The sequence below is a fragment of the Melospiza georgiana genome, chromosome 7, assembly GCF_028018845.1.
Source record: "Melospiza georgiana isolate bMelGeo1 chromosome 7, bMelGeo1.pri, whole genome shotgun sequence".
Taxonomy (NCBI): Eukaryota; Metazoa; Chordata; class Aves; order Passeriformes; family Passerellidae; genus Melospiza; species Melospiza georgiana.
Window position 1 is genome coordinate 26,660,502 of NC_080436.1, and position 64,557 is coordinate 26,725,058.

The 64,557-nt window shown below is 38.8% G+C and overlaps 1 protein-coding gene across 2 annotated transcripts; it reads right to left on the reverse strand.

The window, feature by feature from the left end:
- Positions 1-328: 328 nt before the first annotated feature.
- On the reverse strand, positions 329-51,115 carry XRCC5 (X-ray repair cross complementing 5). 2 transcript variants are annotated; one of them, XM_058028270.1, is made up of 21 exons: positions 51,063-51,115; positions 48,902-49,015; positions 48,187-48,370; positions 46,486-46,534; positions 44,828-44,950; positions 42,013-42,201; positions 39,004-39,118; positions 37,350-37,488; positions 35,185-35,297; positions 31,691-31,753; positions 30,890-31,027; positions 30,149-30,239; positions 28,803-28,930; positions 24,577-24,773; positions 20,179-20,269; positions 18,677-18,746; positions 11,318-11,427; positions 10,736-10,832; positions 8,655-8,722; positions 3,996-4,067; positions 329-3,199 (listed from the first exon to the last, which is right to left on the reverse strand). In XM_058028270.1, exons 1-21 carry the CDS (start codon positions 51,078-51,080, stop codon positions 3,185-3,187), a joined length of 2,184 nt encoding a protein of 727 aa, XP_057884253.1. In that variant the 5' UTR covers positions 51,081-51,115; the 3' UTR covers positions 329-3,184. The 2 variants fall into 2 exon arrangements, with proteins under 2 accessions (XP_057884253.1, XP_057884252.1); XM_058028269.1 differs by lacking the exon at positions 329-3,199 and having other exon boundaries at positions 3,951-4,067.
- Between the last annotated feature and the right edge of the window lie 13,442 nt (positions 51,116-64,557).

Consider the following 64,557-nt stretch of genomic DNA (forward strand, 5'->3'; position numbering starts at 1 on the left):
CAACTGAGATAACTGATTTTCCTTCCTCATTTTCTAATTCCAAAGATCCTGCTGCAACATCAAACAGACAATTCTGTCAAAACCCAAATACCAGGAAAGTTAGCAAGATGTAAATTCACCCTGGCAACTATGAGACCACAGTGCAGCAGAACAGGTCTCTTCACATTAGAAGTGTTTTGATGGCATGTGTAATACTTCTGTGCTACATTCCAAGAACAGATATGAAGCCTTGCTTTCAGAATTCTCCAAACATGTTGACATCACACTGTTGGCCTGACATTCATTTCAACCTGATTAATATCACACAAATCACAAGTCTTCAACTATGTAACATTCTGGAAGTTATTTTTTATTACTGTGGCATATTGACAACTGTCCAAGAGGACAAATTTGGTTTCTGAGTACAAAAGGAATGAGACCAAACTTGAGAATTACATAACAGGTAGCAGACCCCCTTACCCAGTGACGGAGCAAAATGCTTTGTGCAGAATTGATACAGCCTAGACACTTACAGGTTCACAGAATATTGTAACCAGAACAGTCTTACTCTTCCTCTATGACTCCCAAACCCAGCATTTTGTCCTTTTCTCTGGAGTACTCTCAGTTCCATGCTATGGTCCCAGCTCCCTCACATCGTACTTACCCTTTCTGGTATAATACTTTTGGATATTCTCCACCTCCCAAGGTCCACACTGCAAAATATTTCTTTTTTAGTCCACACTCCTCTTCTAATTAAGGAAGAGAAGTCTTTACAGTCTTCTTTTCTGTAGACACTCTGATAATTTCTCTGCCTATAAAGTACATTACAAGGGATGTGCTGCTGCTGGCAGGAAAACAAATGCACTTTATGTTTCCTTTAAAGCATACAACTAACTGCTCTAATGCTTCTGAGGACTGGGCAGTGTGGCAATTGAAAATGAGAATTCTCAATGTAAACAGTGCGTCAGCCCACCAAACAGTAGGTGACACTTTGTAACTGAAAATGTGAACTCGATCTAAATGCAAGATCTCTTTCAGTCATTGAATGAGAACCTGAAAGCTGGCCCTTTGCCAAAGAACAAATATAAAATCAGGCTGCTGATGTGATAGACCTCACCAAGATCAGAAGCTTCTGAAGACTGAACTCAGAAGCCTGGGCAGAATGAAAGATGCTTTTCTTGCCTTCCAAGAATTCACTTTTATTTATTTTGAGTCATAAATTCTCATTCCTCTTCTCAGTACTAGCAACTCAATCACCACACTGAGCCTACCTGGACATATTGTGCTGTACAGGTAGCAAGATCTATGCAGCAATTCTCCATGAACTAAATGTATAGTCCTTGACAAAAGCAATCCACTCTAGAAATGTGGTCAACTAAACCAAAAGAAACAAAGTAACTCCATATTCTGGTCACCAGGTTCTATATTCTGTGTGGTCTTGACCCAAGATTTTCTCATCATCACTACTATATAGTAAAAACTACTTTACTGGGGTGTTGCAAAGTTTAGGGTTCATAAAGAATAGGATAAGTATACTCTGCTTCTGTGGAGGGATTTTGATATTCAATGTTTGCATTGTAGGCCCAGAAAAGGGGCTTTTGATAGTTTCCTTTAGGCACTGCATAAGTAGTCACCTGATTATAGCAAACATGGCTCTGAAGACAAAACCTGACCTTTAAAATACTTTTATTAAACAAAAAAAGTGTATAAGAAATCCTCAGCCAGCATACTCCATATATTGGCCTTTAAATCACCGATCAAATAATCCTTATTTACAGTTGAGAAAAATATCTTCTGGTGATACAAAAGCTATAAAGGTCTGCAAAAATCACTTGCTCCCTGCCATCTGCATTTGAGAAATGCTTTCCACTTAGCCAGGATAGGATGTAAGACAGGAGAAAATAGGTTGCTGTATAAGGAAGTAGGGGCAAAAACCAATTGCTATTTCCCACATAAAAGCTGTTGGCCAATATAAAGTGCAAATATTCCACAACATTTTGCAACTACAGATCATTATTTTTCCTTTTTTTTTGTGATCTTAATACCATTTTGCACAGTACATTTATACATTTATAATAATGAAGCACCAGCTTTTAAAGGGATGAATCTGGTTCTAAGAGACAAGCATGTGTGAAGGTGTCATTACTGTCTCTTCAGCTCTGCAATCAGACTTGAATGTCTCTTTCTAAGCAGTATTTCACTAGTTTGGATTGCTCTGTGCAGACATTACTCCATCCTGGTTAGCAGTGTTAACTATTATCACTTACCCATCCCAGCTGTCAGTGTACAGCCCTGAGGGACTCTCCTGCTCTGGGTGAGCAGTTCCCAGCAGTGTATGGAGTGGACACAGAACTGATTCGTTCTCCTTTCAGCACCAGGAGCATCTACAGTAACCATACTAGTTACAAGTCTAAAAAATCAAAAATACCAGCCCCTGAAACAGGAAAATGTGTCACAGAAAGGGACAGAGACCTTGGGCTGCTGCTGAGCTGACAGGATAGAGAACCTGTAGTGCAGAGAAGACCATAATTACTGATCAGGGGTCAGTGTGGCAAAATCAGCACACCTGGCTCTGCTGTGTGCTTCAGATTCTGTTGTGTATTTCAAACTATTAACTTGTGAGTCCCTGACCTAGAATTTTTTCCCACAAGCCTCTGTGGTGTTTTTCATGGTGCTTTGTTGGTTTTTTTGCTCTATCTTGTTTTGTGTTTATTTGAGTTGGTTGGTTGGTTTTTTTAAAGCATGAAAATAAGATACTTTTTCACTTCTGTAACAATAAATCTATAGGGTTACTTCCACTAAATATTCAGTACTACCTGGTAACCTTGCTGTGACATTTCTGTCTTTCTTCCCACACAATGCAACAGGAATTTCAGGCACCAGAACAGATTCTCATTAAATTTAGTAGTGTTCAGCTAAAAGCAATACAAAGGACAAGCTAAATTCAGTCTTAAAGAAAAGAAAAAAAAAAGATCCCTCAAAGGTACCATTACTGCCCAAATACTTCAGACAATTTCAATCTTCTGTTCTAGTTTTGAAAGTCAGATGCCATTTATACCAGCTGGAAACGTTTCTGGGATTTCTGTTCTCATTTGAAAAAATAAAGATGGATGTACTGTCTTCTCATTAAGATCTTTTTTTGGGCCCCATCTCACAGAGCCATCTCTTCCAAAACTTTGCTTCTACAGTCACCATATATCACTGGTCACATCATGTCCAGCTGCAAACAGAAGAAACAGATTTGAAAGAAGCAGCACTGAAGTAATTTCATATATGTGTTTAGTGCTAAGAAAACCAGGCAAATTTGGAAATCCTTATCATGTAACATAAATAGATTGCACAGAATTCAGTACTAATCTTCTATAAAGTCCAAGAACAAACTGAAAAATCTCATCTTCACATAATCATCTGTGCAATTTATAGATTTTTAAAAGTACAGTCCAAATGTAGAGATCTGTCTGTTATCTAAGCTTCTTTAAAACCATCTACACCATCAGCTGAAGCCTTGGAGACAGATTTGTAATGAGACAGCCTGTAAAAGATGGCTAAAATATTTATTAAAAAAACTGATATCCTTGAATTTCAGCAAGCCTATATAGAGAAATTTAATTCAAAAGATCAAAACATCTTTTTAAAAATGTTTGAATTTTCAACCCACATAAATAGCAGTTCAAGATCTGCAAACCTTTTAAAAAGCTATTATAGTAAATTATACCAATCCACTTTTAAATGAGTGCCTCACTGGCTCTTTTGAAGCATATTAGAGGACACATTTCACCCCTGTAAACACCTATGTTACTACATCACACAGTATTTGCCATCATGAAATTACACACCTGCCTAAGTCTTACAATAGCAAGTAAGTAATTTCATGTGGCTCTTCTGATTCAATTCCTTAGGTGTTTTCTAAGCCATGCACTCTGATATCTACTGCTTTAAGAAGCATTTGGCTCTCTCATTGCACCTTTCACTTACAGCTTAATTCTGAAGCCACAACCCATCTTTATAGTACTCACCAGATCATCAACATCACCACCTTCATCTGTAGGAGGCAGAGTTTCATTTTTCTGTTCCTTTGGAGCCAAGAACTAAAAAAAAAAAAAAAAAAAAAATTATGTGATACTGACAAAACTGAGAGCCTTTAATGTTACGTTAACAGAATGTCTCCTCTGAATATCAAAACAAAGCCAGCTGAAATTAAAAATCAGGAAGGAAGTGTTTCTGGTTTCCACCCTCCAAAACCATATAAAACTACAGAAAACTTTGTAAGACTTGCTTTTAAAGGATTTTATGGTGAAGTGTGTCAAAAACCAGACATAAGGACATGGTTCTTGAGACAACACATGTAGAGGGCTGTAGAGAACCCTGTGATAAGGATGCTGCAAATATTATTTCCTAGACTCAGGGGGAGATAAGAAAGATGCATAGAAGAGAAATCATTTGAAGTCTACTAAGTCCACAGAAACAACTTCAGGCACAAGAAGTTTTTGAGACATCAGTGGCTGCAGTCTAGGACTACACATTTTTTCTCTACCCATCTTTTTTTGTTCACTGTCAGATGGGATTCTGGATTAGATGGAAATTTTATCCATTTCAGTTTGACCAGGTTTATGTTCTTCAAAAATATTGTGTGTAGGTACAAAATGCTTAGGGATAACAAAATCCCTGACCCCCAATGATATGAGTACATACATGAGGGTGACCAATGGCTTCTTTGAGACATTTCCTACACATAGCATTCTAGTTTTGTGTTGAATTTTTAAGTGTCCCCATTTAATTCAATTAACATTTACCAAATGAACAAAGATATGAATAAAATAAAAAACCCTCTAACATGCAAGATGATTAGAATGCCAGTCTTAAAAATGGAAAACCATTATGTAAAATTACATTGCTGTAGCTGCTGATACAACTCACCATATGCCCTTCACTTAAAACATGACATTCATAAACAGAAGAGAAAGGTAAGTTGCTCAGATACTATAAAAACTGAAATCAAACATACAGACAATATCTGGAGTACAACCACCTCCAAAATTATTTCACAGATTTTTCTCTTAGCCTAAAAAAACCCAAAACATTAAAATGGTAGGGAAAAATGGCAATACTTAACTCTTACTTAAAAAAAGCATCCAGTTGTCTACAAATCCTAGTTACTACCTTTTTATCAATATCCTTAACATTTAATCTTTTTTTTTCTTCTTATTAAAATGCACCAGAACAAGTATACAGAGCTAGAAACAACCCTGCCCCCCAAGAAAACATAGGCATGAAGCTATTGAGGAAAAGCCACATTCCCAGACTTGGAGTCCTGTCATCCTTAAGTCAGAAACAACTTCACTATAACTCCAGATGATGAAAGAGAACAGCTAAGTAGAAAATAGCCACATTAAACAGGCTATAAATACCTGCTTAGATAACTCTTTTGTGCTCCTAAAAGGGAGCTGCTGTTCAGCTGGGGACTTCAACTGTGTCAGCCAGAGAGGTTGTGTAAGAGGCCATGGGATCCCTATCAACATCACCAATCTCTGAGACCACACATTTCTAGTGTGAAAAGTTTAAACATTATTTTAATAAATAAAATATTCTGATCCTTCTCTAGAACCCCAGTGACCAAAGGTCAGAACTTTCCTACATCCTAAGCAGCAACATCCAAGAGAAACAGAAATCTCACTCCACAGACAACATTCATGTTCTAACCTGCTGAGTTTAACTTATCAGAGATTCTGTAGCTGAAGAAAAAAAGAAAGGCAGGGAATGTGACAGAAGGAATTAGAATTTCAGGATGGTGTACGTCTGTTTATCTTTTTTGTTGGAAGAGTTCTTAATCTAGTAGTAATATAAAGCACATACTATGAAACTAAAAGCTAATGACATTTGTCAGCTCTGAAAGGCTTTTTGTGCCAGATCAAATTTCCTTTTTTCACATTTAATTAAGAGTCAATTGGTATTTCTGGAAGTAGCACATTTTTCAAAAATTTTACAATCAGCTTTCTCGTGCTAAATTATGCAAAGGAAGCTAAAAGCCAGAGAAATGTACAATGAAGATTTGCAGTAAATTGAAACCTGAAGTTTCCATCAAATGCTGAACATCCAAAGCAGGGGTTTTTTTCTGAAAACCTGTTTTACATTTATGCAAAAGCAAATTACATATAATAGCTGTGCTGAAATCCATTATCTTCCCCAAAGCAACCAGAAAAAGCACTTGACATTTCTGCTCTTTTAACCTACCATCCTCATGCTCTAAAAAGAGTAACTCCCCTATTACAGGAAAAAAAAATTCTCAGTGATAGGAAAATATGCATGCATAACCTACCTCAAGCAAAAGGAAAAAGGAAAGTTTGACCTGTCTAATAAGCAGCCTGGTAAGTCTTCCTTTTTCCTGCAGACAACAACCCTATAAAACCTGTAATCTTACAGACAAAACAGTCTTGAAACTACTAGCAGCTAGTAAACAGCACATAAGAGAAAGGGCTTTTGTGTCACAAAGGACAACACTGAGAGACAACCCCACGACCTACAGGCTTGCACATAACATCTACAGAGGTGAAGAAAACTTGCATCTTACTCTGCTGGGAGGTATTTGAAAAAATCCAATATAACCCTTAAATGAAGGGTATCGCCTTCAGTACAAAAAATAAATGAACCACTTCTGCAATCTGCTGTAGACCTAGGAAAATGCTGGCTTTGTATCAGACAGGAAAATTGTGGCAGGGTTTAATTGGACCAAAGAGGACTAGATATTATACCAGCTCCACAATACCAAGATAAAATATTCTATCCCTGCAGATCTTACTCCAAGAATACACAGTCTTGCAGTTCCTTAATGAAAAAGTCATATGAGCCCTTAACAGCCAATGGGAATTAGAGTTCTGGGTTTGGATTTGGACAGTGTGTGGGGAGATGGTTATCTAGTGAGTATCTGGAATTGCCAACTGCTTAGCTAGCAAAGAGATGCAATCCAATTACTCTGGTAGTTAAGGTAACTGTCATCTTAGAGAACTCTGCTGCAAAACTGATTTCATGCAATATCTTGTATTCCTCCAATTTAATGGGAAGATACAGCTATTGTATGACCTTCAATCAATCACAAAATGACCTTCAGTCACAAAATAGTTTCTGTATTGCAATATATGGTGATTGCAGGATGATGGTAAACAGAAATGTAAATTTGCAGTCAGCCTATAAATGCCTTCTCCAGCTTAGCCTGGCAGCTGTGAATCCAGTCCTTGATACTCTCTCATTTGTGCTGCATTCCCATGCAGGCACAGTATTTTTCAGCCACCACAAGCTCACAGGGAAGACAACGGTATGCTGCAAGGTCTTTGTGGTTAATAGAGATTTCCTTAAGGAACAGTGGCTATTTCACACAGCATTAGCACATTTTTTGAGCATCAGTGGTAGTTTCAGACTAGAAAGTACAGTTCTCAAGAACAATATTGTCTTAGGAAGTTTCCAAGTAATTTCATGGCACTTGAAGTAGATAAAAAAGGCTGATACTCTTTAAAACCACCACTGGGGGAAAAGTTGCTCTATACCTTTATGTGTATAAATAGCCAGTAGGTCCTTCACGTCTAGAAAAATCACCATACTCTGTCATTTGTATCCTGCACATGTGCTCAGCTTTCTGGACTCCTAGTTTGTTAGCTTTTCATTTTCATGACATTTCTGTGCCTTCTTCTCCTTGAGATAAATTGTTACAGATGAAAAAAGCAGTTTCTAAAATACAACCTTTTTCTACTCACTAACTAAATCATAGAGAACCTACTTCTACCCATTTCTGCCTATTGCTTATGGAAGGCCTGGAAGCTGCAAAAATCAATGTGGCATCTTCTATAAAAGCTACTTCTCTGCAAAACGGTGATTTTGGACACAGTGTCACCTTCAGGGGGGTCTGTGATACAAGGACCTATCTCCTAAACTAGCAGCCTGATACAAAAACATCCATCTTATCCTCTCCACACAAATATCATTTTTGACAGCAGCTCTGAATTTTGCTTCCCTCCAAAGAGAATGCACCATTCTCCCTGTTACAATTCAGCCCTTTGTAACTGGGACATCCTTCTTTCATCACTGTAGTTACTAAAATGCTACATATCTGTAGAAATTATACCTGTAAATAGTCCAAAACTCCCATTTCCAAAGGATCTAATATGGTCACCAATAATACCCCTAGCATTATGTATAATGCCCACCCATCCACAAAAGCTACACAAAGGGAAAATATTGGTATCACTGCATGTATGGTGAAAATTAGCCACAACAACTTGAATTGCTGGAGTTCATAAAACCTTTTTAAAAAGTATCAGATTTTTGAACTCGTGCTACCAGTGAGAACATATTTCTTTCTGTGAAGTTCAAATAGTGATCTTACATATGTAAATAGCACTCTGCTGTTCCACTACACTGAGTTGCTGAAGTTCCTACTCTTTGTAGAGTATATTTTCAGATAATTTCAATACATGCTACTTTTTAAAGACCAATTACATTAAAACTTGTACATGCTAAAGTAATTTTGCTCTGAAATGCAGAAGTTTCAATTGTGTGGCAAATTAACATTCTTATTTCTTCATATGGATCTTATTTCATTCAGCTGAAGATTTATCCACATGAGAAACTCTTCAGTTCCACAGCAAGAGCTCTATACAAACAGATGCTTATTAAAAAAATGATACCTTCTCAGCCTCTTCACCTGTCACCAAACTTCCTTCCGCTTCATCTTTAGTGATCAAAGAAATCCTTTCTGAAAAAAAAAACAAACATAAAAATATCATTAGAAGGCTTCCCAAAAATTCACCTAATGTTAGAAGTGAAAAAAATGTTCCACATTTCAACTTCTGGATGTGTCATCATCACCAGCAAAAAAAGAGTATCACTCAAAGGAAAATGTGTCTTGCATAAATGAGTCAACTATGATATAAAATATGATATAAAAATAAATTAATGAGCATATTCATAAGCTTGTGGAAGTATCCATTTAGGAAACTGCTAATATTGTGACAATCAAACTAATGAGACACTGAAATCATAGCTCACAGACAAAATGCTGAAAATCTATTAGAAATTGCACTTTTAGTCATTCACAGCATGCTCTTAGGTCCCCAGAAAAAATTAACTCTTGGGATTCAGACACTTGTGCTGTGATTATCTAGTCTGACTACTAAAGTGCTGATCCTGCCCCACTTCGCTCCTTCGTTGTGCCGCAGCACCACACTGTGCAGTGATGTCCCACCCCTCCAAACAAAAACCTTCCAAAAAATCTCCATTTATTTTGACCCCAACAGTTTTTCCAGTCTAGTTCATCACTTGACCATACAAATGCGTGTGCCTGAATAAGCAGCTCTGGGTGTGAGAGCAAAGAATAGGAGATTCATAAAAATTTCAGCAGCAGTGTAAGTGTAGAATCACCTTCATGTGCCCACAGAACCACATGGCAGGGTTTCATGAACAAAGGAATTTGTCAAACAGCTCTGCCTTTCTTCTGAGCCACTAACTCATTAACTCACATCCACCTTCTTTTGGCGATGGCAGTCACTCATGACAAGACCCAATGCACACCACACTCGGTAGAAAAGAGGGGATGGGTCATGTGGCAAGAATAACAGAAAACAGAACTCCTGCTCTTGTTAGCAGCAAGTAAAAAGCAATTTCAGCTGCCTACTGAGAGCAGCCAGATTATGCATTAAGCATCAAGATTTCATTTCACCATGTCCTCAAAGGAAGATAATCTATGCTGTATGAAAATATCATCTCTCTTTGTATTTGTTTGTTTGATTTTTTTCCTCAAAAACATACTTCAGTTTGTCAAAAACTCTGATTTATACTAACTAAAAGTTATTCATGGTTTTGAAAGATCCAAGTTTGCTACTTTCAAAGTTTATTGGTTTCTTTTTCCAAATTTATACAGAGAAGGTCCCCTACAGCACTACTGAATATAATCTTCTTGTCAGTGTTGTCCTGTGCTGTTTTTTTCACATTGCTAAGCAAATTCCCATCCTGTAATTCAAAGCTGGACAAAGTAGACATTACAGCATGTCTGGAGTTCATCACTTTGAATAGTACTACACAAAATCACATCACTGCATTTTATAGCATGCACCCTTAAGAGATACAGCTGGGCATTTAACAGATTTCCTTAGCATTGGTTCCAATTAAAAACAAGACTATGATGTAAAAGATTTTTTTTTTAGTCCGCTACATTTTCTATTTGTGAAAATGTTCCTTTATTTATCACTTGTGTAGTCTCTGAATGTCTTTTAGAATGGCACTGCCTTGTATCTCCCAGTTTAATCATAGGTAGGTGTCATACTACCACATATTCTGTCCTTCAGGTTACTTAAATACAAAATGATCAGTGACACATTTCAACGCTATCTGTGACTTTTTGGAAGCTTAAACTGCAAGAATCTTTTTATAGCTCTACTGCATGAGTTTTTTCCATTTATTCTGAAATTGGGTCTTCTTCTCCTTACCCCATAACATTTAATTTGTCTCTTCTTCTACAATTAATTTACCATTTCAACAAGACTTGGCAATGCATTATGAATAATGCTGATATAAAACTATTAGTGCAGAAAAGGAAAGGAAACTGCAACATGAAAGTTTTTTTTTTTTTAACTAGCCGCAGGAATGAAGCATATCAAAATGCTGCAGTGGGGTTAGTTTAAGTGCCCCACTGCTAATGAAGTTTTCTTACTTAATGGGTAAATGCAATACAGCTAGAAATTGCCTAGTTTTTTTTTTAATGCCATCCTACCTTGTACCATGATCTCCCAGAAATCAGATAAGGCTTTATCTTCCAACTTTGATTTCAGTGCCTGCAGAAAGTCATTAAAGCACTGCACCTTGGACAGCTGAAAAAAAAAATGTAACAGCAACTGTAAGCAAGAACTATTAAAGCAAGCTTAATTCTTCATGAAGTCATTTAACATGGTGAACACAAAAGTCTCTACAGAATTTGGGTTTTATATCTATTAAAACTGTGAGTTCTAAGGAATGGTAAGCCACAAAAAGCACCTCTTAGAAAACTAGAAAGACTTGCTTGTAACTAGCTTTGTTGAAGAAGAAAATTGTAGTACTGTACTTTTAACTAGCACGAGCATCAGGTCATAGGCCTTCAGTTCTATGTTTAAATAAAAACAAACAACAACAAGTAATACCAGAGAGGCTAGTCCCCATTCCAGTATAAAAACAATAAAAACCCCCATAAAATGCAACTCTATTTCTAAAATTTGAAACATATTTAAACTGTTTTTGCTGTAGCAATAAATTATCAAGCAAACAGGCCCATCATGCCTCTAATTTGAAAGAGGTAAGAGTATTCACACATTGACATTACCTTCATGGCCTCCTCTCTAAAAGCTCTGATACAGTCGATCCCTTTCATGTAGTACTGGGAACCTTTGTTTTCCAAGAACTGATCAATGCGGTTTTTCAACTGCTGACTCACTGGAAGACAAGGAGAAATAAAGTGATAAATAAACAAAAGAATGCACACTTCCAAGGAAAAAAAAGCCAACTTTTCTTTTACATCTCTCTTTTTCTACTCCACAGGCACCTAAGTAGTTAATCATACCCACACTGCCTCAAGCTATGCAAGTTGATAATTGTTATATAAGCTAGTGACAATAATTTCAGCCTCTCTGGAAAAGTCAGATATACTAGGAAGAACCTCAAGCATGTCCAAGGCATACTTCTCCCTGAAAGCCATGAAAAAAAGCAGAGGCATACCTTGTTTGATAAAAATTTGGAATCCTTAGGGAGGTTAATGTTCTACAACACAAGTGTATCCCCTCAACATCCTTTGCAATCAATGCATATTTCAATGAAAGCATTAAATTTATGAGAAAGGTGTAATAATGTCAAACCAACAGGTGTAGGGTGACTGCAGTTAAAAGACCTTGCTGTTATTGACATCAGGGTATGTCTTGTCTCTTGTACAGGTAGTTTAATAATTTTTCATCAGAGCAAAGAGGTTTATGATCATAGAGATTATAAACTGTGCATGCCTGACAGAAAGAAGCAGAGTTAAACAGTGAGACCTGTACCACAAGAAGGGGAACACCAGTTTTACCCTTACTGTTGAGCTCCTAAATGTAGGTAGCTGTAAACCACTGCAAACAGACAAGAGAAGTGCCACCCAAGAGCTCTGCTAATCCCAACTAATTTCTGCCAGTTTTTAGTAATTTACTTTCTCTTCATGTTTACTTACAGTTAAGGAACTGTCCAGTTTTACCCTCTGACAAAACACCTCAGCCAGGAAAAAAACAAGGAGGATACAACAGTGATCTATTAACTCAGAAGCATTGTGAAAAGAATGAATAGGGAGTTGATAGTGTCCTGCCTCTCTCAAAACAAGAGTCAAGGCTTGAGTTAAGAACAAACAATAAAACAGGATCTTTTGAAACACACACCAGCAGTTAAATCAGCCTTTGGTAAAGGGGTTAAGTTTTAACAACTGAAAAAATGAACAAATTCTCAGAATTATTAAAAGAGGATGTCTATCAAGGGAGATTACCAGTGTTGTTGCCATTGAGGAAGAAGACTCAGGAAAGCTTTCTGACCAAAGCAGAAAGCTTTCCAGCATCTGCCTGTCCTGTTCTTGTACTGTTAATGACCAGTCAGTGGATTAGCAGAACCTTTCCACTGATTTATATATAGCCTTTCCCAGCTCCAGATGTTATGGGCATAGACATCACTTCAAGAATCTCAGCTATGGAAGCATCAACAAAGAAAATCACCCGCCAGAGTGGTGGAAGAAACAAGAAGTAAGCACACTAAGAAGGAGACATTGTTTAAGTACTGTGTTCCTCTCTGCTCTTACAAGTATGCACAGCACCAGCTGTTACATAATTTTCTATAAAATGCCTAATTGAACTGAATCTGAAGGACAATATCTCTGCATAGTGTGAAACAAGGCATGTTTGATATTCTCCCACTAGGTTTTGACAGTTTCTAGAAAAGGAGGCAGATAATGGTTGTGCCCAACAGCAGTTACAGCACAAGAAAGTGTGCTGAAGTGCCTACTGTGCCAGAGGTAATCAGCTCACTCTCTATTTATTTCACCAGTAGCTGACAAACTAAATTGAAGTCTAACTACTTAAGCTTCCCAAGTTAAGTCAGTCCATTTTTTTCATGGTTAATGATTTTCTCATTAAATGTTCTAATTTCTTATGAATTGCACTAATAAAAGCAAGTCCTGCTGGTGTTTTCAGTGGTGGTGGTGTTTTTTTTAAACACTGCCTTCTCATTGATGTGTTAAATTAAAACCCCAGGCACTAAAAGGGTGCAATAAAAGTCTTCATTGTCAGAAAGATTCCAGCATACTGTTTGAAACTATCAGACACTCTACTACTTCTTTTGCATTTAATTTTTTTTAAAATCCCTTTCCATTTGATTGCCCTGGCAGCCATCAGAAGAAAAGACTTTCTTGCTACTGACTGTGAGATGCCTCCTTTTGAAATCTGTTGTAAGGAACCAAAGGAAACCTGCAAAGTTTTACCAGGCACTGAGAGTCCATAATATAGGCAGCAAACAGGTTACATGGCAACAGAATTTAAAGTCACATTCCTCTAACATCCTGAAGTAGCTTGGCTAAAAACTTGATTTTGTCCATTGGGTTTCCCTTAAATGATAGGCCAATGATGGGTGAATCTAAAATAGACAAAAAATCCTATGTTCTGATTAGATATCAAATTATTTCAGGGGACCAAAAGTAATATTAAAGACAGAAGATAAGGATTATAGCAGGAAATTCTTGAAGTGGTTGCTGTTCCTTTAGACTTCTAATCTGAGAACTTCGTTGATTTCCTGCTGCCTTTTCATTAGTCTGAATCTTTGGGTCTGGATGCAGCAAAAATAGATGTCCCTGTTTTTGGAGCAAAGCGTGTTCTGCATAAAGCTATCTTTTTAACTAAGCTGTGATAAGCATTAACTCTGATGTGTCCCAGACAAATCTCAGGCATTGATGTTTTGTGGAGTAGTCCCTTGAGTTACAAACTGACAGCCCATTCAGCCACTCCTGTGTAACTTTTTTCTTCCCTCTCAACTTCCCTCACTCCACACACATTTAAGGAAGTGAACAAACAAGAGATGTCTACATTTTGCATTAACTGGAATTTCCAGCACTCCTAATAATCACCACATTCTGCAGAACATCCCAAGAAACTTTAATCTCCTCTTCCCTCTTTCTACTGTACCTCACTGGTTAGATAACAAATATAGTTATTAAGGGTTAGAGAACTGCAGGGGAAAAAAAATCCCAGAATAGATCTTTTAGTTCTAGCAGAATTTAATCCCTTCCCCTCTGGCATTCAGATACATTTGCTACTCCAAAATACATTCACTAGTGCTGTCATTTTTTGTGAAATATGCCATGAACAATTATATTCACTTGTTATCTCTGAACAGCTACAGTACAGAAGTGCAGTTATATTTTCATGTTTGTTCAGTTCAGCTCTTGGTCTTGATTACTATACCAATCAGATTACACAATAATAATACCAAAACTGTCTATTATTACAGTCCAAGCTTGATTCCTTGGGGATTCCCCTCCCCCTGGCCCCCCAAAAAAGAAATCAGGTTAAAAAAAATTTCTTCCTTTAACAACAGGAGTCTTTTTTCTAATCTTCTGATTCATGTGCTGCTGGTGGTAATGATTTGTATTCATGGACAGTGCTTAAACTGACAAATCAGTTAAATCACCTGATAATTCATTTAAAAAATACTCTATAAAATCTTTCTAGAACTGAAAAGAAGAAAGAAATTCTGAACTGAAAACTGTACTAATTTTTAAGGACCTCCTTCATCTTTAAGCCAAGAAATAAGAATTTTAAGACCAAGAGCTGTTGGCTGTTGAACTAATCCAGTACCCTATGAGGTCCTGTTCAGTTTTGAATGTCCTGTGAGTATGGGTCAGAATGATTGAGGCTGGACATCTGAAGGACATATGACCCAAATCCCTGCTAAAACCAGGGTGCACTGTGGAACAGGTGCCTCAGTGCTCCGCAGACTTGAGTTCTGCGTAACTCCCAAAGATGGAGAGTCTCCAAGTTCTCATGGGTCCCTCTTTCTATGTGAGCCCCATCATTGTGATCTTTATTATCTTTTCCCCCATAACATCGAATTCATATTCTGTTTGTTGCAGCTCAGAGCTTTGAATCTCACCCAATCACTATGCCCTTCAAAGACAAACCTGGCTTCATCTTCTCTGTGAAGCAGATATACAGAAAACTTCAAAGTGATTCTATACACTCAAGTATTTGGTTTGCAAAAACCCTTCTAATGACTGAATCATTTTCATCAAACCACTCATTGCATCTGCCCTGCCTAGCAGTAGAGCATGAATAGTCTCTGAAATATACAAAAACATCCAGTAAGATAAAAATGCAGACAAACTGCAAAAACCTGTCAACAAATAATTGCATGAAGTATTAGCTTTTTAAAAAACTATCTTAGCTCCAGAAAGGTAATTACCTATACTTATTTCTACAGAAAATCTTGCAATAAAATATCATCCTTGTTCACATTCAGTTACTGATTCCTTCAGCTATATTTTTCTAGAAATGCCTAGGAAAAAAATATTAACTAATTTACTAAAATACAGAAATGAGAGCTTAGTGCAATTTGTCTCTGGACATGCAGATTTCTCTCCCAGCTGAAACTCAGCAAATAAAAAAAAGCTTTTTTGACATCACGTTCTCAGACAGGAGTACTGTAAGATGCAATGAAATGTGGCCTATAAACTCACACATTTACAAATTTACAAATCAAAGAAAATACTGTGCATGTGTCAATACCTTTTTCTACTCCCCTGATTCTATCTGATACAGAAGCCTATGAAAATACAACACAACACATCAGACATGATCTGCTTTCCAGAGATGCAGACATGGATGGAAACCTTCAAACAGGAGGATGAACTGGCACTACATGGCTACTCCTTTGGTATTACAAAGATGGCAAGCACTGACTGCATTTTCTGAAGCCTTCTCTGAAGCCACAGCAATGAAGAAACTCATTGTACACACTTGGGAGCAACAATTAGATTCTACTCAGGTAAACTAATCTATTTTATGTGCAGTCATTGACAAAAACGTCAGAAGCGGTTATCAGGGGACATCTCTTTGTGATGACTCTACACTTGTGACTTGCTCAAAATAAGACCTGCATAACATGACATCTCTCTGGCCATGAATGCAAATAAGAAAGGATGTCTAGAGGGGAACGCAATTCTAGTTACATGAGCATCAGCATTAACCAGTAAGCTGAAACCATCAAACAAATCTCACCATGTAACCCTTAAGCAGCTCCCTACTAATAAAAGACACAGTTTTCAGGTAAATCCAAAGTTGATTATTGTTTCAGGAATTGAGCTGCCAGTCCAGAAAACCTGTCTCTAAGACCCTTACCAATCTGAAAATCTTTGATTTTCTGCAGATATTATTTAGGGATTAGTGGCAAAGATGTCACACAGCGTCAGATACGGACTAGCTTCCACTTAAGACTTCTGCTATGAAAGGTACAAACCCTGATTAATGCATCCCAGTGAGGGCACTGCAGGAAATATACTGGTACCTATTTTCAGTGATAAATATACCATCAGGACTTCCTACAAGCTGTTTTAGAAGAAAAAGAAAAATAATCACCTTGCCATCCTCTGGTACTGCTACCTTCATAATTTTGGTGTGGGTGTGCCATTAACCTGCAGCTGAATTAAAAAGCAACTGTAGTGTCACTATTTAAAGTACAACTCTTCCTACTGCTACAACTTCTCTATCTACCAAAAAACAACCCACCTCCAATCAAACAGTTGAAAGGTCTTTCTCCTCCCAATGAAAGGACTGCTGTTATTTTAAAAGTTGAATGTAAGCCCTATTCAGTTAGGAAGACTGTAACAGATGTTTTTTAATACAAGAAAGAAAAGCAGAATGCAACTTAGCAGTTCTCCTGTCTGCATCCTGACACATAAAATGCTACCCTTTTTACAAATAAGTGTTTGAATCCCACAGATTATCCTTTTCTGCAAAGAAATTTTATGTTTCTTACGTTCTAGCAGAGGGAAAAAATTAATCATTAAATGACAAAATTATACCAAAAAATCCCTTAGCACCACTGAATAGTTTTAAGGCAGAATTTACTATTTACATAACCAAGTGCAATATAGCAAGCCATTAAAAACATGCCTGCAATGTTCAATGTGTTAAGCCACCTAAAAGGCTCTGAAGCACAAAAAGGATTACCTAAAAGAAAAAAGATAATATGCAAAGTATGTTTTTATTTATAGTGGCTTCTCTCTCTCCTTTAAATGGGTGACTGCACTGCATTCTGTTTAACTACACCTTATCATTACAGAGCAGATCACAAAGAATAAAAGCAAATTGCTCAAAATTTCAGAACCTTCCAACCATGTACTGCAGTTATCTCCAGCACAGCTACCAAGTGGATATATTTAAGCAGTCTTTCTAGTTAAACCATCTTCAAGGATAATCACTATAGTTATTTCTGCCTTAAAGCTTTCCTACATGAAATTTATCACCATAACAAAATAGTCAACTGTTCCACAGTTTCTGTATTCTAATGTATTGCACAATGCTTTTTTTTTACTGCATATTAATATAGTCGAAATTTAAGAACACAACTCCAAATATTTTTTCAATAAATAATTTCTTCTGGGTCTAATGAAAAATACATGCAAAAAAGCAAACTAGCTGGCTTACAGGTCTGGAAATTCTGGAGAGAAAGAGCTATGCAGGCTTTAACAGGCTGTATCACAACTCAATATACTGATAAACACACTCCTGAAACTACATCCAAAAGGACCAAAGGTCTTGTTGGAAGACCCAGTACCTCACTTAAGCACCTCTGCAAATCTTTCTCTGAAAAATGGAATGTGACATTAATGGCTATTTGGCAGATCAAGTTTACCCTGCCACAACCTTCAAATCACCCTTTATGAGATACAGGGCCCCGTCCATCTTGTGCATTCTTCTTAAGACACCTTTGGATTACATATATCTCTGCATAGCTACTCCAGGAGGTAAGTATCATACAAACCAATGATAATTTCATGGCATTTCAGACTTAGGCCATGCAAGACAACGTTTGACCTCTGCCTTGTGTTCTTCTTCATCTCTGAGATGAGTCACTGCACACAGAGCCTTCTCTCAACAAATACTACCTGCTTATTCCACTCTGAATTCACCTGTGCTTTCTTTCACTCACAAGCAGTAAGAAATGACCTTTGCATGTGAAGGTTTAAGTCCCAGGCACGACAGTCTCTTTTTTTCTTCATGCACCATGAGACAGGTTTCTCACACTGTGCACACCAACAGCTCTCCACTTCAGGCCAGAAAGACCCTGGGAATGAGAAGCTGAGGCTCATTCTGAATGAGGCAGTCAGTGAATATCAAGGGGTCTTCTGTTAGAAACACCTGAGGGGTTGCTCAGGTGTCTCAATGTAGCTGTCTAGTGCCTTCTTACCCAAACACAGCTACCTGAGACTTTTAATTGGGGAAGGCAAGTATTAACATGGGAATTACAAACAACACCTTCCTTGGCTGAGTGGCACTACTAAGCTAACCTATAAATTCCAGAGCAACTCACATTGTACTAGAAACTTAAGTTTAGACAAATGGACTGCATTTATTGAACTCTGAAGTTGCTACTAATATAATTAAGATAGACAAAAGTAATTTACCATCTTTGAAGTCAGCATTTTTCTTCCTCACCAGAATTCGGAAATCTTCTGCTGGGTTAACACTGCCTACCTACAAAAAGTACAAAACCAAATCAATTCTCTTCCAAAATCCATCTCTCTCTTCTTGTCAGGCAACAAGAATCTTTACATTTCTTTTTATTTTCACATGAAAACAGAAACTGTGCACTTCTCTGCATTCAGACTCAAAAATGCAAGTCTTATAAAGTGTGTTAATGCATAGCACTCCTGGCAAAGGCTGGCTATGACATGAGCAAGATGAACTCACTCTGCTGCACTGTTACAAGCTGGCCACTTCTCTGCTGCTGGGAGGACAGAAGCACAACAATTCAGGTTATCTGCTAGTTCAGCTTTGAGATCTTATGTAGCACAGCCCTCTTAGACCTCCCTAATCTCACCAGGTGCTTAGTGAGGAGTGTGAGCTCCCAGGCACATGGACACAGAATCAGTGGTGTGCCACTCCAATAGGACCTCAAAATTAAAAGCTTGCACTTAAATCATCTAGGCTTTCTGGCAGAGTCTGACATCTTAAAGCCAAAGCTCTAAATGGGCATGTAAATGCAGAAATCTTTCAAAGGAACTAAAACCAGGTCAAATATAAATAAACACTGAAAAATGGATGCATTAACTTGAGGGGAAAAAAACCAACAACCCTACATTGCTTAAAATTTCCTATCAGCAATCATAATTCCCCTACTTTTTTTTATGCTTTGCTGCCAGAATAATTCATGGACTTTGCAATAAGTTTACTTGGCCTCACTGTATTTCTTTAAGATCTAGCAATGCCACTTTTCAAGAAATACCAGAAAATTGTATTAGAAGTGTAGCACACTGAAATCTTTTTAGATATCAAATATTTTTATAAGTATCAATAATGCTTTTTTTCAAAATTAACCTTAAAGAACAGCACATTTGAAAACAAGAGAAGTTAGCTCAATATTAACTATTTTTTTATAATAGGAAAACATCAAATAAAGGAAGGTGCACAGTTATGATATAGGTTTCATCTAAGCCATAATTTATAAGTTAGATCTAGAGGCAAGATGAAACCAAATTTGTGATTTAGACCCCCAATTAATACAGAGAACAATGTCTAAAATCACAGCAATACTTTTGATTAAATACACAGAGGCAACTTCTATGTTGCAGAAGATATGAAACACAGCAAGAACAAAATTCAACCACTGAGCTCCAATTTTGTTTTCTTCAGATCCTCAGGCTTTTCTTTTAGAGTTCTAAACACCAGGAGAGAATTTTGTCCTAAAATATCCACGACTGATGGAAACTTGTGTTAACACATGCCTAAGGGCAGAGAAAGTTGTCTTCACAATCTCTAGCAGAGTCTCAAATGTACGAGTAGACAGTATTTCAGTCATGTTTCAGCTAGAAACTCTCCTTTTATCAGGAATTCTGGATATTCACTACAATAGACTTAGAGAATTAATCTTCTCCTTTGATAATCACATTTGTAAAAACATGCTTACAGAGGTGATATTGCCTTCAGCAAGTTTCATAAGGCTAAAGCCCTCTTCCTCATCTTCAATTTTTGGTTTCTTAAGGCTGGGTTCATCTTCACTGCAAATGAGAAGGACAAAAATGAATATAAACACTTGAAGATGATTGTCCTGCCTTCCAACTAGGGAGTCAATAAATTAATGAAATATACACTGAACTAAACTTCATTACATAACTGTTCCAAAATCAACACTTTACCATGCCTTATTTGTCCCTTGGGCTGCACAAACCAGAGAGTAGAAACAGAAATCAAACTTCATCTTCACATACAGCAAAGGCATCACTTGTTGAAGGTATGAGATTATTACTGCTTATTTCAGGGGTGAATTTCCTTATGCAGACCTTCTTCATCTTTCTAAATACAGAATATCTCCAAACACTATTTGGAATCTCTGTGTTGAGTTAGCCTTGATAATTTACAGTATGTAACATGACATTTGGTATTTTCACTAGATTTTTTTTCTAAACATGAAATGTCAGTGAAAATTTACCATTTTAGTAAGACATAAATTTACTGTTCAATCACTGCCTGCTAGAGCCTGTCTTGGAATTTACAGCTAATACAAACCTGTTTACACAGTGGCTTTTGAGTTTAATGACCACTAATCTGTATCAGCACATGAGAGCTCTGTAAACTTCCACCTTGTATTTCTTAAAACCTGCTAGCCAAACTCCAGTTAAGCAGATCAGAACTATCTTAGGACATTTCAAGCTACATCTCAAAATGCTTTCAAAAGACTATTTTTATTTTTAAAAGCTAATTGTGATTTTGGGCTACATTCTTGCTTTGTCCTTAGAGGTAACATAGAGGAAGGTATACATTCAAATTAGGAACTTAATTCTCACATGTAACATGCTACACTTTAGAGCATATCTCAGCAACAGAGGAAAATCCAGATAATCACAAAAGTGGAAGAAAATCAGATGCTGTCAGGCTACTGACACAGATGAATTGATTTCCATTTAAGAATGACTGAAAGCTACTGAGCAACCCAAAGGGCAGGATTTGTGTTCAAGGAATCCCAAAACAAACTAACAAGTTTTTCTGAAAAATTCTACTACTTTGAAAAGAGGAAACTGCTTGATGATGTAGGGACAAAGCCAGAGATCCTGGACTAGGAGCCACTTTTCATCGTGCAAGATTGGAACTGATTGCAAAAACTGCATTGCATGTTACAGAAGCAATCAACTATTACACAGAACTTGTGGAGTCTTCCTTTTTGCTTTCTATAGCACACTCCTCCCCTACTTTACAATCACTGTCTATCTCACTTTGTTTCAGCAATCTTCTCTGTCCTTAATTTTGTCACTACCAAAATGAAATCCCTTCTCCTCAGCAACTCCTGTCATTCAGCATAACATTACTTATCACTCTGGGAGAAATGATGACTTTAGCTATGCCTAAGGACAAGGATAGGATACCTTTGCTTCTTTCTCAACTCTGCTGACTTTCTGACTAACCTTGAACAAGTTGCTTGATTGTTTTAAACATCCAGTGTGTCTCTCTGTAAAAGGAGAAACTGATACTTATAAATAACAGAGTTTAGAAGCTCCACGGGAACCAAAAAATCTTGTATATTAACATGGTCTGATGAAAGGTGTAAAGAACAACAAAAATTCTCTTCTAGAATATTTTCCTCCAAAAGTATATGGCAATCAATTTTCTTCTTTTTCTTCCTGCATTATTTTTACTGATTCAAAATGCTTTGGGATTGGAGGAAGGAGAAAATAAATGATGATGCTGCATTTAACAGCCTTGGACCAAATCTACAGTTGTCATTAATCAGTGCAGCACAGCAGAAACTAATGAATCCATAGCCATTTATACCAGCCAAGGATCTGACATTTAGAATATGCACTGATTAGCAGTATTTTTAAACTGCAAAACGTGCAATTACTATTTGAGAAAAATTAATAAAATACAAGATTAATTTAAAACACCCACTTCTACATTAATATAGAAGCCTTTCACATCCTACAAAGCTGGATGAGATAAAAGCCTCTCCACAGCCAACCTGAGAAGGAAAAAGTAAAATGTTTTCTATATTATTGGAATTTTTTTAAACTACACAGATCTAAAGCAAAAGTGATACAAATGAATACTGAAATCTCTATTAAGATATCATGCCTACAATTATGCTGCTTTAGTCCCATTAGACCTTAAAAATTAACAAACAAGAATCTGGTCAATATGATGACAGGAAGTACAAATCAGTTTCAGAAAACAAAAATAATGGTCAAGACATCTTATAAACAACTTTTTCCAAATGCTCAAGTGCAACCTACATCTTAGTTTTAATAAGTTGAATCTCATAGAGCCATAGCATTCAGAATCACAGAATGGTTTGGGTCGGAAGGAACCTTAAAGATCATCCACTTCCTACACCCCCGCCATGGGCAGGGACACCTCCCAGCAAACCAGGCTGCCCAAAGCCCCACCCAGCCTGGCCTTCACCACTGCCAGCAAGGGGCACCCACAACCTCTCTGGGCAACCTGTGCAAGTGCCTCTGTTACTGAACATTTTCCTTAATCACTGTTGCAGAGATGTACTTTTCTTTATCCAGTGAATAAATTCTATCATCTCAGCTTTACCCCAAACACAGAAGAAAAACACAGTTAAGACTGTTGTTGTAGCAATAATAAAATACTACCAGTCCCATTCATTACTGCAGCAATACCATTTTTCTGCAATTTAAAAAAAATCTTAACTATCATTCATTCTTCTTTGCATAGTTGAGTCTGTATTCTTTCACTTCCTTTACAGCTTTTTAAGAAAAAAAATCATTTTAATGCCCAACATGAATTTCTATCTAAATTACTTTTACAGCTACTTTTATCACTCCTCTAAAGGAAACCAGTTTTTAAACAAAATAGATTTCCTTCTTGCTCATCAGATGCTTTTGGGAAGATATATTTTAAAGAACTAACAGTAATGGGTCACTGCTTTTTGTTTAAATTCTCTCTCTAGCTTGTTTGAGCCCAATTTTTTGCCTTTTATTTCTAAAATGGCTCTACCACTTTTTAAGATATACATATAAATGTACACATGTACATAAACCCAGAGAAACTGGGGCATGGAGTAAGGAAAAGAGAATTGAATCAGTATGAATTTAGAGACACACCAAGGCAACAGGAACATACTGAAATCAGCAATAACAACAAAAGAGCCCTGTGTTTCCCAGTCTGTAGAGAGGAATGTGGTCATTGGTCTCAAGCAGCAAAGTGAGGTGTCCTGGGTCATGTCCTCTCAAAGAGAAGATGCTGAGGAGGCTGCACCCAACCCAGAGGAAAGGACTGAGCTAAGCAAGAGCTCAACACCCCTCCAAGATGCCATTCCTAGTGCTGAAAGGACTAAACCAAAATGACAAAATAAAGAGAGAAGGAGCTAACTGAGAACACTTCAACATCTCAGGGACCCAACTAGTTATATTATAGATTTCAATATATTAATTTCTCAGAAGCAGCTTTTGTTTATGCAAATTGATTTGGCTGGGGTGACAGTACAACTACAGTATCAATTTAGCATTTATTCTTCCTATCTGCAGCACAAATAAACTAAACACAGTATATTCAATAACAACAAAAATACCCTGTCTTAAAACTGTTCAAACAATAGCTGTTCCAGGAAGAGTCTATATCGGCTTGATTTTTTTGGAGAAAACCACATTAATTGCACAGCAGATAATAATGAAACTGCTTTTCTTTTGATTCTCAAAATGAAAGCTAGAAAATTACCTAAATCAAGCATGCTGAGAAGGAAGGCTAAACTTTATGGCTAATTTAAAGACCCATGGCATTTATTCTGAGCTAAATTAGACCCCCTTTTAGTGTTATTTGAACTCTTTTATAACCAACTTTAGGACAAACTTTTATAACCACCTCTAGGACAAACTCCTGCCTGACCAGAAGACAAGAAGCAATGCAACAGGTTGCTCAGAAAGGATGAACAAACCCTGAAGGTTTTCAGCCAGACTGTATGAATCCCTCCTTAGATCTCACAGGTGGTTTTGAGCAACAAGTTGACCAAGAAGCCTCCAGTGGGGTCCATTCCAATCTGATGGATTTTGTAATTCTGTGACAGCAAATACAGACATGAGTAACTTACATGAGTAGGTACAGGTTCCCCAGACATGAGGAACTTACTGGTTCCTATTGCATCCTGAACTGCAACAGTATGACCACTACTATTCACAAGATACTTCAGACATTCTGTGGCACCACAATATTCTCTATTCATCAGCATTTTTTCCAGTGTGTAACTCATTGATTTTCTGTTCAAAAGATTCTGAGTCTGATTCATCCAGCAAAAACAACCTGAAGTGTAAAAAAAAAGTTTCAAAAAATCCATAATACATTTCTAACGTACTTGTCTTTGAAGATGTCTTGTGCAGTCTTCTCTTCTTTTTTCTTGCCAACTTCCTTCAGGGGGAAAAGTGCTTTTACTCTTTCCAGAGGAGCCTGACACCTTTCTCTTACCACACAAGGCATCTCTAGCATTTCTAAAAGATGCTGTTCTATTGGTGGCAGTGGCTTATCAGAGTGAAAAGCCTTGTGCTGCAAACACTGCAAGAAACAAAACAGTCTGAGCAAAGTAGAACTTTCAATTTATTAAAAACTTACCATATGGTAACTGCAAAATATCTTCCATATTAAACATACTATCTTTGTATTGCTGAAAAATATTCTGTTTTACAATGGAATGAAAGTTTATGATCAACTTTTTAAGGACATTATTAATGATATTAAACAAGAATTCTGATACACATGAGTGTTCCCACACTCATTGGAATGAGTGCTATGAAAATTATTTTAAAAATTTCAAGAATGAAACAGTCATCTGCAATTGTTCATATTTTTAGCTTCACTCTACCTTTAAAAAGCAGTTCTCTTATAAAACAGTGCCATGGGAGAGATTTCTATACACTTCAACATTAAGTAAATGAGATCTATCCCAACCACACATTCCAGTTACTGTAACACTTTAATGTCCCTCAAAGAAATAATTTCCTCTTGGTCGATTACACTCAGTATGCATGCAGGAGGAATGTTCACAAGCTTAAGACAGAATGCAGATAGAAAGAGAGAATATTAAATATGCACAGGTGAGGCACAGAATATAAGCATGTTTGGAACCTAGCTTTGAAAGGAGCAGGGAATGAAGGGGACTGACAGATGCACAAAGCTGGAACAGATGGTGAGAGCTACAGAGAAGGATTTTTCACCCAAGTGTAGAGTCAGTGCACACAGCCATGGAGTCAAGCAGACGGGGAGAGATGAGGTTAATGAGGCAGGCTACAGAAATTCCATGGAGGGTTTTGGAAACAAAGTAAATATCTTTACAATTTTGTGAAGTGTGAGATAGCAGTAGAGAGGTATGTACATTTACAAATACACACACAGACACCAGTGCATGCACACAAACACATCAAAATGTGATATACAAAGGAGACCTTTTTCCATGCCCATGGTACTAGGTGCATTAGACACCCATGTGAAGGTACTACTCAGTAAACTAGGAAGACAGCAGAGATTTGCTCCCCTGTTGGCTGTCAGACATGACATTAATTTTAAAAACAAAGCAAATAAAAGCTCCTATTCATACTGGAAATCTGCCAATACAGAAAATCAAGACAATGTGACACATCAATACGGATGTGTTTTCAGGCTGCCATTAACATTCCAGTCCATATTAGAACATACTGCCAAAAGGAGGCAGTTGTACAAGGCTACTGATTTGGAAACACTTGTAATGATTTAAGGCACCATTATTTTGAAAGAGAAAATTGTTGCTGGAAGCTGCAGTAATGGCTCTTGTGATAAAAAAAATAGGTAATTGAATTAAACTCACAAAGCAAAAAAACCTAAGTCCTCTGTTATGCCTGTGTGTTTCAGGCTTTTGTAACTGACATCTTAATGTGTGCAGCTGCAGGAGCTGAGCAGAATGAGAGGCCACAGCATCCACTTGTAACTCTTTTTAAAGTAGATGACTACATCTCAAACCTGAGATGGCAGGTACTGTCAGAACTCAGGTGCTAAATGGAGACTAAGTTAAACAGACAAGCTGGAGTTTCTAAACCAACACTGTCCCTCTTAACCTTGCTTCCCCCCTTCCTTCTGTGTCCAGCAAGAATCACTCTCACCCTCATAGCTAGAGGAAACCCACACTGCCACTGCCTTGCACACTCACTTTTATTCACACGTGCTGTCCCCAAGGCACTAGATCCTCATTGCTCTTCCTAATTTCTTACATTTCCACTTCTAGAGACACAGCCAGCTTTCAGAACAGGGGTCACACCAAGATACTGGTCAATGGATGTAATGAACTGGGCTTCACACCATCAATTCTGTGATAAGCCACGACATACATGCACCAACAGACCAACAGGTACATCTCTCTACAGAACCACCATTGCTGAGCAATTTGCTTATTTGGCTAACAAATAAAATGCACTGCATTCCCTAAACGTCTTAGGTGATTCAAATCCCTGTATTTAAGATGGACAATTTAAACAATAATGTTGGAAGTCTACCATTACAAAAGCTACAGAAATTCACCTAATTTTTTCTGGAAGCAAGGAATAAAAGTTGAAAGTGTGGATATAAGATAGTCCTCATCTTCCACTCCAGCAAGTATTAACAACTACTTCTCACCCACTCTGTCATTTCCTGATGCCTACCACTACTTCCAGAGATATAATTTGGCTTGATGTTTTTGTTTAAATTCTGGCTCTTGTCACTTATCATTCTAAATATCTTCATGAGGTAACAAAGCAAGGAAATGAAGTAGGAGTTCATCCTTTTCTTCAGAGTTATTTTTCAAAACCATTTATAGGTTCTATTCAGCCCAATCCACTTACTGGCTATAGTCAAAAGATAATGCAGAATTTTTCTTCACTGTTCTTAAGGAACCAGCAGTGCTGTTTTGCCTAAGAGCAAAATACTAAGAATCTGGAATATCTTCACAGCAAAGGAGAGAATAATTTACACAGATTAATAGCAATTTTTTAATCATACAAACAAATGGGCCTGAGTGTGGCCAAAAGCACTAAGAGGACTGACAGTTTAAGGCTTTCTGAACAGCAAGGACAGAAATTGCATCCCACCCCATACATTCAGTCAGTAAATGCTTTTTCTACCAGTAGCACTCACCCTTACAAAATCCCATAATCCTCTAAGGAAATTGGCAAGTTACTCAGTTACCCTCTTCCAGCAGCAATTAACTCAAGTGCTGGAACACTACCATCACACTGTTTCAGAACACAAATAGCACACCTAACAAAAAATAGCTTTCACCAATAAATGATATCCACTAAACTAAAAGAATGCAAAACTCTGTCTAGCAATATAACAGAGGAAATTCTACCCTCCAAGTATTTAATTTACAAGCAATGCCCAAGTTTTGTAATATCCAAGCTTAACAACCCTTCCAAAAAGAAGAGTTGTGAAGAGGTCAGCTCATTTTAAGTTCTTGCCCTGCAATAACCTCCAACTGATCAAATCTTGCACTCAGTTACACAGTGTCTTGTCAATATGACTGGCAGAACTTGATGAGACCTCTGAGTTCTTCAGGTGTCAATCAGAATAGTGTTGAAGACAGTGGGCTTACATGTATTCCTGAAGCACACATTGACCTTCAGATCTTTTGGTTATTTTAAAAACACTGAGGAAGCAAGGCTTTGGGAAGCTAGGGTAAGTTTTCCTAATTTTAAAAAAATATCTTCTTCCTACTTGTAAACCAAAATAAAGCATGTGGAATTGCTGAGATATGAACATGATTGCTGTAATACCATTTTTGGTCAATTTTCAGAGCAGAATCACACATTCAATATATCTCCATGGTTCTGCATACAGTACAATTCTGCAGTTGCTTAAATTGCAACATAATTTTCTTTATTTTTGAATTTGCTGCGTCATTTTTTAAACACTTGAATTCCAATGTATAATTAAGTCTCTCATCCTCACAGTTGCAATGAAAGTCCTCGTGATATGAAAGGAATGCAAATCAAAATGGAGACAGCTTGATATAATAACTGCAGGAAGAGTGAACTGTTCTGCTGGCTCGTAAAGTGCACCAGCTTAGACGCCCCAACAGAACATTTAAAATGTCAACAATGTTAATAAACCATTTATTGCTGATCCAGTTCACCTCAGACTGACCTGGTTTGGAACACTGCTAGATGCAACACTGCACAGAAGAGTGATGGGACACAGAATGAGAAGCTGAAGATATCCCCAATTTTCAGCCAATTTTTCTCTTTGTCTAAAAGCCAAAGACTGAATCTATGTCCACAATACAGTGTTGAGAGACAAGTTTTAACTTGCCTAGTCTATGTGCCTGTGAATATCACTGATGCTGTTGTGGACAACTCAGCACAGGTATAATTTCCCTTCCTTCCTGGAAACTAGAAATTTTAAAGATAAATCTATGTCAGAGACAACACAGAACTCACCGGTTACCACATACTTTAATGCCAGAGATTTATATCTGCGTTTTCACAATGCAGATCTTTCCAACATGAATCCAAGAAACACAGAAGGCTGAAAAGTCTTAAGAAAATAAGTTTTTAAAAAATACCATATAGTTCATCTCACCTGATATAATCTCTGAAAGTGAGGGTTTAGAATTTTGCTGGGCTTAAATAGATCCTCAAAAGTTTCTCCATCTTCATGAACCAAATTCATAGAATCAATCAGTGAGTCAACAGCAGATAACTGATCCACTAAGGCAGCAATTACATACAAAGGAAAATTAAATACACTTGCAGATGGATGCATTTCTTGAAACAATTTATAAATGAAGATTTGCTTCACAGTGCGAGATTTTCACCCAGTCATTACATGCCACAGAACACACTGCAGCTATGGATGTGCCAATAAAGAATATGGATAATGGACACAATAATAAAGTCCTACTTTATTTAAGGGCTACCATGTGAAGTCATAAAGACTTTTCCTTTTCCCCCAAGACCTCAATTATTGTTGCCTTTCTGCTTTAGCTTTTCTTATTTTTCAAGATGTTTTCATTTGCAACAGAAGGTTTATAGGCCACTTAGAAAATAAGGATAACAGTTGGTTTGCAAAACTAAATGGCATAATATAAATTTTTAAAGTTATGATTGCAAATTAACACAGTTCACAATAGCCAGCTACTGCTTTGGTAAGACAGGTTTTAGATTTGTTATCAAACTGCTAGTTAAAGGCAAGAAAACAGAAACAGCTATAGAAACAAACCAGCATGCTAAATATACCCTGACGTGCAGGTGCCCATTCAATGCATCTCATAACAAATGAAAGAAGCAGGAGTGGATTTTAAATTACATCCACTTAAGACTCATTGCTGTGCAAAACTCTCAGAACGGCAAGTCAAGTTTTGTGTAGCTGCATGTTCTCCAAAGATGCCATCCATCTCAAGCTGGACACCAATAAGCACACAGTTTAATCACACTCCACAGAAAATACTGTCTTTGCTTTTGCACATTATATTAACAGGCCATACTGAAAATGGCTACAGGACCAGCTTTGCACCAACAGAGCAGCTGCCTCTGTTCTAATTCTAGCTAGCTAATCACACACTGCAGATCCCACAAGGTTTGGCCATTTACGCCCACAAATGAGTTCAAAGATCAAAGGATACAGAGGACTAATCACAGCTCTCTGTCACAGGAGCCTGTGAGACTCACAAAGCTGTCATTTCACAGGACAGTTGAAACACTGCCTGCAAACTTAGGTCTGCTCAGCCTGCACCTGAAGTGCCAAAGCTTTAATACACATTTACACTTCAAGATGACATCACCATAATGGATGCCCTAATACCTGGGTGCTTTCCTAAGCCAAAATAACAACAGAACTTATGCTTTCATTGGTGAGCCAAATATTCTGACTCTTTTAGAGCATCTTAGAAGACAACAAGCAGGTTACGTGACCAGCAAATATCTTACCTGTAGGAATGCATTTTTTACTGTTTTTCAAGGATGAAAATACATACTGTCTTAAGTCTTCCATATAGGGTAGCTGCACATAGATGAGACACTGTGCAAGAGGAAAGAAAAAACAACAGAGCCTGAAGAAAAAAAAAAATCTGTATCCCCAGAGTGCCATATCAGGGCAATCTAAAACCTAAGAAAAATCTGAAGATGCAAAGTCTGTGCACATCAAAACACTTAAAATATGTACTGAGCAACACAATTGGAATCAGAGTAAATCACAGCATCTTATTTTATAACATAGTGATGGCTACACTCAATTTTTCTGCTCGTGGAATAAAGACCTCCCCACCCATCTGATCCCTTTTTCTCGTGCAGAGTTCCAATTATCCATGCTTTAAATATCCACTATATTGGCGCTTTGGGAGGTTTTATCACAGCTTACTGTATTCCAAAGTCAAAAGCTGGATTTGGTTTTTTTAACATTTCTCTGCCTCATTTTTTCTTTATTCAATTACCTCCTCCAGTTCATACCACCCTAAATAATTCTTTTCCATCTTTTATGTTTATACCCTTCAAAAGTCTGAAGATTGTTGTGTCCGCCCCCACCTCCGTCACTGCTCAACCATGCTACACATATTTAGCTCTTTCAATAGTCTCTCTTAAGAAAGATCAGGGGAAACATATGCTGCAAAAGTTCTAACATACTGTGTTGCTTCTGGGTCTCTCTGCAGAAGGGTAAGAGAGAAGAATTACCTCATATGTATCCTTAATATATGGAAAAGCTACTCCAATTTGTGGATAGCATCTTCTATCATAAGCATAGCGCACTACAGCCACCACTTTCAACTCATCCAATGCACGAACAAGTGCAGAAAAAGCAACTGCTGCATTCTGGAGGGAAAAAAGAAGTCTAAAAAGTCATGCAAGTTCTTAATCTTGAAATACATCTTTCACAGGGAATTCAACAGCATTGATTTAGTCAATACTAGTTTCCATTTCAGCTATAACTTTAACAGCATTTTTTCATGTTCATAAATCAAAGAAGCAGAAAGGTCAAATCTCATCACGATAGTGGATCCATTCAAAGCTGAGCCAACTTTAGATTCAGCATATTCCACCTTTTTCACCAGGTGTGAAGAACTCTCAGAGGTTTTGCATGAGATAGCGAAAGGGAGGAAAGTCCCTTAAAGGAACATATTAGAGCTCCACAGTGAGCTTTTTACCTCCAGTTCTTTGAAGGTCTGTTCTAAATAACACAGTGACACAGGGCACACTGTTGCTCTGCGTGAGAATCAACTTCAGCACCAATTTCAGGTTCCTCACAACCTTGCTCAAACATAGTATCTACCAGTTTTTCATTATTCATGAGCTACTGTATTCATTTGGGGTTTAATCCAACTTCTTTTTATCCTAATGGGCAATGAAATTAGACATTTCTGTAAGCTGCATTAAAATTATTTGTTACACAGAAAGACAGGACAATCTCAAGCATCACTACTATTCTTTTTTGTTCTGCAGTAAAACACGTTCAAATTACACTTCAGTTTACCTTACCGCATCATCCTTTGCTGCAAAGACCTTCAGAGCTTGGTTGCCCATGTAGTAATGCCTCTGGATCTACAGATTCAAATGGTCAAGAGTTAGCCTGACCTAAAGAAAAGGCCACTAATAAAAGTGGACCAATTAAATTATAAAACAACTAGCATTACTCAAGTCAGAAGTCACCAAATTTAATTACAGTGCACAGAGGTTAAAGCCCTGTATTTGTCTCATATCTCCATTTATCGCTGAACATGAATATTCAGTCATATTGGATAGGATATTATCATAGCCTCCTAGTAATGGGAAGGAATGAAAGACAGTGCTACTGGCAGCTGTTACCAGTCTGAATTATACTTCAGTAATTCAAAAGCCATTGTGGAAAACCACAGTAGTTAATACAAGGCCTAAACCTAATGGTTACCATATCTATGCTATTAAATTTTTCTAGCAAAGATAGATCAAAAAGAAGCCACAAAAAATCTCATCCTTAATTAATAAAGCTACTTCAACACCAATCCAGAGTATATACAGCTGTGCTAGTAATAAAGCACTTCTGTTAGCAGAGTTTATTCTATTCATGAACATGGCTGAATCTAAAACAAAAAGGAAAAAGAGTTTCATCAAGGGCCATCACTGGAACAGCTGGAGCTACAGCAGCTCACACACACAGAAAGCCTGCAATCATAGGAGACCTGTCACAAAGATCACACACTACTATGGACACTGATTGAAATAACCTCTCTTTGTTAAAGAAAAAACTCTTTACATTACAGTCTCAGAACTAACGTCATTATATCTTTGATTTTTCTTTCATTCATTTCACCTTTTTATTTTATCTTCTTTATTTAGCAAATTACCATAAGGCTGTTGAAGTCTGTGACAACCTGCACCAGAGCAGGTCTGTTCACTGTATTACAGCACAATTCTTCAGCTCAGATTATTCTACCTGCAATCTTTCTTTCCTGTTCTGTCTCTAAATGCTCAGGAAATTTTACATTCAGTATAGTATACATCACTAGATGTGTGTATCACTACACCTTTTTTTGTTTGCAAAAGAAATTGTCCCTTTGTAATATTTTCAGGTATTTCTTGATTTACATGGCATGGCTTATAAATTAAAAATCAAAGTTTAAGCGGCCTCTGATCTTCTTTCCTGAGGGATGTGAACAACTCAGGAAAAGAATATAAGGTGGTTCTATTCCTTATTTAATTATGTATTTGGAGCTGTTCCAGTTTTTCTAGTCAATAACGAATAATCTTTCCATCAAAGTTTAAAAAAAAACAATTTAATATAAAACATACATTTGAGTAGTGTCAGTTTTATCATTCCAAACAATAAAATTTAGCAGGCAAAACTTAAGATAACATATGGGTCTTGAAAATTCCAGCTGTAGTTAAATCTTCCTGATATCATTACCTATCCACTATAATTTTAATCCTGCAAGCACATCTGAATAATTTTATTCCGCTGAGGGGATGTGCAGCTACTACTGTACATAACTACTCATACTCCTGGCTACAGGACCAGAGTACACTTTAAGATATAATTTCTGTTTCTTATGAAATCCAGAGACAAGAGGAGTATATAATAAAAATTAATTAAAAGCAATCAGTATTTGGTACAATGAAAAATTTTAAAAACAACTTGTTAATTCTTTTATGCATATTTACATGACTCAAAAAGTATTCCTAAAATTAGCTGTAACCCTACAATTATTAACTATGTATTTGAAGGTATTACCACACTATCTGACCAACGGGAAAATAAAAATCCACATGAAATAACAGTTTGCTCAGAGAAACACTATGTTCCTCATCTGCTTTCCTCTTAGTTTCCATTTTCAAATAAAGTCAGACTAAGCTGAAACAGGAGGCCAACCTCCAGCTCAAGAAAACTGCACACAGCAAAATACATCTTGCAGAACTAAATGACAATAGTAAGACAGCTGGAGGCTAATAATGTATGAGGAGATCCAAGAAATTGTCTCATTGGAACACAGGATTCAGACACATTTCACTTATTATTAGATCCAGTTTCTGGTACAGGAGGTAGCACTCCCTAACACCTCTCTGGCCCTGGCCAATTTAGGGCACATAAGCTCAAGCATGAATGAGATGCTTCCCTGATCAATCCCTTGCAGGGCACAGCTCCCACATCACTCAACAACTAAGTCTGAGAGGCCTCAGGGAGCAACCAGGTTACAGATTCCAGTTGGGCTGGCTTGTCCTTTCAGTAAACCACATAACTTCCTGGCTCCTCAGTGCTTATGTTTTGGAGCACTGCACTGCAGTAGTCTAATGACACATCTAGCAACATGCACGAGGTCTCTGTGTCACTGTATTGCAAGGTAAGAAGATGTTTAATTACATCCATTTGGGAGTAACTTCCCACAGATGCTTCCCAATTCATTAGCATATTTCCTTCACTGTAAAGGTGATGATGCCTTAGCTTTTATCAAGAGTTCTCCTCTGTTCAGGCAGTGAGAGATTTCAAAGAGCAGGAGGGCTGGGAGCTCTCAGAAGTGAAGGTGTAGAACTGCCCTATGATTTCATTTCAGTTTTGACTGGTGAAGAGGACTGGGTGTAGTTAACTCCAAGATGAATAAAGTTTCAATCAGAAACTTTTTCAGAGAAAAAAGATGGGGAGCAGCTTAACATCCACAGCAATTACTTGGCACTCACATCTCTGACCTCTCTTCATGTGTCCTTCTACAATAACAGTTTTGTTAAGCCTTTGCCTAAGGCTTTGCTAATGCTTAAGTTCTGGATTTTCTGAAGGAAATCACCTTGTGCTGGGTAACTTTTATTAAAGTACTTGCTCAAAATAAGTTTCTTACAACTGTCAGGGAAAATAAGTTTCTTACAAGTGTCAGGGACAACAAATAGCAAAGTCAATACCACAAGTAGAGATAAGTGCATTACAAACACTGAACATCTCACAGAAATATGGAGAGCTTTTGAATTATGCTGCCTTTGTCTAAGAAGCCTTCACTACATATAAGTTTTTTCACAATAGAAAGAAGAGACCAGTCATGGTTCACAAACTAATCCTTATGGAATTGAGAATGAATGGAGTCAGCTTCAGGCTTGCTTTAACATTACTTTAATGTTGAGGGAGAAGCTTCTGTTAAGAAGCAGCCATACTCTTGGCTGGACAAAGCCCAGAAAGGCTGCTGCCTGAGCGGAACAGAAGACAGACTATTAAAGTCTGGGAGATGAAATGAGACCACAATACCTCTGTCTCCTCTTTGCAGAGATCTGAGTTCAGTGGCTCTGGCTTCACTTGAGACACCAATGGCCACACTTATGAGCTTCTCTCCTTCACAAGACCACATATTGCTTACATGTACTAGAATCAGCAAATAAGTCACCCCTGCATACCTGAGTGGAACTGTCCCATTCCCAATACTGAAACCCAACACAACACCAACTTTGCTGAATTCAAACCAAGATCAACTGTCTTGAATAACCCAGGAAGCTGAATAGGAAGACATTTAGTATCACACCTGTGAGGATCTGGTGAATCCCAAAACAGAAAAACACTTTCCTTCTGTTTTGTATTTCATTTGCTCTTCATCTTCCTTGGAAAAAGGAACTATATCACTCCCATACCGAAAACCTGGAGAACGAGAGAGGAGCATCTGGTAAGCATATGGGCCTACAATTTTAACACTGAAATTAGCTCTCTGAATATTTTAACAATGCATTCATGCCCCACAGCTACGTTCCACACATGCTCATCAAATAACTTTCCCTGTTAGCAAAAAAAACCCAAACACCCATAGACACATTTTGTACTTTGCAAAGCACTCCTTGTACATCATTTTATGTAACACAAGTACTCTCAGAGAGCAGGAAAGAAAATAAGGGAACATCTTGCCTAACAAAGTTATGCTCACAGAATAGATTTAAGCAAATCAGAATAGATTTCAGCAAACAGATTGCAACACTCTCTGCAAACATAATACAAGCCACCTCAAACATACCACAAATCATACCACATGAGGTGACACCAGAAAAGATTCAGAAAATAAAATGTGCTAATAGTAGAAGCAAGGTACACAATAGAAAACCAAAACACTCTTGGTATGCAGAACTGGTCTTTTTATATATTTCTGCATTTTACTTCCCATGCCATACATTACAGGTATATGTCCACAAAATAGGAAGCTGTAATTTCTCAGAGGTATCATCTGCTCCAACTGCTTATTCTCCTATCTCAGCTTCCAATATCCTTCCTGTAATGCCATCAATTTATTATATTGCCACAGACTAAGGACGATATCCTCAGGTGTGCAGAAAATAGAAGGAACAGAGATAAATCCCTGGATGAAAAACCTATAAGCAGATACATTTTCCTACAAACTGAAAAGCAACACACAGAATGAAAGTAATTTCAGTACGGGTGCTGCAAATACAAAATATTGTCTAATTATGACATTTCTCAAAAGAGTCACTGAAGTCCAGGAGGCATCAGGAGCTCTTTTAGCATTAGAAATACCACACCACTGACAGGGAAATCTTTTATCTCTTTTGTTTACATTGAACTGCTCACCACTTCTTTTTACTAGTATCCCACAACTACTTACTAACTTAAGCAGTCAGAAGATTAGCTGAGAACAGCTGCAAATTCTCCAAAATGCATTCTCCGTAAGAAGTGGATTTTTTTTCACAGTTTTGAAGTTGTAAAATGTAACTAAACCATCTTTTAACCATCATTTTTGATTAAAGAAGGTCACATTGTCGTTGGGACTTTATCTGATTCTGCTATGAAACACCTATAAATGCTAAAATTGAAATAGATTAAATTAAAAAAATACAGCTTATTCTAATTTTCAATTTATGTTATTCATCTGACAGCACACTCTATACTGTTATCTGAATAGTTCTGCTCTTTATAGTTAATATACTTGCCCTACTTGTGTGGGATTGAAACAGGAAAGGAAAGAAACTAGTAGCAAAATATATCTATACAATCACAAAAAATGAAACAGATTTGCTTAACTCAATTTTTAAAAGTAAGTACACTATTTCCTGCTGTTTCTGGGGCCTGTAGTCTTCTAAGGAAATTAATCTGCCCAGAAAGAATCTGCAGGTCATAAAAGGTATGTTGCGTACCACTACTTCAGATTGATCCTGTTATAGTACAGCAAAGCTGCTACTCTTGAACACTAAACCCTCCTTTGATGGCTTCATCTTTCCAAGTGCAGAATAACTAGAGCAGTTGCTCATCTACAAAAAGGCAGCACTATGAAAGCATTCATGTTATCAGTACAAGTGAAGATCCAAAAATGGAATAGTGGTAGCAGAACTACTCACTACAGAACTGAGGTATGGCCTTCCACTGTGTGTAGTTCAGAAAGCTGTAGTGCCTTCTAAGCTCCATCTGTTGTTATTATTATTGTTGTTGTTGTTAGTTCTATGATTATTATTCCAATTGTCATTATTATTCCTATTATTATTATTCCTACTATTGGGAAAGTAAGATTTTTTTAAAATATGTGAAAACAAAGAGTCTCATATAACAGTCTCTGTTCCACCAGCCTACAGGGCTCACATTCTAAGACCACAGCAAGGCTTCAACATATAAAACTAGGAGGCCCTTAGGTGACCTAAGAGTCCAAGCCATTGCCTTCCCTTTGTCTTCAGGGTGCACTTAAAGATGTCATACCTTGAATAGTATCATCTTTCTGAACCTCTGTCTCATCATCATCATTCAAGCAGTAAACAGTCTCTTTTTGCACATCCTCTCTTCTGAGGGTTTTAGCATCCACAATTGCCCAAAGTTTTTTCACCCTCTCTTCTGTGACCTTGGTATCAGAATTCAAAGAAAAGGAATGTTTAACATCTCAGTGAGATCCAGAGTACTTACCAGAACACACAAAAAATCCTTAGCCTGAGTGCTGCACTGTTTTGTCAACAAAAAACTAATAAAGACTGTCAAATAATGCATCTCTGGCTGCTACCACGTACTTTCAGCACTGCTTCATCTTTATGAGACCTAACACATAAACTGCACCATATTGACAGCATACTTTTTCATTAAACCTGTAGGTTAAGCCATTTGTGGAAGTCTTTGAGGCACAGGATACCATGTAACTTGCTTGCTATGCAATTTACTACCTCCAAATGTCTAAATACTTTTGCCAAAGCATTAAGAAATATGTTAAAGATACAGTAAGACTCAATGTTCACTCAGTTTGCATGGCCAAGTTTTCCATCAGACTTGCGACACCACAGGGTGCCTTATATTACTGCAACTTCCCCAAAAGGCAAAAGGATCCCAGTTGCATTATAGGACTTGGGAGGGAAAGAAGGAATAAGTATTTACAATGAGTGAATGTTTCCCAACTACAGGGAAATAAAAGTGCTTTCTTTTCTTCTGCTTAAGTGAAATTGTATAGCTAGTACATGAAAAGAAAAATGTGGAGCTGAGCAGCAAACAGTAAAGGCAGAATAGATTATGTCAGTATGACTGCTGTATGACCTCAGGCCAGTCGCTCAGTTCAAGTTGCTTATTCTCCCAAACTTACTTTATTTTGTGTGTAAACATCTTTGGGAGGGGACTCTGTCTATTTGCACCAGTCTGGCACAATAGCCTAATAAAAACATTTTTAGTAACTATAAATAGAAAGTTGATGTCTTTCAAGGCTAGAATACCCAGCTCTCAGACTTCAGATATATTACATCAATACTGCCACACTACACAGTTACCTATTAACTATTCTATAGCTAGAAATTTGCACACTTGCTGCCTTTAAACACACTAACTTTTTCCTAGCACTGATTAAAGGAACCATATCAACCATAAGAAACAGACTGGGCCCAAGCTCTGCCAAACAGTACAAACAAGCTGAAAAAACAGACCTTTTATTCCAAGTCTGAAATAACAACAGATGTGATTTGAAACAATGGCTGGTAAAACATTTACACCCACCATTTTAGGCACACATGTCCAAAATTCTTCTCATGCCTAGGGCTTAAGAAATATATATAAAGTCTCACATATCACTGATGCTGAATGTAAATCTTCAGTCACAGCATTCTTAGTCAGGATCATCAACTCCAATACTACTAAATGCCAGAGTAGACAGCAATTACTCCTATTTCTGTACCTTATGAATTTTAGTTATTTAATGTGTATGGTGAAGTTAAAGTTGCTGTGGGAACCAGAATTTTAGATGTACTGGCTTCTAACCAAACAAAAATCTCTATCGTAATTATCTGGATGTTGTTTTATCTTTATTTTCTTAGCTCTAAGGAAAAAAAAAACCAACACGTAGTGGCACCTAACTTGCTGCCAAATTGCACTAGCACACACTTACTGATTTGTAGGCCACAATCCTTATAGACAAATTAGGACCAATAGTGAGCTGGCAGGGCCAAGGCATTGGCTTCCTTTCCACTTTCTTAAACATTGAAAGGCGTTCCAGGCTCTCTCTAAATGAAGGAATCAGGAAAACAGCAATGAACTCTGGTGAACTGTAATAAAGTATTATAGACAATACACTCTCCTTAAGGAAATGCAGGAATCCAAACTGTTCCAGCTTATATTGCACAAAGCAAATAAACTGGATCAATAATCTTACCATTACCTATTGTCAGAAAATAGAATGACAAAAAGAGGTGGTACAGCATATTATCCCCATCCTGAGCCTTTATGATGTGTGACACTAGGGCTTAAAGGCACTGGGTTAGGTCTAGTGATAAAACCACACAATTGCTCCTCAAGCATTTCCCATTTTTCTGCGCTCATCCAATTAGGGCATGTAGCAAGCTGAACAACACAAATTAGAAAAGGCTCTCTAAGTGGTAAAATGCTTTCTATAGGGAAGCTAAAGAAATAAAGAATCCAGTTTCCATTAACAGGATTTTGTTTGTGTAGAAATTAACTTTTGACACTTTTTTTAATACAGTACTAGTGAACTCATTAATTTAAGGGCATTCTGTCATAGTGAAAGAAGTTACTTCAACTATTTCTATCCTAAACAGCAGATATACAAGTTAAAAAACCACAAAAAAAGGAACTGTAATGAATTCATACTAAAAAGTGTTACCTTAATTGCACAACTTTTAGCAATGGAGTCCAAAATTGACAACTCACAGTAATTTATAATATATCATTGTGAATTCAAATAGGCTTGCCCCCCTAAATAGCTTTCAACTAATACAAATTGTATTGGTAATTTGACTGTAAAACTCCAACACAAAAAGCTCTCAATTGTTTTTCTTCTATTGCATGATAAAGCAAAGATAAAACAAAGCTGAACTACTCCTTTTCATATTATGATAAAACCTGGAATCCACCACTCTCTTGATTAAAGCACTTGTCTGTCAGAAATCAACCCTAAAATTATCAGTAGAGAATTCAGCTTGGCATTCTACTTTTCAGGCTTCCTAGTATGAACAGGGTTGTTTTTTTAAATTCTAAATGCACAATGAAAGGCAAAAACACACTGAGATTTTTATATGAGATAAACACTGAATTCCCTTTTTAGTTTTGGGGTTTTTTTTCCCTTAGGGAAAGGAAGATTTTTTTTGCTAGCAATAAAGACATCAATACAGGATTTTAAAAAAGAACATGGCACTACATCATTAGGAGTACTGCAACACAGACATTCAGGGATGAGTACAAAAATCAAATATATGAGCGCCAAATGCCCAAAAATGTAATTTAAGCTCAATTTATTATCTCTATCTTTTAATTTCTTATATTTCCAGAAGAAAAATGCTACCTGTAACTAAAGATTACCCAGTCAATAAAATCTTGCAAACATACATTTCAGCTTGTATTTTATGAACACAACCTTTCTGCTCTGCTATCCCTTCCCTCAAGACCAGAAGCAGCAGAAGTATCTCCTGTCTAATAAGTCAAGTATCATAACAAAAAATCACAACAAAACCTCCTCACTCACTTCCCTGGCATGGCTAATTTATTTTTACAAGAGCTGAAATATTTTTACCAGCAGGAATAATTAATCTAGGAAAATGGAGAGTGTATCTGCGTTGGCCAATTATCATGACAGATTTGCAAAGCTGACTTCTCAAAGCTTGATATGCAACTTAATTGCATCTAAAACCTCACATACTCTTAAACAACTTTTCCAACTAAAGCTTTAATCTACTAGCCAAATGCCTATTTATCCAGAGATTTTGGATTTCCCCTGAAAGTATGGCACAAAGACTGCTTGTAAAGTAGCAAGAGTCTGTGATAAAAAAAGTATAAAGAGGCCAAGCCACATGGCAGGTTCATGCATATGGATTACCCTAAAGGATAAATGGGCCAGGAAAGATTCTGCTTTTCTGTGCAGTCTTTGAAGCAGTGACAAAGCCTGCTTTTTTCTAGAGACTCAGACTGCTCTGTTGACTAGTGCAGAACACAGACACAGTGACACGTGTCTCTTCACTAATGCACAGTAATGCTCAAGGAGCTTCTCTGGCTGCTGAGGTGCAAAGCTGACCAGCTGAGCTGGGGGAGGGAAGGAAATCCCACAAATAAACTGATGAATTACAGCATACAAACCTACAGGGACAGCCCTCATCTAAAAATTACCTTTGATAATGACATTACAGTTGAGGTCTGCTAAGCTTCCTGAAAATCACATTGTCTAAAAGATCACTTTTCATAATTGTAGAACAGAACTACTGAGACAGTAATATCAGACTATGATAAGGCACATAGGAGCATTTTGCCTGATTCCCAACTAAGATAACACCCATGTAGAAAAGTCTTGGATGTATCATTAGCTACAGTTTTTCAGAGATACACAAACTTTTATTCTTTCCTTGGGAAAACAAGTGAAAAATCATCTTTCAATTCTTGCATTCCTAATGCAAGAAAAATGAAAAAAAAAAAAAAGTTTATTGTTTGTCACAGCAGCACAGTAGACTGTGATTAAAGAGCAGGATTCAAAAAACAACATTTACTCAAAGAATTCATGGGAGTTTATCAAACTAGTGAGCTAAAAGTAGTCTGCAACCAAGGAACAAAGGCTACCATTAAATGCAGATATTCAAGCTGAACTATGCCACAAATTCCATTTCTTTCTAAAACATGTTTTTGAAATGACATTTACAGAAATGTTCCCTCCAAATTCCTCCAACACTAAAGATGGAAGTAAACTGATTTTTATATTTAAATACAGATATAGAAAATTCATTTTCCCCTGAAATCTCTAAGCTCTTTTACTTATTCTAAAGCCACTGAAGAAGCTGTATGAAGGGGACTGAGGGTACAGTAAGTCATAAAATTCAGTGACTTCAACTGATTAGTTAACTTCATCTTTTGGAGAAGAAATCAGGAAGCATATCTATAGGACAATAACCAAATTTACCTGAAAGTATAAATTTCTTCCAGCCCTCCTTCTTCATCCAAAGTATACATGAGCTTCCTCACCACATCAACGCCTTGCTTTTGTTGTTCAGTTAAATCCTTTATTGGAAAAGAGTTTTTGTGCATATGAGCATGTACACTGGCACTTTTATCTCCACTTCCATCATCAACACTCACTGGGAATGGCAGACTAAGAACAAAAGAAGAAGCAGTTAGTTTGACTTTCTTCCTTATGAAAATAACCAAGCAAAACAAAACAAAAAATGTTCTTAGGATCAACGATTTCTATCTAGCTGCAGACAGATGTATAAAGAGCCACAGGACTTGCAAAATAAATAAAGCAGTATTTCAAATCTATTTGGCATTGGTAACATCTTGACCAGAGTGATGCACCAGTTCTAGGTATTGTGCATCAATAAAGATATCCACATACAGGAATAGTTTAGACAGTAAAGTCAATGCTGATTAGAAAGCAAGATCCATTAAAAAAGATTGAACAAAATAAAGCCCATAGAGAAGGGAATTAGAGGGCAAGACAGCCTTAAATACAAAAAGCTGTTGCAGAGAAGAAGGAAACAATCAGTTCTTTGTATTCTGCCTGCACACCTATCACATCATGGAGTCAGGTCAGATTGTCAAAAACCTGATAAAGGCATTTCAAACCATAATCTCTAAAACCAACTGCCTGAGGAGAGAGAAGAGTCTCCATCACTGCAAATCTTCATCAGAAGGTTAGACAAACACTGCTCAGCAATGACAGACATACACCTGACCCAGTCTGAAGCAGAGGATTGCTCCAGATGACTTGTTAAAGGCTGTTCCAGGCCCGTGATTCTGTATTGGCTCAAAATGCCAGCAAGCAGGACATTCTCTGCAGTGGAGCTATTAGGTATTTCTGGAACAAATGTTATTCTTTGAGATTTTAATAGCTTACAACACTGGGTGAATTTCTGACTGAAGATGACACATTTTTCTTGCACTTCATGATTCAGATTTTAAAGTTTAGCCAGGGGTTATAGATAAAATGATTTTACTGTTCTTCAAAATATAGAAGAGTGTTAACTAAATACAACAAACACAGTAGCAAAAAATGTGTAAGATCCTCAACTCTGTGCCCCAGAAAACACCTGCAGATTTTTCATCTGATCCTATTCTGAATGAACCACATGATGCCTTTTACCACATTTCTACAAAGTGAAATAACTTTAGCATTGTATTATGCTTTTTAAAAAGCAGCCTACACATCTCTACCATACTTCCACCTCATTAGTCCTCACTAAACTTATTCATGAAGCAACAGATAATAAACAGAGTTAACATTATGCACAACAGTGTCACATAGAGCCAAATTAAAGATCAAGCCTCAGCAAAGTGTTTGGTACCTTTTTAGGAAGCAGATTCCACTGACAAAATATAGAAACTGTATTTTTAAGCTGATGTGGCAATATCAAAGAGCTTCAAACCTCTGATAGGTAAAGTTAGGCTACATTCTCTATACAATACCCAGAGACTACTGTGATGAGAAGTATGTAACACCCAACACTACACAGTGCTCAGCATGTGCTTGGCACCTGGAAGCAGGGAGGAAAACCAACTCTCTGCTGCAAGTGTCAACCTAGTCAATGATCAGGGCATAAGAGATGGAAGCATAGGTTATAACAAAAGGTTTAGCAAGACTTTTTTTTAAACAAGCATTTTACATTTGTGCAGGTAAAAATCAAATAATCCTTTGCTCCTGTGGGTGCAAACCTGCAGCCAGTGCTGTAACAGCAATATTTCATTTCTGCTTCATAGACAAGGGAGAAGCACTTGAATACCAGGGCTCCAAAAGATGTACTCTGACTGACAGAGGTACTCAAATTGATGGTGATGCACCTCTACTGCCTCCAATACCAACAACAGCTCAAGTAAGCCAGGAGGGGCATGTCACACTGGAAGCAGAACTGCTTTTCCTGTGTAGACAGAACCTGATATTTTTGCATCCAGCCTCCCCTAATCAAAGTTTTTTTGTGAAGGATCAGACCATGATTTTCAGTCACACTTCCCTACCTAACCCCTCTTATCTTCCAGATGGGTTGGCAAATGGCTTAAATTAATTCATTACTAAGTTCACAACATTGTTCCTTACAGAATGCTAGATCTAGGTAAAAGTACATGGTCAGAAGTAAAACTAGAGCTTTAACTTTCTCCTGTGAAAGTATTTATTATCAACAGCCAGATAAAGTTTTGCTTTTAAATAAACTCCTCTAGAAGGCTAACAGCTTCCAATTGCCATCACATACAGACCTTAACACCACCATTGATGATCTGGATCAATGCCTATATCTACAGCATGACAATCAAGGGATTCCTGTTCTAACACAGAAGACATTGGTTCCATCTTCCAAGCCCATCATTGTGAATACAACCCTTCTCTTCAGACCTGCTCCTCTATTGACACCAGAATCAAGCTATTAATATCTGCAACACTCTCTCATTATTTCTTCCCAGCCTAAAAGGATCTAGGCTGTTACTGTGACAAAACCACTGTTTCTGAGGCTATTTTTGGCTTTTGTTTCCTAATTCTAATTCTCTGCTTATATTTCTCTTTTGTCTCCCATTTTACACTTTGGCTCTAAGCTATAAGCTTAAGTGGAGAAGAAGCCATCATCTTAACATTTGTTTGCACATTATTTAACCAAGGGGACTTGGCTCATAAGTGGAATTCAAAGTACATATAACTGATAGAAGTACTTGGTATTTCAAGATAATAATTAAGAAAGAATAATTTCCCTTTAAAAGATGGCATAGTACATAGCAGCCATCTTCATACTTACAAAAACTGAATTGAAGTTCCTGTTTTCTTCAAGTTAGCAATGATAATTTCCAGCTGATCCTCACTGACAGGACTACTAAGGTCTGTAAACAATTCAATGTGTCTCTTCTCATATTTCTTTCCTCTTAAAATAGAGAAAAACATTTACATTTATTGAAAATATTATAAGGCCATTTAAAAATAATTTCCTTACAAAATAATAACAAAACTAATATATTTGTAATTACTTTTACCAAAGAAATTTACTTGTAAAATGAAATAAAGCAAATAAACCTGTTTGGTAGAAGTTGTTCTATTGTAGCTTATACTGTTCATCCTAAGTGTTTAGATGAGTTCCCTTTCTCCCTCCTACCTTAAAATTGAGGATTTTAGCCCTGTGACTGTATAAATCACTAACTACACCTAAATGAATGGAAGTCTGCCAATTTTCATCAATGTGGATAAAATCCTAATATAATATGTTAGGCTGTTTATGGATTACATTGGTTATTTCCTTTGCAGCTGTAAGTCTGTTCTTGTGAAAATGCATTTTAAATGACTGTTGCTGGTGGGGGTTCCATTTTAGTAATCTAATTCAGTAGATTCATTGGAGAAGATGGACTTTCAAGACTACTTAATATACTAAGAATTAGTAACAGTACAGATCAGGAAGGTTGAATGACAGAACAAAAATCAGTTGAAGTGGATGAATTCAGTTTTGATCTGGATAATCAAACACATGAGTGATTTTCTTGAATTTTTACCCTATAGTATTTTCTCAAATGAAGACAAACTCCATATCAAAGGGGTTGGTGCATACAAGCTACAACAAAACCCAGTGGTTCCATAGCTACTCAAGACTACAATGCCGTAAATACAGTAATTTCCATTCACAATAGTTTTAATCACTAAATGGATACAGCCTTCCACACTGATTAGACTTTATTCATAAAAATATAAATTGTATCACCAAGTCCAGTCTTCTCCACTCACAGTTAGATCATATAACCTTTTTAGAAACATGATCAAACCCTGGTTTGAGAGGAAGTGCAGTTACCTTGCTTTCCCTGCACCACTACTTCACAGAGTGTTAGAAACACCTTGCCAGCCTCAGCGCACTCACTGGTAACTTTGTAACACTGATGTCAAGATTTTTTCTCAGCTTAAAGAGTGGTTTTTCCTATTGCACCTTTATTTCCACAGCCTGCATATTTACAAACAGCCACTTCAGCTCCAACAGTCTTTAAATTTCTAGGCTGAAAAAATTCACCTTTCTAGTTTTGTTTTGCTTTTTTCTTTCTAAAATGTGCCATCACATTTAAATTCAGTAGCTCTTTCCTAAGCATTTCACCATCCAGATTAACAGTTTCTGAAAGCAGAACACAAGGAATGTGACAGAAAGGGAAGGTTTTGTGCCTTCTATAATGGTAACAATGCTCTCATGGCTCTACTACAGAGTTGCCAGTTGCCTCAGAAAGCTCTCCAATTGTCTGGACAAGTCAGATGTCTCATGAGGATTGTTTAGAGGCAAACTTCTGCAGTGTGCTGTTTATCTTTAATGTTTGCTTTTTTTTTTTCAGAAAGCACTTCCCACGTTTATACATACAGTAAACGTAAGAGTGACAAGAAAACATCAGTGCAAATCAGACTTTTGTATAAACCCTCAGGTTACATACTCACATTGTTTCTTTCTGAAGCAAGTCCATACACACAATAATAGCATCCAGAACTAGGCAAAATTAAGAAAAATCCCAGAATTTTAATCAAGTAATGAATAATATTTTTCATATAAAACAATTTTACATTTTCACTCTCTCTCAAAGACTGACAAACATGCATTTTAGTTAAGAAATACTCTTTCAAATAACTGATGTGCAAGAGGTTCCTACATAACTTGTGTGTATTGTGATCTTGTGTCTGCCCCACTTACCCAATGGAACACTAAAAACACTACTTCAGATCCCAACCTCTCAACTGCCAATGAGAGGTTCAAGTCCATGAAGAGGCAATCTAACTTTTAGAATGTTACTCTGAATCCACCAACAAAATTTCAACATATATCATTTTCTCACAGAAGTTTTTCTTTGAACCACCTGCATCTGACAATCTCTTCCTGATCACAATGTCCACTGGGAATGTGTGAGCCAGCTGAGTCGCTGCACTCTTCTGAAACAGCTCTGACTGCCTGGACAGAGCTCACAGCAATCATTTTATGGCCAGAGAGAGACAACACAGGAGACTGAACTGAATGTAAATGAAACACATGAAGGAATGCTATATAAATTACTCTTTAAAACTCTTCACCTTACATGTAACTAAGAGCAGAACACAGTCAAATATGAATGGCATTCAAACCAGGGAGTAACATTTGGCAATGTTTGAAATACTTTATAAATAAATCAATCTGATAAACTTCTATTCTGCTTTCTCTGGGTTAGAGATAGTTTTCTTCACGGGAGCTGACATGGGGCTGGGTCTTAAAACTGTGCTGGAAACAGTGATGATAATATAGGGATGTTGTGGCTGTTGGTGAGCAGTGCTTGCAAAGAGCCAAGGCCTTTTCTGATTCCTGTACCACCCTGCCAGTGAGGAAGCTGGGGGGACACAAGACATGGAGAGGAGACACAGCAGGGACAGCTGGTCTCACCTGACCAATGGGATATCCCACACCTGGCATCACACTCAACATGTAAAGCCGGCAGGAAGAAAGAGGAGGGGGGGATATTCAGAGTTCTGGTGTTGGTCTTCCCAGGTAACTGTTAAGTCTGATGGAGCCCTGCTCTCCTGGAGATGACTGAACACCTGCCTGCCTGGAGAAGCAGTGAATAATTCCTTGTTTTGCTCTGCCTGTGTGCACAGCTTTTAACTTCCCTATTAACTTGTCTTTATGTCAACCCACGGGTTTTCTCCCTTTTACTCTTTCAGTTCTCTCCCATCCAACTGGTGGAGGAATGAGCAAGTAGCTGTGTGTGGCTGAGTTGCCAGCTGGGCTGAAACCAGGACAGTCTGGTTTCTGGAACTTCTGCTGACTTACTTCATAAACAACATTTTTATTAAAAAGCACAAACCAAGTTTTGTAATGCTATTTTAAAAATACATGCCTTATTTGAAGCCTAAAATTATATTACTATCTTTTTTCTCTTTAATTAACAGAACACTTCATAAAAGCAATGATTCCTTTTAAGGCCAAGGCTACATCTGTTAGCCTAAAAGAACGTCAAAAAGCAGCTAAATCTGCTTTTGGACAAACTTACAACCACAAATTAGCTCAACTCTGATAGTAGTTAAAACTTGGGAGGTTGAGCCCAATTTCACAACACTGACTTCCTGTCTCCTACGTAGCTGAATCAGTTCAAGAAGTGCTCTTCAGCAAAAGGATACAGTCTGCTTGTGCAGAGCCTGCTTTAATCACATTTTGAATGTCTTCCAGCAGATCAAAATCTGGCAGCATTAGTGATCTATGTACAGTGATGTTTTGGTATTGATCCTCACTGGCAAGGCCATTTCTAGTGCCATTAGTGCCAAACAGAACTACAGCAACTTCATCTTTACTCTCAGCAAAAACCTGCAGGTACAGAGAACACAAAACAGGTATAAAAACACAGGTAGATTCATACATAACTATGCTAGGCAGATTACAGCAAACTGAACTAATTTTGAAACATCAATTACAATGAATTTACTGGTTTTTACTTATTCAGTGCTATCCTCTCAAAACATAAACTTACAGTGAGATCACAAAGTTAGATAAAATTGAACTAACAAATTTACAAGAGGCTATCTGGGATAAAACAATTAAAATTGGTTGATTCAATCCTCAAAATGGGTCTTCTGTGGTGCAATTAATAAGTATTGAAATATTTTAGAGAAAGAGAAAAGCAATTCTTTTCCCTAAAAGTTTCTACTGCCCTGAAGAAAAAATGGTGACCAATCCAACTATCACATCTCATGCACAAAAAATACAGCTGAAACAAAGAGCCCTGTCACTCCTGCATAAACAGAGACTAATTCTCACTCATTCCTCATTTATTTCAATTATTAGTAAATGAGGAAAATGTTTCCCAGATGTTTTTAACATTTATGAAGTCACACACACCTGTCTCTGCACAAACTTTGTCATAATCTTCTTGGCTTGGTCAAGTGAAGAATCTTCACCAGGGGAAGAACTGCTCATTGTAAGGCCTACATCCAGGCACAGCACTACTGCCACCTGGAAAGGAGGAGTGAGAATAAAAAATAAAATACAAGCATAATTACTTACAAGGGTACATACAAAGCCCAAAAATCAAACTACATCACAAGTGGTTTCTTTTACACTAATTGTTAATAAGAGACAATGGTGGAAGACAGAACTGGCATAACTGCACTGAAAAGAAAATAATTTCATCCTGTACCATGTTCCAGACATTTCAGTGGAAAACACAAAAAAATCCTATGTTACACAATAACCTGTAAAGGGCATGTAATTTCTGTACAATCCCATTAATATATTCGGGATCTAAGGGTTTCTCTGCACCAGGAAATTAAACAGATATTTTAGTTGACAATTGCAAGGATGAATTCCAATTTCAATTTAGGGGTTTAAATACCTCACATTAGTCTATGTTTTTGCATTTCTGATCACCTCTTTAGCTGATCTACACAAAACACTGCTCAAGTCTGCCCATGAATTGATTTATACACTAGAAATAAATAAAATTGTTTCTTGCAATTTCTCATTTGACTCCAAGTTCCTCTAAAGTTCTTTCACAGACTCCCCTTGTCTTGATTAATCATCCACATTAATGTAGTTGCAAGAGGAATTCAGCAAAATGAGGCCGTGCATGTCCAAGGCCAGCTCAAATTTATTCTCATGGATTAAACCAAAGTTCCCTAAATATGCATCAAAACCTTGATGAGCTGCCAGTAGATTAAATTACCCTGCCTGAAAAGAAATTGTTTGCCTGAACACAGGAAAGTCAGGTATTACCTAGGCTGAAGCCAGCTGATTCATTTTAAAACACAAAATATATCCAGTTCCAGAAGAAATGAAGCTGACAAAAGGATGTGGGCAATAATCCCAAATCTGTCAAGTGACACAAGATGTAGAGTCTGCTTCTGCAAAGCCAAATGGACGAACAGCAAGATAAGGCATTGGCGTAAGCCCTGCAAGCCCAGCCTTGCAAGCAACTCCAAGCACCTGCTGAGAGCAGAGCTCCACAAGCTGTCCTGCCAGGTCACACTCAGTCTTAGCACTCATCCTGCCTTCACCAGGCTTGCCTGGGAGCTGGGAATAAGCGCCTGAGCCAGCCAGGTCTGCAGAAGCTCAGAGTGGAGCAGAGGCAGCAAAGTGTTCTCACAAGAGCCCTGTCAGTGCCCACCTCCAGCCTGGGGAATTACTGAATCTAACCAGCAGCTGCAGACCCTCCTTGGCTTGGCGCTGTGCTCCCTAAAAACACTTCATAGACGGCAGGGTGACAGCAGAGAAGCCACAGAAGCACAGGAGTGCAGAGCTGCTGTTTGCTTGCAAACACACCATCAATGTCAAGCGCCAACATGCTCTTCTGGAAGGCAGCAAACCCAAGCTGGGTGCTCGTTCAGGTATTTGGAATCCTCCTTCAGGAAGAGGATTCCAAATAACAGGTGGAACCTCCTCTATGTCTCTCTTCAGCTGTTATTAACCTGTTATTACCCTCTGGCCGTGAGCACGCAGAGCTGCTGCTGGCAGTGCAGGCTCCTGAGCGACACTGGCCCGGAGCTTCGCACGTGTGACCGCAGGACAGCCCTGTCACACCTGAGCGACACCAACCCGCCCTGCTCAGCGCCGGTAAGGGCGATGTGGAACAAGCCTGCCTTTATCTCTGACCTCTCGGTGCTGAAGCAGCTACAATAAAGCAAAGACAGAGATGGCTACAGCAGCACAGATAAAGCTGCGCTTAACAGACACTAAACTGCTCCGTAACACAGGAGACCTGAACACAGCTTTCATCAATAAGCGTCAGATATAGAAACTGCATTTTCAACAGAGCAAAACCAGTTCTAGCATTACTCCAGCAAGAGTAATGCCAGTCACTGGTGCGGGAGCTGCACTGTGCTCTAAAGCAGGAACACTGATTCCCTCTGAGCTAGTCAGCTTTGCACCGGCAGCGGCTCGGCGGCCAGCACGGGGAGGAGTTACAGGGCGCAAAGGATGGGTGCATGTGAGTGCCCGGAGTCAGGGATGGGTGCCCGTGGGTGCCCGGAGCCGGCGGTACCTCCGGCGGGCCCCCTGCCCTCACCTTGCCGCTGGGCGCCATGGCGCTGGTGCCGGGACGCGGTGCGTCGCGCTCAGCGCTCCGCCCGCCCCACGTCCCCCCGGGAACAAGGCGGCGGCGCCTCGCGTTCCGCGGCGGGGGCAGCGCCGTCTAGCGGCGGAGGGGGGCTCGGGCGGGGCCGCTGCCGGCGCTGCCCGTTCGGGACCGGCTGAGGAGAAAGCTCAGGTGGGCACGGCCGGGCTATGGGAGAGGGGAGATCTCCCTTCCCTCATCTTTCTCCTCAGGGCTTCTCGCAGCCCTCCCTCCAAGTGCCACATCTCGCAGGCGTGGCTGTCATTTCAGCCGCAGTTCGGGCGGAGCGTAGCCCAGGACAAGCCCGAGGTAGGTGAATGGGGTCCCTGAGGAGAGGCGGGTCCAGGGCAGGTGTCAGGGGCCCTTCTGTCCTGCCCTACAGCACCTCCCGATGGGTTACATCCCATCCCTCGCCCATCCCGATGTAACCCCGGCTGGCAGCCCAGCCTCACAGGCACTCACTTGTCCCCCACCAGCAGCACTGGGGAGACAATAGGGAGGGTTAAAGCTGGAATACTCGTGGGTTGAAGTAACGACAGTATAATAAGAAAAACAAGAGCCATGCACACCAGCAAAGCAAACCAAGGCATTAATTCACTGCTTCCCCAGGACAGGCAGGGGTTCAGCCATCTCCAGGAGAGCAGGGCCCCAGCACGTGTAATGGTGGCTATGGTCAAATTTCCACACTCCAAACAGCCCCTATTCTTCCTCCTCCTCCTCTCCCCTTTATATACTGTCATGTTATATGGTCTGGAATACCCCTTTGGTCAGCTGGGGTCACCTGTCCCAGCTGCATCACTCCCAACTCTGTTGGAGCATGGCCATACAAAAAGCAGAACAGGCCTTGGCTCTGTAAGCTCTGCTCAGCAATAACAAAAACACCTCTGCATTGTCAACCCTGTGTTGAGCACAAACCCAAAACACATCCCCATACCCAGTGGTGTGAAGAACATTAGCTCTATCCCAGCCAAACCCAGCACATCACCCCAAAGGGGATGTCTCCAGGGCTCCCCAGAATCCTGCAGGACGCAGCCTGCTGGGGAGCAGCCATTCCCCTTCACCACTGGAACAGGGATTTCAGCTGCCCAAAGCATCCCAAAGGTACATTCTGCCTGTGTATCACCAGTGGGTCAGGATTGTTTCATTAAACACTGGCACAACACTAGCTTTGTCCACCATTCACAACAGAGAGAATTTCTGAACCACATTGCATCCAGGCTGTTTGATCAAACTGGAACCCACTGATTTTAAGAAGTCCTAGTAAAATAGATGCTATATCAGGTATATCTTGGTGCCCATTGGCTATGAAATCATTAGAGATATATGAGAATGGCAAGTATTTCATCACATGTATTTAGTACTTCTTGTTCTGCATTACCTTCCCTGTATCCTTTGAGGGTATCATTACCATTACCAGTGAAAGTGTTTTTCACTTCTAGGTACATCTCAAAACCCATATATTACCTATAATTATTCTCAAAACAGAGCTCCAAGTGGGGATACTAGTGTAGCTACAAAAGAGTAAATCTTACATGAACGCTTCAAAAATCTTGTACCAGAAGATGACCCTACAAACACAAGTGTTTCCTTTTTATACTGAGTGATGTCTGAAGACAAAAATCCCCTTTCCCTCCTTACTACATTGCCATGCTTTGGGAATACTGGTAATTGAGGGATTCTCTCTTCAAAGCACTTTGCATATCAAAGGAACAGAGCAGCTTGGCAATGTGACAAACATTTTAGGGAAAACCGGTAGACAAAAAATCCCAGTCAGCTACTGCCAGAGAAAATCTTGCATTGTCTTCCTAAATGTCTCTAAGGAGATTTCAGATTAATCAGCCAAGGAAATCAGGCTGCTTGCTATCATTATTATTATTCCTGATGTTATCTTAGTCCAAAAGCCCTCCCTTGGGCTCACAACCAGGCAAACCCCACTCCAGCTGATTTGCAGCAGAGCTTGAATTCCAGGCACAAGACAGGAGATGTGCACACACACAAGGGAAGAATAGAGAAACAAGAACTCATCAATTTAATCAGCAATAGCTTTTCACACACCAGCAGAAAAGCATTTTGCAAGGCATCATGATCAAGGAACATTTTATTTTTATGCTGGGGTTGGAAAGTAAAACCTCAGCCCTGACTGCTGGAACAGAATATTGACATTAACCCCTTCTCTCTGACTCCTAGATTTGACATGAAAGCTGAATCCCAGGCTTTGGTCCAAGCTCTTGCAGCTAGAGCTCTAATTGCAGACCAGACATTACTTAGGGAAACCCAATTTGGGCCAGAACTGGGAACCTCTGATTGCAGAAGATTTGTATGGCCAGCCCTGGTACCAGTATCACATTTCCTTACAAAGTCTGAGTAAAACTAAAGACAACCTGTAACCATGAAACTCAATCTGTGATATTCCTGTCCTTTAGCTCTCAATCTGACATAAATGGGGGCTTTTAGCTCTCTGGCAGAATACATAAACAACAAACCAAAACATTTCTACCTCACACCTTCATGCTGCCAAATTTCTTCAGAGCTGTTTCCACCATTCAAAGGAAAACTGGCTAATCATTCCTGAAACAAACCTTAATCCACATTTCCTTTTCCCTTTGCAAGTCTGAACAGAGCTCCCTCATTGTTAATCATCAAATCTGACTAATCAACTCCATCTGGGGCACCAGGGCTTTGTTAGCCTGGATGAAGATTTGAGGATCTTTGCTTGTGAAAGCATGAAAAAAAAAAAGGCTGTGATTAATTGTTTATTTCTCTTGTACAGAATGCCAGTCTCTGGGTATAAATAATAAATATATGACATCTCAGAGGACTCAGGATCCAGAGTGATCAGCTGTAATCTCATTCACACCAAAGTGTGTCCCACCTCAGTGTCAGTGAGGTTTTCACTCATTGCTCTGCTCATTCCTTGTTTGGTTAATTCCCCCCCAGACCAAGCCTGGATGAAGTAAGCACCCTCCTGGGACAGCAATGAATGGTCTGCTTTGTGCTTAACTTCTCAATGCCTTTACAAGGCAGCAATGAAAATGGCTTCCCTGGTTTTTACAAGAGGGAATGTATTATTACCCAGAGAGTTACAGCTGAGACCCAGCTGCTTATGGCATCTCCGAGCAAATGTAAATGGTTTAAATGTAAAAGTAGCAAGATGACTTGGCCTTTCTCCCTCTTTACCCACAGGGTAAGACTTTGGACAAATGCCTGGTGGAAAGATGAATACCATAGCCATCTGGGATCTAGCCCAATAGCTTTATTGAAATGGATACATGAAGCAGAATTTTCTACAGAAAAATAGAATTAACTTTGCAATCATTACCTATTCTTTGCCTGGGATGATACATAAAAGTGGGTGCTAACTGCAAACTGAGGAATTATGAACTGAATTTTCCACATATAAACAAAGCAGGGCAAACACACTGTGACACCAATCAGCTTTGTATTTCCATCAGTACAAGCTGGGCAGCAGGCTGGAAGACAAAGTAGATGGGAAATTGGCACCCAAAACAAAGCAGAGCTTGGAAGCACATGTGTTAGCAGCCTCCTACACTGGGCTTTGTGAGGTGTGTAGCTGTCTTCTCCCAAGAGGTCTTTCCAAACACCTGCTTGAAAGCACATGCCAAAACTGTGGTGCAGACCAACACTAGTATTTATTGTGTCTGTTTGGTGATTTCTGATGGTCCTTCCCAAGGGATGCCAACCTCACTCACAGTGTTTGCTTAGTTGCTTCTGTGGAATACACCTGCAGGGAAAAGATCCACTCTCTAAAGCAAAACTGGTCTTTGGCTTTGAGGTTCAGCTCCAAGTCCACAGGGCTTGTTCTCTGTCTGTGACTCAACAACATTTGGCACATTAAAAACTGTGCCTTTAATAAACTGGAAAATAGCTTCTAAAGAATCCTTTGAGGGATTTAACAGTTTTCATCTCTTGGTCTATCTGCTTTGTCCATTTTCATTTAAGTTCATGCAATGCAAAGAAATGAGCCTCTTAGGAAACAAAGACATTACTGCAGTGGGAAAATTAGCAAAATAGGAAAGATTATACCACACCATCCAACCTTGCATGAAAACACAAAAGAAAAACATAGGAAGGAGAGGTAATGAGTAAAGAGGGTATATTGACTCAGGGTTTGTCCTGCCAGGCACATTTCAGTACAGGGGCTACTGAATAGTGGCAAATGGATCACAGCTGATAAACTACCTCAAAGCAACACACCCAGACCTCCTAATCCCATAGGACTGCAGAGGAGAAATGGCTCTTCAAATTCCTCAGCATGGAGCTGAGAGACAAAGGCTCCATGTTTGCAGTTCCTCTCCCACTGGGATGTCACTGTTGCTTTCCCTTGTCACTGCCCCCTGCCCCAGCTGCTGAATTTACAGCTTTGTCTTTCCCTTCTCCAGATTATGCAGTAATTACACATTTCTCAGGCAGAAAAAAAAACCCCTTCCACTGGCTGCTGTACACCAGCAGAGGCCTTATCAAGTACCACAGAGAGGGAAGGCATGAAATCACAGGCCAGCAGTTTACAGCCCATTTTCCCCCCATGTGGTTTTTTACCTTTTCCACACTGTCATGGAGTCACACTTGAGAATCACACTCTTCTGTAGCTTGCCTGTTCTGTCCTGCAGAATTGCTGCCCATCCAGTAGTTCTTCCACCTGCTGGTTTTTATTCCCAATGAATTAAATGGCATGGATGTCTCACAAGTTGAATCCTGGATTCTTTCCTCTTCCAATCCATTTATGAAATTGCAACAATAATTTTTCTTTTAGTTCTTATCTTCTTAGCCATGGTGCTTGCCATCCCCCTCATTCTGATGACACGTCCAGATTTCATAAGGACTGTTTTGTCTTCAGCCAGGTCATAAAAGGACACTACACAACACAAGATGGCCAGTCCTGGGAATAACCACTGGGCACAGCTTAAGATATATCACTCTACCTGCTTTTACAACTATTTTTTCAGGCACCAAAATGCACAACACTTCCCAGCCTGCTCAGGAGAATGTCATTTAAAACAGCATCCAAGCCTCACTAAATAAAATAAGGAAGGTGGGAGGATGATTTAACAACATTTGTCCTTAAATCCCCCTGGTTTTCCTTTTATTTATTATGCTCTGAGTACCTACTAAAGGTTTAATTATTTGCTACACTGCTTGCCACTCTCTAGAACCGAGAGAGCCTCTAACTCCCTGATACCTTTGCCCTCTTCATCCTTTTTTAAAGTAGATACTATATTTGTAATCTCACACATGACTTTCAAGGGAAATCATTAAAGCTTGCTTTGGCCAGTTTTATATTTGCCTTGGATGGAATTCACCTGGCTCAGCTGATTTGAAAACATCTCCACTGCAAAAGCTCTGATATTTCCTGTTTTATCTCTAATCACTTTTTGCTGCTGATGTTAATTGTGTTGCTGCCTGACTGCAGATGACCTTTGTAAATGGACAGTCTTCCACAGCTGTCAATTATTTAATTAGCTCAAAAGGCAGAAACATATGCTGTGGGTCCAAAGGTTTCATCCCAGCTGAATCTCATGTAACTGTCAGGAGGAGACTATTTAATGTAATTTCATTTTTTAAATTTATTTGTTTTTCTGTAAGAAGTAAAGAGAATATTAAAGTTGCAAAAGTCCAGCTCCAAAATAACAGGAAATTCTGACATTAATGTTTCTTTTCCAACCTTAACCAAGTATTTCTCTAGGCTGTGATACAGATTCAACTACAGGACCGGGTACTTTTTGACAATGTCATAATCTATTTCAATATATATTGGGATAAAGTTAGGGCTGTATACTGAAGGAGTCATGAGAACTCTTGCCTCATTTGTTCCAAAAATTTGGAGGCAGAGAGTGAAAGAGGAAATTCTTATGATTATGGTAACTAAATGGCACTATAAGAAGTAAAGTCTGGTTTTGTTCAGCAGATTGGCAGTAATCTGATATAGGTATCACTTGAACCAAGTCCCTCACCAGTAACCACTGGTTGTGTGAATCACATTTTCTTAGTGCTCAGTTTGAGATATGTCAGATCTGCATAAATGTTGAGCATTCACAGGCATTTGTGAATGGAGCTTCACTTTCAAAACAGAAAATGTAGGGGGATAGAATATAAGGCAGTATAGAATATAATCTTACCCCCTAAACAGTTGCAGCTGGGTTAGTTATTAAAGATTAGGAGGAGGCTTGATGTTAACAGGCCACAGCTCTAGCCAATAAGAAGAGTGTTATAAAAGAATGCATTGGTGGGTTGAGGGAACTGCAGTCAGATGGCTGCTGTGAGGGCAAGGAAGAGTCAGTGCCTAGAGGAGATGCCTACAAGAAACATCAAGGAGGTATGAAACTCTACTGATATAGAACCCTTGTAATGTGATGATAACAATCTCTTGCACTATAATGAAAACAAGAAAGTGCCTCATTGTGTTAAATGTTCAAAAAAAAAATCATCTGTAAGGGGCAGCTCAGAGGAGCACTGAGCTTTTTTAGACTTTTTTTATATTTTAAAATAGTGTGCTTTTGTTGTCACATGTTATTGGAAAAAACAAAAACCCAAAAGTATTTTTGAGAAGAACGTATACGTTACAGTGGTATGTGTTATTGAGAGATTGCTTTGCGCAATCTGTGAAAGTGGAGTTTGACCACACTCTCAAGCATAAGGACAAACTAAAATGCTGTATTTGCTTCTCACTAAACATTCTCCTATGGCCCACTGTATAAGCCTGGCATGCCAGAGAAAGAGTAGTATGCCATCCTGAGGATGAAGATGGTTCCAGATTGCAGACCTACGAGGAATAGGAAGGAAGGGTAAGATTTGTTTTATATTCATATATTAAGAATTAGCATGACATAAATTCTTAGTATCTCCATTGCAATTTCATCCAGACCTCTCTGGATGCATTTCTAAAGCAGAGAGAAGTACTGCAGTGGCCTTTTATCTCCATTTTTCAGTTCAGCCACTGGAGGGCAACGTGATCCCAGACACCAGGCAGAGGCAGCTCTGTAGCCCGCCGGAGTAGGGAGCGTCACCCAGCAAGCACTGCCGCACTGGAGATGAATTTCTGCGCATTAATCTGGCAGAAATTAGGTAATAACAGCAGCAAGAAACCACGTGCTCTTGCATTTTACCTTTGGTTTAGGATTGCTTCACGAGTTCTAAATCCGTGGATTAGCCAAAGGATTTCTGCAGGCAGTGATGCAAGAGCCACTCGGCCTGGTATCACAAGTGGCCAAATATTTCCCACTGCTAGGTAACTGAAAAGCCCCAGACATGTGTCTGCAGTGGAAACAACTCTGGCAGACTTTTCTGGATTAGTTGTTAAATCTGTTACAACAAACTATTTGTTTATTACGTTTTGTAGGGCTATCTGCCTATGTAGGGTCTGGTTTTCTTTCAAACAAATAGAAATAGTTGGGCTCAACTGAACTCCAGAGCACCTGGGTTCCTGGAGAAGACCAGAGAGATCATGTCAGGTATATGTACTTTGAGGGAAGCAACAGCCCAGCAGAAGTGCATCAAATAGTGTTTGGAAAAATGTTAAAGCCAGTGTCTTATTAAGAGGTGGTAAGTACCAAGTGGCTGCTGCTGTTTCAGCTGGGGTTGTGGCAGAAGCAGAATCTCATCCATCTCGCTCTCCCGGCGCCCTTTGTGTGGCAGCCTGTATCACACCGTTGCTTGTGCAGTGCCTTTGTTGGCAGCCATGAGCGCTGCAGCTGGGTTTGCAGGGGCTCTGCAAAGCGCTTTCATGCAGCAGATTGCTCAGGACAAGCGAGCTGGGATAACTCACTGCGTGAAGGATTTGCTTAGCAGATGCACACGGATAAGCCTTTAGTATCCTCCCCTTTAGTTTCATCCTGCCCTCACTGGCATCGTGCGTGTTTGCATGCACACACACACAGGGGCTGGCTAATAATCTAATTTAATCCTTGCAGCACAGGATTTTGTTCCTTATCCATTCAACTGTGGGAAGGGATGAGGAATCTTCAGCTGCCAAACAAGGCTCTTTCTGAGCTGAGAGGATCCCATTTTAAATTTCTATCTGTTTGCCTGCACCTGGAAGCAGATTGAATCAGACTGAAAGGATGAAATTTTGGATCTTTTGAAAAATATTTGCTTTAATTGCACTTTCAAAATGGAGCGTTGCAGCATTGGGGAGGGGACGTCATGTTTTAATTCTTGCGAGTTCCCTGTTTGCACAGCTTTGAGGGACAAAGCAGCAATGTGAAGGAGGGAGCTTATATTTGAGAGGAAAGAAGGGATTAGGTTTAGTTTCTATTTGTGTAAATTGATGTTAACCCATTACACTAGCAGATATGTGACAGTGTAGAGGCAGGGGAAGAAAAATTTCAAGTTTTCCCTGTCAGTTATTTTATTGCTTCACAGAAATTCCTTGGAAGGAAGTCATCAAGATGATGAGTTCTGCAGGTTTCTTTTTGTACTAGACATTCAAGACAGACCTTTAATTTTTTATAACGTTCTATTGAAATAAATGGCAAATTTAGCCAACAAAACATACTTGGTTTTAGGGTGGAACTGGAGCCTCAGAGCAATCCTGCTGTAATCATGGGGCTGGCTGAAGTCACCACCATGACGTGAAACTTTTGCCTTGGAGCCTGTTTCAATATTAGAGTCCATTGCTCCAGCGGTGTTTAATCACATTAGAGACAAGCCAGTGCTGTAATCACTGTGAGTCACTGAAGGCAGCTCCACCAACACACATTTAGGGAGAACTGAGCCACCATTGTCAGTGACACTGTGTGCCTTGGGATGATACTGCTCATTATAGTAAATATTTCACTTTTTTCTTTACTACATGGAGATGCTACGAATTATTTCTGCTCCTTTCTTAGGTCACAGAGGAGCTCATTTGAATAAATTAATGAAGGTTAAAATTGCTTGTGTTTATTAATTCTGCATGCCATTTTTCTGTGGATAAAATGTTAAGGAAAGTCTCCATTATCATGGAAGGATATTCTAGTAATTGCCTGTAATTATAAGGGCATCTCACTACAAATACATTTAAGTACATCATTAGAAACTGACACTTTGATACTTCAGGACAAGATTGTATTTTAGAAAGAAAGACTGAATAAAATGCATGCTCTCCTTAGGCTGACTACCCCAGGAGCTGTTGGATTCATGCCCAGCACTGGCACTATAAAAATCATTCCCTTTATTTATGATATTTGGGGTGTTCAGATCACAACTGCAGGTTATTCAGATAATCAGGCTAGAATAAATTAAGCTATATTTGTGTTATATCCTAATAAGCTGGTTTGTTGGTGTTTTGTAGTAGAAATAATTGATTCTCTTACCTTATCACTGTAGGAGCAGAAAGAATTTGGCATATATATGAAGATAGTCTAAGGCACCTTCAAATATACTTGTCTTAATGTACATTAGTGCTGGAGGAACTTGTAATAAACCATGCTCTGGGGGAACATGTTGCCTGGGAAGTGGGGGTTTATCCTATTTGCAGGCAGAATAGACTATCAAAATCAGTAGTTATCCTTTTTTATCTTGTAAAGCTAAGTGTGCACCTGGAAGAAATGGCAGGGACAAGGAGCCCTAAGACAAGGAGATCACATCTAAGATTTGTATCTGAAGGGGCTCCAGGTCAAATTTATCCATGGAATATCTAATTTCAGTGGATACAAACCACAATGGATTTTAGCTGCTGTACTCTGGGAATAAGGTTCTATGTTTTAGCACACTAAAAGCAAGGGCATTTTTATAACATGGGAAAAATGCATTGTTGGGCTGACTCAGGCATTCTCTGTATTTTAATGCATTCTGACAGACTTCAGCTACCGTGTAATGACATGAGATTAGGAGAACTGCAAGTTAATGGAACTGGGTGAGCAGGGGGATACATGACAGACCCTCAAGCCTCATTTCTCTGGGCTGCTTGTTTGTATGCAATCACACTTCACCTGTTATGTGGAAGGATGCTTTGGGGATTTTTTGAGCCCCCTGGTAATTTACCTGGACCTAACACACAACCACAAGCCCTCCCTCACCATTAACTGTCTGCCTGTTGGAAGAGAAATCATGCTTTAGTAGTTAAGACAAGCAAACACAATGTCTATTCTAATTCACCAAATTAATTGAAAAGTTGTGTTTCCAAGTGGATTCGTCCTTCCTGAATTTGATTCAAGCTCTTTTTTTTTCTTTTATTTTTTTTGAGTTCCCTTTTCCATTCAGGGAATAAATGTGCGTGGACTAATCTAGAGATGAAAACACATTAACACAACTGCCTCACATTGCCAAATGCTTGGAAAGAAGCAGGGAGGGCACTGATCCCATAGATAATTCACTGCCTGGGACAAAAAGGGGCTGCATAAATGTTGAGCCAAATTGTGTCCATCACAGTGCAGAACTGTGCTCTGTGCATCCTTATTTTCTCTCTGTAATGCTAGTGTCATTGCATGCTTCAGTGTTCAAGAGCACATTGGAGTGGCTGTTTTTAGCTAGTGGTTGCAGCTTCTGACAGGTACCTGTGGGGAGTGGTTATGAGGATCCATTGTGCAGCCTCTGCTAATAATCTCAATGAGGAATTGCAGGATCCTGACCTTAGGATTCAAAGCACAGGCTGGAGGGACTAGAAGGGTGAATTTGATGGACTTACAGTGGATAAAAGCACATTTATGCTGTTATTGTTTCAGTCCTCAGAGAAACTGAATGGGGTGGGTAAGTCAGCAGGCAGAATTAGCACCTCCTCTCCCCTGGTGAGGTACATGGGGCAGTCACACAGGTGTGCTTTGCCTGATGCAAAGATCTTCCATAGGAGTTTCTCACTGATAACCATTATCTTATCAAATGATTACCTTGCACCTCAGAAGTGAGAACTGCAAAGGCTAAAGAGCTAATTCTCTGGGCCCATCTCACAGGAAGCTGAGTGTCCTTTGTTATGTTTTTCATTGGGTGAAGTGGTGGGGAGTCCCCAGCATACATCTGCCACATACGGAATTCTGTTCCCTTGGCCATGTTTGCAGCAGGCATCAAACCAAAAGCACCTTCCTGCTATTTCAGCTGTTGCACTTCCAGTTTGAGGGAATTTCCTACAGGTAGCTTTTTGGCTCAAAGAGCTGTTTTACTGAAGCTGTGCTAGCCCTCAGCTAGGAATTTTGTTTGGGTTTTTTGAAGATCCATCTCTCCTTTTTAGAAGAAAGATTTTAAATAAGTGTTTTCCCTGCACAAGCAGGAGGGTAGGGCTGTAATAAGACTATGTGTGAGACATCCAAAGGTGTCATTTAATATTTAGGCACCTTGAAGAACTCTGCTGGTGGATTCTCCTTTGACTTATCAGAGCCATGCCTGAAGTATCCAAGGGTTGTAAGGAATCTTCCCAGCACAGCTTTAAATAGCAGCTCCAAGTCACAGACACACAAACCATGTTTGAAGAGTTAATAGTACTTCCTGTTTTGGTATGGAAGTGTGTCCCCTGCTATAGATCCTTGTGGCTAAAGCTAAACAGATACCCAATGTGTAAAATTAAATCAAAAGTTTTCATTTGTGAGCTATGAAGTAAAAATAAAGAACCCAGGCCCCAGAGATATATGACAATTCTAGATAGGTCCTGTTTAACAAGGGATAGAACTTTGACCTGTTTCAGACACACTTTAAAGTGGATTTTCAAACACAAGGAATTCTAATCAATTATCAGCACAGAATGACTGTGTCCATTCCACACCACTGATTTTAACACAAAGTAAAACAGAAGCATGAGAGCAACACTTCTGTAAAGCCACATACATCTTTATTCTCCACCCAGGCCAGCAAGGATGGGAAAGAGGAATGCAATTAAAAATAACAATCAGCAAACAGTATCTTTAATTAAAAAACATCCAGACTAGAGCAGCCAGAAACACACTCAACAATCAGAATAACTGGAATTCCCTGCAGTCTGACAGTGGCACATAAGCAGAAATTACTTGATTCTGAAAGCAGGGTTGGACAAGACAAAAACTTGTGCTTTTTTCTATTACAACAATTGATAATTATTATATATTTTGCAACAGGCAAACTGCTACAGAGGACAATGGGCAAGAGAGAAAGCTATCCAGCTGCTTAGAGAAAAGTCTGAATTAAACTTTTACAAATAGCACCAAAACTAACGCCAAGCACCAGAACTAACCCCAAGCTTAAATAGCCCCCACCAAAATCAATGACAGAATGCCTTGGATTTAGCAGAGCCAATGAAAGCTTAGTTAAGTGTAAAGAAGTAGAAAACACATGATGGATTGTCCCAGCATATCCCCCAAAATGTGACCTCCAAACCCAGAAGCACAGCTGCACTGCAGAGGGATGGTACTATGACTCCTGTGATGCTCCTTTGTGTCTATGTAGCAGTAAGAGGCACAGATTTGGTTTTGTCTCCACTCCAGAGGGCTGTTAGCAATCCTGAAAGCAAATCCTGCAGCTCAGCAGACATTTCACGTGGATGTATTCTGTAATGAGCTGGTATTTATCATTCGAGCCCTCTGTAAGCTGAAGGCTCTTTGTGCTACTGACCCCAGCCTTGAACAGCTGCTGTTTGGCAGTGACAGCTGAATTGGGTTTGTCCCTCTGCAGCAATGCACACACACTTGCCAGCCATCCTTTCCCCAAACTTGTCTGCTGCATGTTGGGGCCAAGATACACAATCCACCCCTTTCATGCCAGCAGCGTCCCTTTAGGCAAAGCGTGAGAACACTTGCCAGTGAACCTTCCTTTTCCTTAATGCTTGTTAAGCATCACTTATTCCCATCCTCCAGCCATGTGGGAGCCTGCAATTTCCATGTGGAGAGTGGCTGCACTGGGTCACTACAGCCTGCCAGCACTGGCATGGCTTATCCTCAGCATCTCCATTAATTCAGAGGCATATCAGCCTGCCTGATTGGAACAGGCCTGTGAAAGCCATTCCACTGCTTGAACCAGTCAAAGGCATATGTCAGCCTCTTTGAATCCCACTAAACTACCTGATGTTGTCTCACAGATTGGGGTCTATTTTATTATTTTTTTTCTGGAAGTTGGTAATTGCTTTGAAAGACTTCACCAGTAAAAAATGATAGTAGGAAGCAACAAACACAGCCTGGCTCTACCTGTGCCCAGGGAGCACCACTGCTTTCCCAAGTTTGGGGCCAAGACTGCTCTTGATATTTGGCTTGTGCATTATTTACTGTTGAGCCTTCAGCCAATGCTAAGAGGCTCCTTTGACCTCCCAGGGACCAAGGATGCAGCAGGAACTACTTATTTCCCAGTGTCAGGACTAGAGGATCAGATGGAATTTGTTTATACATCACCAGTTCCCAGATGCTCTAACCAGGACAGTCAGTGTAGTCTTGAGCTCAACCTTAAAATGCAACACAAAGAATTAGTTTCTGTGAAATCCAGCTTCTGAATGGTTTCTTTTTACCATCCTAAAAGTAGAGCAGCAGTTCCCTCCCCCCGATAGGGAGACTGGGGAAATGAG

What these genes read in the sequence shown, in the direction of transcription:
- XRCC5 (XM_058028269.1), bottom strand. An exon ending in ACTTTCAGAGATTATATCAG is followed by an intron (nt 24,774 to 28,802) that starts GTGAGATGAACT and finishes TGTTTCTTGCAG; the next exon opens with TGTTTGCAGCACAAGGCTTT. An exon ending in CTGAAGGCAATATCACCTCT is followed by an intron (nt 18,747 to 20,178) that starts GTAAGCATGTTT and finishes TACTTTTTGTAG; the next exon opens with GTAGGCAGTGTTAACCCAGC.